The 72,089-nt window shown below is 28.9% G+C and overlaps 4 protein-coding genes and 1 pseudogene across 7 annotated transcripts; 1 reads left to right on the top strand and 4 right to left on the bottom strand.

Moving 5' to 3' along the window:
* Window positions 1-15,705: 15,705 nt before the first annotated feature.
* Window positions 15,706-16,984, bottom strand: LOC140177178 (uncharacterized). The gene is made up of 3 exons (XM_072210007.1): window positions 16,523-16,984; window positions 16,250-16,331; window positions 15,706-16,184 (listed from the first exon to the last, which is right to left on the bottom strand). The coding sequence occupies exons 1-3, from the start codon at window positions 16,982-16,984 to the stop codon at window positions 15,706-15,708; spliced, it is 1,023 nt and encodes a 340-aa protein (XP_072066108.1).
* A 2,607-nt stretch (window positions 16,985-19,591) lies between these two features.
* LOC112729062 (glycerol-3-phosphate acyltransferase RAM2-like) lies at window positions 19,592-22,554 on the bottom strand. The gene is made up of 2 exons (XM_025779436.2): window positions 21,925-22,554; window positions 19,592-20,500 (listed from the first exon to the last, which is right to left on the bottom strand). The coding sequence occupies exons 1-2, from the start codon at window positions 22,552-22,554 to the stop codon at window positions 19,592-19,594; spliced, it is 1,539 nt and encodes a 512-aa protein (XP_025635221.1).
* Window positions 22,555-33,494: 10,940 nt separating this feature from the next.
* LOC112729061 (alcohol dehydrogenase 1-like) lies at window positions 33,495-36,070 on the top strand (annotated as a pseudogene).
* A 639-nt stretch (window positions 36,071-36,709) lies between these two features.
* LOC112729060 (stearoyl-[acyl-carrier-protein] 9-desaturase 6, chloroplastic) lies at window positions 36,710-39,828 on the bottom strand. Its single transcript, XM_025779435.3, has 3 exons — window positions 39,529-39,828; window positions 38,625-38,918; window positions 36,710-37,584 (listed from the first exon to the last, which is right to left on the bottom strand). The coding sequence occupies exons 1-3, from the start codon at window positions 39,808-39,810 to the stop codon at window positions 37,015-37,017; spliced, it is 1,146 nt and encodes a 381-aa protein (XP_025635220.2). The 5' UTR covers window positions 39,811-39,828; the 3' UTR covers window positions 36,710-37,014.
* A 10,861-nt stretch (window positions 39,829-50,689) lies between these two features.
* LOC112729100 (pleiotropic drug resistance protein 1-like) lies at window positions 50,690-70,216 on the bottom strand. Of its 4 annotated transcripts, none has more exons than XM_025779461.3 (22): window positions 69,891-70,216; window positions 69,064-69,184; window positions 68,760-68,933; window positions 67,875-68,034; window positions 67,215-67,291; window positions 67,070-67,123; window positions 65,026-65,418; window positions 63,849-64,130; window positions 60,182-60,498; window positions 59,242-59,402; window positions 58,113-58,216; window positions 57,518-57,674; window positions 57,132-57,221; window positions 56,390-56,517; window positions 55,771-56,103; window positions 54,793-55,083; window positions 54,186-54,269; window positions 53,949-54,082; window positions 53,627-53,854; window positions 53,228-53,399; window positions 51,773-52,027; window positions 50,690-51,109 (listed from the first exon to the last, which is right to left on the bottom strand). In XM_025779461.3, exons 1-22 carry the CDS (start codon window positions 70,214-70,216, stop codon window positions 50,849-50,851), a joined length of 4,302 nt encoding a protein of 1,433 aa, XP_025635246.1. In that variant the 3' UTR covers window positions 50,690-50,848. The 4 variants fall into 4 exon arrangements, with proteins under 4 accessions (XP_025635246.1, XP_025635247.1, XP_025635248.1 ...); XM_025779462.3 differs by having other exon boundaries at window positions 56,390-56,502; XM_025779463.3 differs by having other exon boundaries at window positions 57,165-57,221.
* Window positions 70,217-72,089: the final 1,873 nt, after the last annotated feature.

The following is a 72,089-nucleotide window of genomic DNA, read 5'->3' as shown; positions in this document are numbered from 1 at the left end:
CTCTCTAGAATTAGGATTAGGAATTAGGGTTAGATTAGGATCTCATAGTTCTAGGTTTAATTCAAGTCTCCTTCTACTTCTACCTTCAATTGATGATTGCCACACTTTGGTCCTTCTCTCTATCCCTATTCTCTTGTTGTAATTTCTCTTATTTTGTTTCTAGGTTTTGTAATTGAGATACTCTTGTTCTCTCTATTTTCTTTCAATAATGCAATTTGAGGTAATTCATGATAATTGTGATTTCCTTGATTGTTGTTGTTAATTCTTTACATTCAATTGTAGTTAGAATTCATTCTTGTTGTGATTGACTATATTTTTCTTTTGTGCCTTCCAAGTGTTTGATTAAATGCTTGGAAGAATGTTAGACTAGAATTTTATGTTCTTGGCTTGAGAAGGTAACTTAGGATTTCTTGAGTCACTAGTGTCCAATTGATTGATAGTTGATAGCCATTAACTCTAGCCTTCATTAATCCAATTAGTGGAAAGCTAGGACTTATGGACTAGGATTGATATAACTCACTTGACTTTCCTTTGTTAATCGATTTAAGGATGACTAAGTGGGATTAATCCTTGCAACTACCATACTTGTGGCTAGTGATAATGATGAAGATCCTTGACAACCAAACCTTGCCAAGACCATTTTGTGAATAAAGTTTTCCTACCATTTACTATTCACATTCCTCATCCAAAACCCCAAAATAAACAAGTCCATAACCAATAACAAGAACACTACCCTGCAAGTCCTTTGAGAGACGACCCGAGGTTTAAATACTTCGGTTTATAAATTTTAGGGGTTTGTTTTAGTGACAAACAACTTTTTGTATGAAAGGATTAGTGATTGGTTTAGAAACTATACTTTACAACGAGAATTCATTTGTGAAATTCTAAACCATCAAAAATCCGTTCGTCACCCTCAACAACTGCAATTGCAATGGGCAGAATATTTGCATTGCCGTCTTGCGCTATGGCCATCAACTAGTTGCACCAAGGTACCTAAATAGACATACATTAGTGGACTTCTTGTACACGGCTGAATTATTTAATAGCGAATAACTAAACCTGAAATAAATCTTACCTGGCAAGTACATCTGCATAGCAAATAACCAACGAGGAAGCTCATTGTATGAGTCCTCCCAATCGCCATTTATTCTAGCGATGACTCTCTGTTTTGCAAGCCAAACCTTTCTGTAGGACACCTTGTAACCAAAGTGATTCTCCACACATCCATGTAGAACCCTGATGCTAATTGTTGCATCGGCCTTGACCATTGTGAAAATGTGTTGCGCAATCACCTTCGAATCCAACCTACGATGATCTTGCCCCATCGAAGTTTGCATGCAAGTATGAGGACCAGTGTATCTCCTATCCTCCCACCTTTCTTGCTTTCGGCGATATGATATGAGTATGCTCCAATTACAACTGGGTCCGAACTGGATATGTAACACCCTCACTATCAAAATGTCACGCTTCCAGCTGCGCTACTCTGATAGCAAAAAGTATTATGACGACTTCATATACTTAATAATAAAATAGGAGCCTTTGACTCGAAATCGTATCACTGTTCTTTTTGAAAATCGGAAAAAAAGAATACTAAAAATCAATGGTAGCGTTCACAAGGAATGGATAAACTCAAAAAAGAATGAATTCACTTTTTCGAAAGAAATACTAAAGGTATTGCATCAAAACAACTCAACTTAAAATAATATATGCAAGGTTTATAAAATAGAACTTAATTAAGCTATGAGCAAAAATATTTCCTCCAGAGTCTTGAAACACACTCAGGTGCGAAATCACATAAGAATACGTATAAAAATTGTGATAAAGTTGAAAGAAAATCGAGTTGTAGTCAAAGAAGGAAATCTAAGGTAGAAAATGTTTTCACATATCTATAAAAGAATAGGTGAAACATTACAGGTAAACAGATCTAAGTATATAAAGAAATTTTTCTGTTTATCTGTAATGTTTCACCTATTCTTTTGTAGATATGTGAAAACAATTTCTACCTTAGATTTCCTTCTTTGACTACAACTCGATTTACTTTCAAATTTATCACAATTTTTATACGTATTATGTGATTTCGCACCTGAGTATGTTTCAAGACTCTAGAGGAAATATTTTTGCTCATAGCTTAATTAAGTTCTATTTTATAAACCTTGCATATCTTATTTTAAGTTAAGTTGTTTTGATGCAATACCTTTAGTATTTCTTTCTCAAAAGTGAATTCATTCCCTTTTGAGTTTATCCATTCCTTGTGAACGCTACCATTGATTTTTAGTATTCTTTTTTTCTAGTTTTCAAAAAGAACAGTGATACGATTTTGAGTCAAAAACTCCTATTTTATTATTAAGTATATGAAGTCGTCGTAATACTTCTTACTATCAGAGTAGTGCAGCCGGAAGCGTGACATTCTGATAGTGAGAGTGTTACAAGATACATCGTGAATTATACCTCAAATGGTCACTCTCTAATTTTGTACTCCGTAGCCCTCCTGATGCTGTACTGCTTAACTGCCAACATGACTTCTTCCTTGTTCCCAAATTATTGTCCAACCTCAAACTCGTTGCTTGGGTCTTCTTCAGGACCTCTCTGGGTAAACGACCAATCCAAAGTCATTGCATTGAGATTCAACCTCGTGAAATGATCTGGCCGGTCATATGGTCGAGAAATGGCAGGCTGTGTCAGAGAAGTCTGTGTGTCACCGTAGTAGTTCATCTCCTCTTCCTCGTCACCATCATAAGGGATTTCGGGTGGTTCTTCGTCAGCATTATCTCCATCATCGGGGTTGACTTCATACTGCTCCATCATCGGATCTCTGATAGCAGAGCCGTCATGACTTTCAAGACCGTCATCCATTAAGTCAACGTTACGAACTTCAACATTAGACCCCTCCTGACTACTCTCAGGTGGCATATTTAGATCCACCATCGTCCTTCTGATAGTTCGTCTAACAACTCCACTCGTCGGACTATCATCGACAGTATCTGCAGATGATCCTCGGCGACCAAAGTCAACAAGAAACACATATAATTCCAACAGATGAATATTGGTCCATCGGTTGTGCCACGACCTTATAAGCCATACGTCCTCGTCGTCACGCAACCGGTACCTAATTCAAAACAATAGAAATATCGCTCACAACCATGGTCTGATAAATATAATAGTAACAGAGACAAAGACAATACAACTGTAATATACCTTTTATAAAACAAATTGCCATCTATTTTGGTCGGATAACTGTAGTAAATTTTTTCACCCTTTTTAGATTCTTATGCTGTCCGACAGAATAAAATATCACATTCTTCAAAGCTGTTAAACTGTTGACTTTCAGTGTCATATAGGTAATTATCGGTTGACCCAATCTAAAAATAATTGAACTTTCTTCATCATACACTATTTCACCATCGTAATGAATGGATAACAATGGATTTCCTGACATCGTAGCGACAATGTTAATAGTGAGAAAGAAAGTAAATAGAGAAATTGTGGCTCCTTAATCTTCTCTCCAATAGACCTGCTTTTATTTCCGAACTTATCATAGAGTTTGTCGAGGGTAAGGCGAACTCTATATAAATTATAGAGTTTGCTGGTGGGTGCGGCAAACTTGCTGTTATTAAAAAAAAAATCGTATCCTTAAAAATAAAGTTGAGAAATCTTTTCCGGAGAAATAATTAATTATTTAATTTTATTTACGAAAAAAATCCATATATATGGTTATTGGATGGTGTAGAACTTGAGAAAATTGTATGTGGATCATATATACGTAGGAGTGGCAATATGTATTCTATTCGTAGATATCAAATTCGATCCAATCTGATCGGATAGAATTGTCAACTCGATTCGCAAGGGGTAGGATAGGGTGCAAGTAGGATTTTCGTGCGAGTCGAGTAGGGTGCGGATTGAGTCTCAATCCTATCCGACCAACCTGCTTCTTATAGATATAGTATTATATACTTATATAGAAGAGTAAAGTATCGTTTTTGTCTCAAATATTTAGGGTAAGTCTCAAAATTGTTCCTAACGTTTAAATCTTCCTATTTAAGTCGCTTATGTTTCAAAATTGGCTCAATGTTATCCTATCGTTTGGAATCTGTTAACAGAATTAATGGCGGGACAAAATTCAGACGATCATTAATTAATAATTTAATATGTTTTTTTTTTACATAAAAGTCAGTTCTATTTTAAATTATCATGAAATTATATAATAATATTACATCTTTTTTATAACTCATGGATAGAGTCAGATACGTGCGGATTAAAAATGCGTAGAGTTAGGATTAGAATATTCTCAATCCACAGAATATAATTGAATTTATATAAAAATCTCAATTCGCAGATCGAACCTCGTGGCCGTCTTCTTCTACATCGTCTTCGTCTTCGTCGTCATGGACTTGCAGATCGAAGCGCGGTGGTTGGATTCCGCCATTGCTAGTCAGTTTGCTCGATCCCGTCTCTGTCTCGCCGTTCCTCCCTTACCTCCTCGCCGCTTGTTTCGTTCCTCCATCAACATCATTTTGGGTCTTCTGTCGTTAGTAACTCTGCTTCAGTTTTTTTTTCTTTTGTTAATTTCAATGATTTTGATTTTCTATTTTTTAATGAGTCAAATATTTGAGTTAATTTTTTTGTCGGTTTTTTTCAAGTAGCTTTTCATGTCAATTGGACCGACTAAATAAAGACCAGTTCCGTCAACTCATAACAATAAATATTTGAGTTAATTTAATGTCAATACAAAATTATTTAGCAAACTATTATTTTAGGTAACTTTATAGAACTAACTCAATTAATATCAAATTAGTTTATATTTTTTATAGTTAAAATTATCGATACTCAAATATATGAGTTTCGAAATAATAATTTACTTTTCACAAATAATTATCTTTTAAGGGTTCTTTTATTAAATCAGACAACTCTAAATAAGTTATATTATTTTGACAGAAAAATTCCTTTAGCAAATTTTGAAATAATTAATATAAGATAATTAATTAAATAATATCATTAAAATAAAAATAAAGTATATAAAAAATAATTAAAAATTACTATAGAGAACTAACTTTTAATTAACTAATATTAATAATTAAAATAACTATCACCATTATTGCCATTATTATCATATTTCATGACACTGCAATCCAATAAATACTGACAACAACACATCCATAATCGTATCAAGCGAAAAAGTAGTTTTCAATGAGAATAAAAAAACAACAAAAAGTTTCCAATGACAAAAAAATAAAGACGAAAAAGAAGCGATTATGTCGTCAGAAGAAGTAGAAAATAACTATTTCGTGGTGATTCGATTAATCCCAAAACAAACGGCACAAACGACCGAAATAGAATTGAAGTACATTGTTTTTAAAATTGTCGCATCATCGAATTTGTGGGAACAAAGAAAAGAATACATCAAAATATGGTGGAGATCAAAAGAAACTAGAGATGTTTAGTTGGATCAGAAAATAACAACAATAAAAAAAATGAAGAATTACCAGAGATTAGAATATTTTTTAGATTAGTATCAAGATGAACAACGTCAACGAAGAGGAGAGGAGTGGAAACAAAAAATAAAGATGAATATTTAGGGATTAGGGTTTTATAAATAAGAATTGAATCAATTTATGTGTTTTAATTAAATTCGAGATACCAATTTGAGTTGAACTTATTGTGTGTCTATATCAGCGTGCAGTTAAGTACCAACTTAGTACTTAACTATACACCTGAACGTCGTTAAAACGTCTAATAACTTTTGGACTAACAAAAATTATTTATTATTCTAAGAGTGAAAGATTTATTTAATCATTTTAAAAAGTAAAAGACTAATCTAAAATAAATTAAAAATTTTAAGGACTATTTTAAATATTACCTCATTTAGAATACATGAAGGTATGATTGATTTGATTATGATATTGTAAATCTCGCGTGCCATATATTCATTTCTAAAATATAAAGAGTATATTATATCTCATATATTAATTAAAAGTATTGTTCTTATGATGTTCATAAATATGACATAATTCTTATTTTTTAAGTTAATTTTTAAAATTAAATTTGAACTATATAATTTTAATAGAATTAAATTCTTTAAGCCGATTCATCTCAATATTTTTTAAAAAGTATTGAATATATTATGTTAACTTTATTTTCTAAAAGGATATTATAATCTTTGCTTCACAGAGAATGCATTATTAACATTTGTCCTTTAGTCGTCATACCCAAATTATACCTACAGGAATGTTATTGTATTTATCGAATTATCTTTATTCTATCTAAAATTTTGGATATTCTTGTTTTAAATGTTAGTTAATACCAAATTCTTTCAGGCCCGAATTTGACGCGTATACAAAAATTTGTTTGGTTAAAATTTAGGGTAAAAAACCCTAATAAGCCAAGCCAAAAATAGTGTAACGTAAATACGCCAAACTAAAAATCGTTTCAGCAATAAGCCAAAAGCTATTTTTATGTAATTCGAACCAGCTTGGTTCGAACTCCATTTCTACATCATTCGAACTAGCTTGGTTCGAATTATATACAAACACATGCACACACATAATTCGAACCAGCTTGGTTCGAATTACACACAAACACACACACTAATTCGAACCAATTTGGTTCGAATTACACACAGTAATTCATGGTATAATTCGAATTATGTTGTTAAAAAATTAATAATTTATTAAAAAAAATTTATTAAAAAATTTATTAAAAAAATTAATAATTTAAAAATTAAAAAAATATATATTTTTATTTCATACGTTAAAAAAAAGCTAACAAAATATTTAATTATGAAACTTCCTTAAAATATTAATGAGCTATCAATTCGAATTCCATACAATACTTTTCTGTCCATTTTTAATAGTTCATGAATATTTTTTAATAAATTTTTTTAATAAATTTTTTTAAATTATACTACAAAAAATATTTTATCCTATGCAAAACAATTTTAAAAAAATGGCTTAAAAAATGTTAGGAGTACTATAAAAATTTGTAATGTTATAATAACTTAGGTAAATACATGCATGTACTCAAATTTTAAATAAAATATTATACATAGTCAATAATAATTTAGAAATGAAAGAAAATATTTTATTCCATACAAAATAATTAAAAAATATATTTTATTCTATACAAAATAATTTTAAAAAATGGCTTAAAATATGTTATGAGTACTATAAAAGTTTGTAATATTCTAGTGATTTAGGTAAATACATGATAAAAATATTTTTTCTTTAATTTCTAAATTATTAGTGACTATGTGGAGTATTTTTTTAATGTCTTAAGTCATTAGGACATTACAAATTTTTATAGTATAGTACTTCTAACATTTTTTAAGGCATTTTTTAAATTATTTTGCATAGAATAAAATATTTTTTTATGGTATAATTTAAATAAATTTATTAAAAAATATTCATGAGCTATCAAGAATGGGCAGAAGAGTATTGTATAGAATTCGAATTGCTCAACATATAATTTGAATCAGAGTAATTCGAACTTCCCTATGCGTAATTCGAATCATGTAATATCTCACCATATAATACAAAATAATTTTATTAAAAAATTATCATGAATATTTTTTAATAAAATTATTTAAATTATACCATAAAAAAATATTTTATTCTATGCAAAATAATTTAAAAAATGCCTTAAAAGATGTTAGAAGTACTATACTATAAAAATTTGTAATGTCCTAATGACTTAAGACATTAAAGAAATACTCCACATAGTCACTAATAATTTAGAAATTAAAGAAAAAATATTTTTATCATGTATTTACCTAAATCACTAGAATATTACAAACTTTTATAGTACTCATAACATCTTTTAAGCCATTTTTTAAAATTATTTTGTATAGAATAAAATATATTTTTTAATTATTTTGTATGGAATAAAATATTTTCTTTCATTTCTAAATTATTATTGACTATGTAGAATATTTTATTTAAAATTTGAGTACATGCATGTATTTACCTAAGTTATTATAACATTACAAATTTTTATAGTACTCATAACATTTTTTAAGCCATTTTTTTTAAATTGTTTTGCATAGGATAAAATATTTTTTGTAGTATAATTTAAAAAAATTTATTAAAAAAATTTATTAAAAAATATTCATGAACTATTAAAAATGGGCAGAAAAATATTGTATGAAATTCGAATTGATAGCTCATTAATATTTTAAAAAAGTCTCGTAATTAAATATTTTGTTAGCTTTTTTTTAACGTATGAAATAAAAATATATTTTTTTTAATTTTTAAATTATTAATTTTTTAACAGCATAATTCGAATTATACCATGAATTACTGTGTGTAATTCGAACCAAGCTGGTTCGAATTATGTGTGTGCGTGTGTTTGTGTGTAATTCGAACCAAGGTGGTTCGAATTATGTGTGTGCATGTGTTTGTATATAATTCGAACCAAGCTGATTCGAATTATGTAGAAATAGAGTTCGAACCAAACTGGTTCGAATTACATAAAAATAACTTCTGGCTTATTGCTGAAACGATTTTCAGTTTGGCATATTCACGTTACACTATTTTTGGCTTGGCTTATTAGGTGGCTATTCTTTGAAATACACAAATGACGTGTGGCAGACTTATTTAGTGTTGGCAGCATTTAATGCAAGTGCGGAAGAAGATTAATAAGAAGCTAAGTGAGTAACTTTGGTCTTTGATTGCCTTGGGATTAGAATTTGGACCTCTAAATTTTAAATTTATATTTTAGAAAATAAAATATAATTTTTTATTTTTAAATAATTTTTTTTATATATATTTTTTATTTCACTTATAAAATAAATAATAAAAGATCACACTTTAATCTCTAAAATGAGATTCAAATTTTAAAAAATCCAAATCCTTAATATTATGGTCATTTTTTGAGTAAAATTGATTTTTTCATGTAGACGAATGGGTTTATCAATATAGGTTAAAATTTCTAGGCATAGATAATTTTAGAGGGAAATAAGATAATATTGGATTATTTTAATATTTTATACGATTATGATAGTAGTATAAAATATTATTGATGTTTTATAATTTTTTAATTATAAAAAAATAAAATGTTATTAATATTTTGTAAAAAAAATATTATTTTAATTATATAAAAAAATATTACTGATATTTTGTAAACATCTATAATAATATATAACATAATTTAAATTATTATTAAAAATTTTATCACTTATAATCTAATAAACAAAAATAAAAGTTCCATCAGTAGTGCATGGGTTTTTGAGAAGCGAAAAAAGGAAGAAAAAAAAAATACGAGAAGCTTCACTATTAAGATTTATGTGCCATATTTGACTTATGCTGTGCTTTTCAATATAAAATTATTTAAGTTTCAGTTTTTATATATTATAAATAAGTAGATAAATAAAAATAAGTAAAAAAAATTTAAAAATAAATAAATAAGATAAAGAGAAATCATTTTTAATTAGAAAGGTCTATCTAACACTTATGATGAGTTTCTTTCATTTGTTTCTCTTTGCTTTTTCTTATTCAAAATAATTGCGTCAAATACAAATATGAATAACTGAGGTTTTTTTAACTGAGGTTTAAAAAACCTTTTAAAAGCGACTTATATATGCTATATTTAAAAATTATCATGTAAGAAAGAAATCATCACATAAAATGCAGGTATAGTTGTCTATGTAGTTAATCATCATCATTATATTATTCTACGATAAATTGTATTTTAGTGTCAAAAATATTAACGTAATACGTACGTTCTAGTGTTAGTATGCATAAATTTTTTTTAATTTATTTTAAAAAATTATTTTTTATAATTATATAAAAATTAATATTTAATATATAATTAATTAATTATCAATTATTAATATTTTTAATTATTTTACTTATATTACTTATTAATTATTCTAATGATTAATTATTATAATATAATTTTTAATTAAATATAATTAGCTAGCCTATGACATTAACATTAATAGTTTTGTTAACATTTTTTATTATGCATGTGTATATCATATTAGTATTAAATTGATATTGATATCAATAATTAATTTTTATAATTAATTTTGTGTTACTAAAAAGTATATATAGTGTTTATTTTGTGATTTATGGATCTAGATTTAAGAGCCAAAGTATATTTTGTTTAATTTTTTAATTTGTTATTTATTTTTAACTATTTCATAGAATAATAATGTATTTTTTATTTTTCATTGAAGTTGATCATTTTAAGGTACAAGTTACAATTTGTTATGATATTTTTTTTATGTTGTCATTCTATTATTTTTTAAATAATTTGATAATTGTTTTTATTCAAACTTATTCTTTTTGTTTAACATTACAACGCAATTGTTTTTTACCGTAATCGTTTACAATGCACCACATCTATCAAATACCACCTCGAGTTGATTCATTATTGATTCTATTTTACTGAATAATAGTTGGATCTACTCATATGTTATGATCAACTTAATGTAGAGCTGACAATATATATCCTACTCGCGAGTACCTAACTGGGACCAACTTATTCAGGGAGAGTGGTTTATCCAACCCGCTGTGGGTAAAGTAAGGTGCGGTGCGAGTTTGCTTGTGGGTAGGGTAGGGTACGGGTTTAGGGTATACTCTACCCTACCCTATCCGCACCTCTAATATATTATATAATATATGTGTAAAAATTATGTATGTAGTGAAGAAAGTGAGTGTTATTAAACCTACAATCTCCTTCTTATAAAACTTGAAATAACTACTAAATTAATTGATGATCATATTATTTGTAATTTTATGTTGGATTTTTTTAAGATTTTATTGTTTTTAATATTAATTTGAACTTATTTTTTATTTTATTAATATATATGATATTTGAAATGATTGAATTTTATATTTGCTTAAATTTTTTATTTTTCTGTGGATAAGGTCGGGTAGGATAGGGTTTAGAACTTTAAGGTGTGGTTAGAGTTATGGTCGAGAGATTTTCAACCCGCGGGTAGGGTAGAGTAAAGTTTTAAGAAAGTTCTCAACCTGCAGATAAAATTAGGGTAGAGTCCAAACCTTACCATACCCTACCCATTGTCAACTCAAACCTAATGAAAAGTAGGTAAAGTTATTTTTTTAGGAGGAGCTCGATTTTTTATTGAATAATGACTTTCAGTTATCCCTTCCATACTTTTTATGTCTACCAAAAAATCTTTAAAGTAGTGGAGCTTATAATGAGATTGAATTTTTTCAATTTAAGTTCAGTTTTCAAAGAATTGCATTAGACTTGAAGAGACAATTTTAAAGATTGGTACTGTATTTAAAATTTTCTACCTTTTAAACTTTTTGTAATAAAAAATCAATATTATTTTATAAAAGGTAACATTTTGGTGCTAAGAATGCTGACTTGGTGCATTCTAATACCAGTATGTATCATTATTATATTATTTTACAACAAGTAGTATCTGACACAAAAAATTTTAATGTGGTGCGTTCTGATTTCAGTATATATGCATATCTCTTCCTTCTCAACTTTTAGAAAATTATCTTTATAATTATATAAAAATTAATATTTAATACATAATTAGACTAATTATTAATTATTAATATTTTTAAAATTTTTAATTATAATAAAAAAATTCTAATCGTCAATTATTATGATATAATTTTTAATCAAACATAATTAATCATAATTGTATATTAACATTAATAGCTTTATTAATATTCTTTATTACATGTGTGTATCCTATTAGTATTAAATTGATATCCCCGCCGGTAACAAGAGTAAAAAGTGGTTCTCACCTCCCCCGATGATCTAGCTTGTTGGTCTGTGTTCTTTGGCGCCCTATCTCTAATCTAAAGGGGTGTAAGCACTTACTGTCCTAAGAAGCAGGTTTCATTCCGTCCAAAAACTTTTTATAGCTTTTCAGCTGGTTAAACAGGTTTAACCTTAAGATATCATTAATTAATTTTTATAATTAATTTTGTGCTACTAAAAGGTATATATAGTGCTTCTTTTGTAGTTTATGAGTTTATATTTAAGAGTCAAAATAATTTGTTTATTTTTTTTAATTTGTTATTCATTTTTGACTATTTCATATAATAAAAATTTATTTTTCATTAAAGTTGATCCTTTTAAGGTACAAGTTACAATTTTTTATGATTTTTTTATGTTACCATTTTATTATTTTTTTGATAATTTGATGACTGTTCTTACTTAAATTTATTCTTTTCGTTTAACGTTATAGTGCGATTGTTCTTTGCCACAATCATTCACAATACACCACATCTATCAAATACATCTCAAGTTGTATTCATTGATTCAGGTTCTATTTACATAGATGTAAGAGTTTAACGAAGAGGCAGTGAACTCTATTTTACTGAAGAATAGTTGGATCTACTCTTATATTATGACTAATCTAATAGAAAGTAGGTAAAGTTAGTTTTCTTAAGAGGAGCTCGATTTTTAATTGAACAATGGCTTTCAATTATATCCTCCATACTTTCTACTTCTACCAAAAAATCTTTAAAGTAGAGCATATAATGAGATTGAGTTTCCTCAATTTAGATTCAGTTTTCGAAGAATTGTGTTAGGCTTGGAGGTGCAATTTCAAAGAATAACTGTATTTAAAATTTTTACTTTTTAAACTTTTCGTGATAAAAAATCATTACATTAAACTACAAGAGACACGGAGGATAGCGGCAAAAAATTGTTAGTTGTTGATTTAACCGCCGCAAAATTCAGAGATGACAGCAATTGACATTCGTGTGCCGCAGCATCTTATTGATTAGCGGCTACTGAATACAAAACCACCGCTAATCAAGACCTTCATCATCAATTCATTTATTCAACCTATTTTTTATCTTACAACCAATAATTTCCCCTACAGCTGTAGAAACCCACTAATTGAGATTGATAGCGCACAAAACCCTGACGTCGCTGCTCCATTGTGCCCCTGTGTCGTCTTAGAGTCAATCCTGTGGTTGTCCATAGATCGTCCTCACACCGTCGTTGAAGGTTCCCCTCTCCTCAACCATGCGTGAAACCCTTACACTCTCCTCCGAATGTGTGCGAATCTCAGCTATCGTGGCCTCTCTCCTGTCACTAGTTCGTTCTTCCCCATTGCTCTTTCTTTCTTAGTTTTCATTCTTGATCACTTACAAAATTTGAATCCTATTTTGCTCAAAATTTGTCTATATCTTGATTCAAATTATGCTTTCAGGTTATTTTGATTTAGATTTTGTCTATATCTTCTATTAATTCAGGTTAATTGTGGCTGTTTAGAGTTAAGAATTTGAAAGTACTACTAATTTGATTTATTGTATGCGTTGTAGTAAAATTTTTAGTTAGAGTAAATAAATGCAAATAGTTAATGATTGTTTGCTCTCTAATGCCATTGGTCATGCACTTGGATCAATTGTGAAAGTTTGCTCTCTAATAACAAATTTAAAGTGTTACATCTTTTTTGAAACTCGACAGTAATTTCATTAGTTTCGTTATCCTGTCATCAAAAGAAATGCCCAAATATCTAATATTTTGTATTCTCTTAAAATTTTAGAAATTGGATCAATGGAGACCAAAGTATAGGGGTAAATTTGGATTTGGTCATTCGGGTTTATAACAAGAGGTTGGCATTGGCGTTCTTTTCCTTGGGTACGTGCTGGATTGTTACCTCTTCAAAATCCTCACATAGCTTCTTTACTTTCTCTATATATTTCTGAAGTAGAAAATCTCTGGCTTGGTAATTTCCGTTGACTTGGGAGATCACGACTTGGGAATCACTGTTGACTTCAACCTTCGACGCGCCGACCTCCTTTGCTAGGACCAGCCCCCTATCAGGGCTTCGTACTCCGCCTGGTAATTAGAAACCGGGAAGTCGAACTTGATTGATTTCTCAAAGATCACTCCCGCCGAGCATTCAAGAATTATCCCTGCTCCCCCAAACATTTGGTTGGAGGCTCCGTCGACGTGCAGCTTCCACCGTGTATCCGTATTCCCAGATGATTCTTCCGTCACTTCCACGAGAAAATCTGTCATCGCTTGGGCCTTAATCGCATGTCTAGGTTCATATCGCAGGTCGTACTGGGATAGTTTAACCGCCCATGTCATCATGCGGCCCGCCAAGTCAAGTTTTTGTAGAAATTGGCGGATAGCTTGATCGGTTCTCAGTGTGACTGGGTGGCTTTGAAAGTACTGGCTCAACCTTTGAGATGAGATCAATTGGGCGTAGGCCAGCTTTTCTAACTTGGTATATCTTAGCTCCGCCTCTTGGAGCACCTTACTGATGAAATACACTGGTTGCTGGATCTTATCTTCTTCTCGAATGAGGATGGCTGCCATGGCTTGTTTCGTCACTGCCAAATACAAGAATATGGGTTCTCCTTCTTTTGGCTTGCCGAGATCTAGGGGTGCCGAAAGTATCCTTTTGAAGTGGTTGAATGCCTCCTAACAAGTCGGGGTCCATTCGAAGGCAATTCCCTTTTTCATCAGATTGAGGAAAGGACCCCAAGGAATCGAGATAAGGCCGTGAGCTTCCCAGCCAGCCTATGCACATCTTTGACACACCCCGGGCTCGTCATCCCAAGGACGGCCTCACATTTGTCCGGGTTAGCTTCTACCCCTCTTTGGGTTATTAGGAAACCCAGGAACTTCCCAACTTCCATAGCAAACACGCATTTAAGGGGGTTGAGTCTCATGTTGTGTTTCCGGAGTGCCTTGAAGACAGCCTCGAGGTCGTCAATTAAGTTGTCGGGTTCAGCTATTTTCACCAAGACATCATCAACGTATACCTCAACCGTCTTGCCGATGAGGTCGTTAAAAACTTTGCTCATCAACCTCTAGTAAGTGGCTCTTGTATTTTTTAGTCCGAACGGCATTACTCTATAACAGTAAGTTCCTGCTGGCGTTATGAACGCCATTTTCTCTTCGTCGAGATGGTGCATCGGGATTTGATTGTACCTAGAGTACGCGTCCATGAAGTTCAGGAACCGGTATCCTACCGCCGCATCTACCAAAGCGTCAATGTTTGGGAGGGGGAAAGAGTCCTTTGGGCATACTTTATTGAGCGAGATCCGAGTAGTCGACACACATTCTCTACTTTCCATTGGCTTTTTTAACGAGAACCATATTTGACAGCCACGTCAAGTACTCCAGCTCCCTATGAACCTTGCCTCTAGCAGGCTGGCCGTCTGTTTTGCCACCTCATTATCCCTTTCATGGGACATCTTCCTTCGTCGTTGCGCCACCGGCTTAGCATCTGGCTTAACGACAAGACGATGAGAGGAATTCGGGGTCGACCCCTAGCATGTCGGCCGGAGTCCAGGCGAATAGGTTGCCATTTGCTTTGACGGCCTCCATGAGGGGTCCTTTAAGCTCATGGGGGAGGTTTCTATTCATGAAAGTGAATTTTCCCTTCGTATCGCCGACTTGAAACTTCTCTAAATCACCTTCGCGCTATGGCCTTGGCTTGTCGTCTACTCTTGCATCTAAGTCAGCCAGGAGCACTCCAGACGCCTCCTTCGACTTCTTTCTCAGGGAGAGACTGGAGTTGTCACAAGCGACTGTCGTTTCTCTCCACTGATGGAACCAATGGTTCCGTTGTCATCCACAAACTTCATTGTTAGAAACTTGGTGTATATGACTGCTGAGAATTCATTGATTGTTTTCTCCCAAGAATGATGTTATAGGCTGTGGAGTCTCTCAAAATAACAAACTCCGCCATTACCGATCTCTTACTTTCACCGGCTCCAATGCAGATCGGGAGACTGATTATCCTGTCAAGCCTTATGTAGTTGTCACCCAGCCAATGACGCCATGTTGGTGGGTCTTGAGATCGGCTTCCTTGAGCCCCAAGGCGTCGAACACGTTTCTGAACATAATGTTGGAGATTGCTCCTGTGTCAACGAGGATCTGTTTGACTAAGCCCGTTCCGATCATCGCCGTGATCACCATGGGTTGATTTTCGGGGTGATCATGGCACCATCGGTCCCCTGTGCCGAAAGATATCTTGGGAGGTTTCTTGGACGGGGACTTGGGGTTTCCTGTTGACATGGTTAGGACCTTGGCGTCTTTCCTCGCTGCCAATTTTAACCTGGGGGGTGCGTCTCGTCCTTCTATGACGTTAACGACGACCATCAGGCCGTTATCAGGGTTTTCATTGGATATTTGCCTTAGCTTTACGATGCGGCTTCGGTCTTCCTTGGATCGCTCACATTCTCTTTTTCTTGGCTCCCTTTTGAACTGGAAGAACTCAGCCAGCTTGCCTTCATGAATAGCCACTCCAAGACGTCTTTTAGATAAAAACAATCATGTCTCTTGTGGCCGAAACCTTTATGGTAACCGCAATACAAGCTCTTGTTCCTGCCTGTCCTATCCTTCAGCTGCCGGGGTAGGATGCCCTTATCCACAATCTGTTGATAAACTTCCACTATGGGTCCGTGAGTGGGGTGTAGTTCATGAACTTCTCCACCCGATGAAACGGCTTGGCCTGCTTCCCCGACGCCCCCTCCTTTGGTATCTCTCTTAGTTTGTCGGCATACATGGGTTGGCGAGGAGGTGGGTTGGTTGGTTGTTGCTTATTGGCCGCCACCACCTAGCTGACCTCCTCATCATTGATGTATTCTCTTGCCACGTTCTGGATCTTTTGTATGGTCCAGACGAGCTTGGTGGTAAGGTGCTTCCTAAAGTCTTTATTCAGTAAGCCATTCGTCAAGTACTGGCTGGCTATTGAATCGGTTAAACAGTCAATTTTCAAGCACTCGTCGTTGAACTTATCCAGAAATTTTCTGGTCGACTCCCTGACTTTCTGGATAATACCCAACAGATTGATTGGATGTTTGGCCTTGGCAATGCGTGTGGTGAATTGTGCAAAGAAACTGCGGGATATGTCCACAAAAGCCGTAATGGACTCCTGCGGAAGCGCATTGAACCACTGTATCGTTGGGCCCGCCAGTGTCACGTTGAAAGCTCGGCATCGGACCGCATCGCCAACACCTTCAAGGTTCATTCTGGCCTCAAAGGCCGTCAGGTGTTCCTGAGGGTCCTTCGTCCCGTCGTATCTCATGTTCGTTGGCTTGTCAAAGTTCTTTGGTAGCCGAACCTTAAGGATCAAGGGATGGAAAGGGGTCACACCCATGATGATGGCGTCTCATCGTCTTCTCGCTTTCTCTCTGCGAGCCTCTCCATGCTCCTCCGATTTATCTTAGGTGGTTTGCAACCGAACGTCCGTTTGAACTCTTCCATTGTTCCTCCGGGGGCTCCTTCCCCGTGTTTCCGACCTCCTTGGGGGAGATCGGGTGCGAGATAGACTAGGATGAGAGTCTCTACTATGCTCGGGATGATAGCGATCCCTTGCTGCCAACTCTCTTTTGAGGTTCTGCACGCGGTGGCGGAGTTCTTGCATGATCTTTGCACTGTCATCACCTGTTCCGCCAAAGGGACATCTCTCGTGTAAGCAAGAGGGTGGTTCATCTCTATGGGATCGCGCTCCTGTGCGCTCACGGGAAGAGGCGACGGAAGCTAACCTGCTCATCAAACAGGTTCCCTCTTGCTCGCATGCCTCCTCTCCTTCCTCTCCGAGAAGAAAATCCATTCGCGTCAAGTCCCCACAGACGGCGCCAATGTTCGCCTGCTTGGGTTCTTGGTTGATCGAGACAAACTGAAGTTGAGTAGACTCGAAAGGGTTAGGACCTAGGCGTGAGCTAAGTCTGGAGGAGGTTGCGCGCTAGGACTCGCGCGGTGACGATGTGGTGGTACCACCTGCAAGGACTCTGATGCTAAAGTCAGTATCCGTACAAGAGGTGGCGGTTTAGTGTTAGAGTATGTGACATACCTTTGGGAGTGGGTCCCTCCCTTCTTATAGTTCGTACTCGAGTGGATCCCTTGTGGCCAGGTCCACCTTCCTGGAAGCTTCTGCTAGCTGTTTAGGCTCCACGTGGATGAGGAGGGGAAGGCAGGTCCCCTCCTGGTTCGGGTCACGTGTCCCATTGGGTTGGCCGCTCGGGCCCGAACCCGAGTCGCTAATGGGTTGGATCGGAACAACTGTTCCTCTGGTGTCTTTTATTTGTCTCTTTACACTCCGGCTCTCCTGATATGTGTAAAGATTTGTCTCCTAATTTTGTTATGTGCTAATATTTATGTTTGATTATTTTGTAATTAATTAAATATGAATCTAATTCAAGAGTCTCTCTCCATATTTGTGTCTGAATTCTCCTTCTATTCTCAGATCCAAATTTTGGAGTTTGGGTGTTGCTAGTAGTTACTGGTGATATCCAATGGATGACTGGTGTTTCTCAGCCTCTTTTTTGTCCAATCAACCCATCTTTTCCGCCTCTTCCACTCACTTCTTTTTCGTTGTATCTCTTTACTATTCCACTGCCATCTTTTATTCTTTTCTCTACTCTGCCTCTTTTGGTATGTGTGGAGATTTGTCTCCTAATTTTATTATGTGCTGAGATTTATGTTTGATTATTTTGTTTTCTTGATCTTTGTTTAAAAAACTTTTTTTTGCTGCATTAAGATCTATTATTAATTGGTAATCTCATTTTGCTGGTATTAAGCTTTTGTTTAGTGTGCAGAAAAAAAAGGTATGTAATATTTTTTTATTCTGATTTGTCTATAATTGTGTTACATGGCTATGGGTTATTCTTTAAAATAATAGCGGCTATAGCCTCTATAATCGCTGTAAAATCAACAATTATGATTAGTGATGGTTATATTAGTAGTTGCTAAAAATCGTCCTAAAAATCAATCACCGCGCCTTAAACTATGTCGGTTTGCAAACGACCAGTATGTTGTTTTACGGCAGTTTAAAATCATCCTAAAAAAATCGTCGTTATCCGGCGTATCCCTTTTACTGTGTTTATGAGTACATGTAATATATAATAATTGTGAGTTTACAAATTAATTTGTAATTACGTCTTGCAATGTTGAAATCAAAAATAAAATTGGGACGAGGTTTGTTTGAGACTGATATTTGTATTTATGAATAGAAAAACAAAATGGAGGGAATGAAGATTGAGAGAATTTGTGTTTTCAAAATTTGACATTTTAAAGATAAGACTTGAAAGTGAAATAAAACAGTCAACAACAGAACATTATGCAGAAATTGTAGAAGCTTGATGTTTTGCATGTAGTGGTGTAGTTGTCTTCTCTAGACTAATTAGTAATTTAGTTGGATTTAGTTAGAAAAAATTTTGAAACATATATACCATCGCTGTTGCAAACTTGCAATATGGCACATCAATATGTCTTTTGTTTGAATATATATGTTTTAGGATAAGAACTTTTAAATTTTAATATTGGCTTGCAGTGTGTGTAACACGCCGCAATGGCAAAGAACAATGTTTTATTAAAGATAAAAGTTGGTCAAAATCGATCAAAACCAGTTTGAACCGTCCAAATCCGGTCAACTTGTGTGTTGATGACATCAGCATGACGAACACAGAATTAAAAGGAAGATAAAGAGCCTTACAAGTTACAACCACTAAGTTGAGAAGTTTTTGACTATATATTGCGCTTCTTTTTTAATATATTACATACTTAATACCATTACCAATTTTTTTCTATTGCTTGCTTCCTTGCTTACTTTTATTCCTCAACTTTTCTCTGACATAACAATGTATCTTTTGGCTTAGAGATATTAATTAGATAACTTTAACATTGAAATTGATTAGCAACCCATGATTTTGTTGGCCTTAAGAATAGGGTTTTTGTCAATAGGGACAGTTCCATCATTACCAGCAAGAGCCTTATACTTGTCTTTCCTAGTGAAGCTTGTGCATTTATATGACAATGTTTCAGCAATGAGGCTCTGAATATAATTGGCTACATCAATGCTCATTTTCCGACCTGACCCGCAAGTCAACTCCTTAGGCAACTTGTTCAAGAACGTTATCTCATAAGCTGGGTTAGGGTTCATGAGTAAGAAGAGTGGATCCATCCCTTTCCACCCTCTAGCAGTTGTTCCATGGAACATGCTCATCCTATTCACCATTGCCACTGGCACCAATTCGTCGGTCAACTCGGCGAACAAGGCCGAAAACCTTAGAAGGAAAGGTTCCCTACAAGTTGTCCCTTCGGGGCAAATTACAAGGTCACCCTCTTGTAGAAGCTTCTTAATCATTGAAGCATCTGCGGATCGGTCGCGTCTTAACCTAACTGTCTTGATCGGTGCGATTATCTCTGAGAAGCGGGAGATTGAGTAGGTTACCACCGGTATAGGGCGACCAAGAGCTATGGAGAGGAAAACAGGGTCAGTCATGGTTCTATGGTTGCATACGAAGAGGACACCACCTTGGCAGTTGGATTTATTTGCTGGCGGAGGTGGCGTTCCTTTGACGGTGACATAAACGCCGAGGAGCCATAAAGCATAGTAGGCAAGTGACATAGGGAGGAGAGTTGCGGCAGCCAAGCGGAGGCAGGCTAAGGGAAACCCTAAAGGGATCCAAAGGAGTGTTAGCAATGCATTCAGAGGTGTTGGCTTTTGGACAAGCCTTCCATCATGAAATATTATGGGTTTTGGAAGCTTCCCACTTGGCACTGCCTTCAATTTTGGTTTTGGAAGGACAATATATGCTTCCTGCATGCGTGGAACCAACAATATACACACTATTAGAATTTCATTTTACTCAACCTAGCTACTAGCTAGCTAGTAGAACAAAGTTTACTTTGGATTTCATACATATTCTTTGTATTCTTTCCTGCTATAAAAATATTCTTTTTAATGTTTTTCTCACTTTTATCAATTATTACTTTAATTGAAAAAGTATACAAAATAACGCTACACTAAAAAATAGTGCATGTGACATTTCTTTCTTTCTCTTGTACAGAATGCATGTTAAGTATTTAGATGCCATAATTTGCTTTATTTATCATTAATTAATTGTCGTAATAATTAATGAATGCTAAATAAGATAATTTATGGCTGTTTTTGGCTGATTTTCTTTGGTTCCAAATATTTCAGTTAGAGGCCTATAGATAGCCTATATATAGATAGTAGACGTGTGCCATTAAATTTTTTCAAGGGTTAGTTGTTAGTTTTTATTGTTTATTTATTTTGACAGAAGGGTTGGGGTTAGTTTGAAAAGCTTCATTGATGTCACATATTTATTACGTAAAAAATTATTAGGCCCATTGTTCTCATAATCGGACTGAAACGTTCGACTAGGTTAATTAAGAATATATTATCAAATTAGTTCGGTTTAAGATATAAATCGGTTTATAATTTAAGAAATTGATTAAACAATCCATTAATCGATCAAATTAATACAAATTTTTTAGTGGTTAACTAATTTAAAATAATAAAGTATAAAAATGATATTTTTTAAAAATTATATACTTTATGCATAAATATATTCGACTTAATTTTAATTAAATTTCGATTGAACTTTTAAATTTATAAATTTCTAAATTTACTTATTCGATCATTATCGATTTAAGTTTTAGAACCTTATTATATTTGGATCCATTGAAACTATGGACTATGCTATGTGCGTGTGCACTAAAATCAAACATTAAAATTAATTACTAGTATAAAATTTATGTTAAAATATAAATATATATTAAAAATAAATTAAATAACACATATATTTATACATAAATACATTAATAGCTAATTTTAATAGTTGATTTTGTTGTACAAATAACATTTTTTAATTATTCATATACTTTTTATTGTCTAAAGTTTTATAAGTTGGTAGTGCAAAATTATTTTACACATAAGTTACTGATCTCAAACAGATAATTTATAATACAAATATATTATTTATATATCAAAATTAGTCATTAAAATTAATTATTAATGTATTTATGTATAAATACATTAATAATTTAATTTATTTTTAATGTATATTTACATTCTATCATATATTTTATACTGATGACTGATTTTGGTATACACTTAACATAATAATTATTAGTTGAGTGATAATAATATAATAGCTAAGATATGCGAGTCCTTTGAATGTATTTTTTCAAAACAAAGTAAAAAATAGTTATTATTACCTTGCACAGAGCCATGAAAGGAGCATCACTGAGTTTATCTCCAAGTCCAATATCTGGTCTCTCATCACCAAAGGTTTGTTTTAGTACATCCTCTTTATTTTTTCCAACAAGAACTCCAGGCTTGCGAACAAGTCCGGTTGCTCTTCCCTTATAACTTCCTAACTCTGTCCCCAAAACCATGTCCGCACTCAACATCTCCTTCAAAAATGGCTCTACCATCACCCGTGGATTTGCCGTGAGGACGTACTTTCGTCCGCACGACGAAAACACGCGCCATGTCTCCGGATGGAGGTCCTCAGAGTAAAATTTGGGGAGCACAGCACGGGCTACGGACTCTATACTGGAAAACCTCATTCCCGCCATAGAGGTGAAGATGAGGACTTGAATTCCCGCAGACTCGGAGACAAAGTGGTATAGAATGGCAGCCAAGGGGGATGCCAAGAGAAAGAAGAGGAGCCTTAGGTACCCACCGACCTCAAAGGCGATTAGGGCAAAGTATGGGAAGGAACTTCGCCCTATGAGCAAAGTTCCATCCATGTCTGCCACAATAGTGTGGTTTTCTCTCCCTATAGAGTTACATTTTTCCACTGGTGGAAAAGTAGCAATAGTTTTGGCTGAACTATTTGCCATGTATCTATATATGATAAAGCTGAAACTTAACTTCTTTAGAGTGAGAAAATATTGAAGAATGCTGGTTGAGTATGCCAATTCCTTGTGTGTGTGTATATAGAAAGTAATTGGTGCAGTGTAGAGAGATATATAGGGTGTTTCACTTATTGGATGTTTGATAGACAATAAAAAAAATTAGTTTAAATAATCAATAATTAATTAAAATAATTATATAATTTTATATGTAATAAATATATAATTATAAATTTTATATGCATAAAATTATATATGTTAAATTAAATATGATTTTAGTGATTATTTCTCAAATTTGCTGTTGTATTGAATTTTATAATAGAATTGAAATTAATGCATTCAAAAATATTGAGAATTTTGAATTGGAAAAGTATAGGTAACCAACAAAATTTTTGAACAATGTATAAACAATGTGAATTAATAGGGTTAAAAGAGTAAATTTAATTAATAGCATTAAATTAGAATGTAGTGTATTTTCATTTGATTGGTGGTTGTTCATGTTGTTCAAAATTTTTATTGTTTTCCTAGCACTCTTCGAATTGAATTTATAGAAAAAAAATGAGAAAAAACTGGTGAAGGGACTAGTTTGGTGTACGACATTCAATTTCAGGCACTAAAATGAGTCACTTAATGCAAAGTGAGGGACTAATTTGGTGCATATACAACAATGACATAATGGATGACACATGGACGAATACTGTTGTGACACGTGACCAAATAATATTGTGACACATGGTACAACCATCCACGTCAGCATGCCATGTGTCACTGGTCACCACATCGTCATACCATTACACGTAGCCAAATCATGAAGTGACACGTGTCACTTACAATCCACGTCATCATGTCATATCATCACGTCGTTAATGGAAAATAGGTCAGGGACTAATATGGTGCACTTTTTTCAATTTCAGGGACGTAATTGGTTCAATTAGAATCTCAGAGACGATTTTAGTGTATGACGTCAATCTCAGGGACCATTTTAAGGTTTAACTCGTTGGAATTGCTAGGATTAGTGTTTATCTTTTTCTGTGCTTTTTGGGTTCTTAAAAACAATTTTTTTAAATAGCTAGACCAAAAACACCTTTTAATTAATTTAGAAAAAAAAAACACAAAAATAACTTTAAGTTAATTAAACGTATTATACTGTCAAATAATAACAATTAAGATTTTCTTTGCTTAAATACATTTAGAATGAGTAAAATTCTAAATAAAAGACCCGTGACTTGATGTCATGTAGAATAATTAATTACTAGAAATTAAATATCCCATTAATACAGAGTCTATCATTTAGCTAATTTTAAAACAATAACAAACCCATCTTAGGATTAAGGTTGTCTAGTGTTATTAGAAATTAGATAGTATCCCTAATGCAAACCTGAACTGAAACTATTAAACATTTATTTTATTAAAGGATAATTATTTTTATTGATTAAAACGTATCGCTTTTATTGGGATTTACTTTAATACAATAATTTTTTAGTTAAAAAAATTATAATAAATATCATATATATTAATTAATAAATAATATAAAAATATATTTTTGAAGTGTATCACTTTTATTATATAAAAATAATTTTGAATACTTTTAAAAATTTCTTTATATATAAATATATAATCTACTAACAAATATGTGATTATAGTAAGTAAATTGTATAAAAATATTCTTATTAGTAAATTATATAGAAATATTTTTAATTTTATCTTTAATATTTGATTTTAATTTTAGAGTTTAATTTTAATGCACTAATAATATAAAGTATTTTATATAATCATGTAATTACAACTGTTTGTTCTTTTGGATAACTATTCATGCGATTAATAAAAAAATAATTATTTTATAATGACAACGCATCAAAATTAAATTCTTAGTTTTATCTCTAATGTTTTAATAGGTCTCAATTGTACTCTTAAGTGAGACAACATATGATAATCTTACATTGATGTGCCATTGACACGTTAGCATACAAAATTATAACAATTAAATATTATGAATATTTTTAAAATTTTGTAAATTTTAAAAATAAAAAATATATTTTATTCTAATAATAATAATAAATATGAATATATAATAAATTAAATTTATAGTAAATATAAACTAAAATAGAAATAATAGTAAACTAGCTCATTTAAAGATTAAGACAACCCAACAAAATAAAAGTATAATTTTTTTTAATGAAATTTTAGGACAAAATACCTCAGTAAATCAAATACAGTAAAAAATTATTTGAATCACCAAAATTTAAATTGATGTAAATTGAATTAGACTAATTTGAATTACAATTTTTAGCAGTAAATCGAATTAGACAGAATAAATTTAGTAGGTAACATTGTATTTGGAGTAAATTAAAATAGGCTATTTTGATTTATACAAGTATGGAATAAATCGAATTAGATGGGTCAAATTTATGAAAAGTTGAATTTTTTATGGTAAATCGAAATAACCTAATTTGATTTATATGTATAAAGACCTACAATTATAAATCGAAATATGTTGATCAAATTTACTAAATATTTGGCAACATATGTAAATGGAGCCTAACTATTGGCGATTTAGTAGCCATTTTATTTTAATTATTTTTGGACAAAATAAATAAAAAATTGATCATACATAATACATAATAATAATAATAATAATAATAATAATAATAATAATAATAATTATTATTATTATTATTATTATTATTATTATTATTATGGAGAATACTTAAAAGAAATATTAAAATATGTTATTTTATATATTTTTTAATTTAATAAATAAATATTAATTTTGAAGAAGTCTTATAATTAAATATATTGTTAGCTTATCTTTTTTTAATGTACGAAATACTATAAAAATTTGTAATGTACTAAAATTTATAAGCAACGGACATAAATCGAATCCACTAGGTTTGATTTATCATGTATTTACCTCAGCCATTACATTATTACAAACTTTTATAGTATTTCTAACCTCTTTTAAGTTATTTTTTTAATTATTTTGTATGAAATAAAATATTTTTTATGGTATAATTTAAATAAATTTATGTCAATGAGTTATAGCTCAAATGGTATAGTCTCTCCATACTCAATTAAGAGGTAGCGGATTCGAGTCTCCATCCTATCTTTGGTAAAAAAAAATTAAATAAATTTATTAAAAAATTATTAAAAATATATTTACTCAAGTTTCAAATATAATATTCTTTTACATAATTAATAATTTTAAAATTAAAAAAATATTTTATTTCACGCGAAGCAATTAATAAAATGATTAAATTTAAATATAAATATTCAAGCATGAACTCAAATTTTAAATAAAATACTCTATATAATCAATAATAATTTAAAAATAAAAAAATTTATTTTATTTCATGTATTAAAAAAATAAATTAACAAAATATTTAATTATAAGACTTTTTAAAATTAATATTTATTTATTAAATTAAAAATAATATACAAAATAATATATTTTAATACTTTTTTTTAAATATTATTATTATTATTATTATTATTATTATTATTATTATTATTATTATTATTATTATTATTATTATTATTATTATTATTATTATGTCTGATCAATTTTTTATTTATTTTGTCCAAAAATGATCAAAATAAAATGGCTACTAAATCGAATTAGCCAGAATTCATTTACATATGTTGCTAAAAATTTAGTAAATCGATCAACCTAGTTCGATTTATGATTATAGGTCTCCATACATGTAAATCGAATTAGGCTATTTCGATTTATCATGAAATTAAAAACCCAAAATTTCATAAATTTAACCTACCTAATTCGATTTACCCGTACTTGTATAAATTAAAATAGCCTATTTCGATTTACTCCAAATATAATTTTACCTATTAAATTTACTCTACTTAATTCAATTTGCTGTTAAAAGTTGTAATTTAAATTAGTCTAATTTGATCTACATAAATTTAGACTTTGAATAATACACGTATCAAATTTTATTTTGGATGATCCAAATAATTTTTTTCTTGCATTTGGTTTACTGACGTATTTTGCCCAAAATTTTATTCTTTCATATTTTTCTATATGCTCTTTGTAACAAAAGATTTAAACTTTAATTTTTACTTCTTGTGATAATAGTAATAATTGAATGAATTTTTTTATTTTAAAAATTATTAAAAAAATTAAAATAAGATAAAAGATAAATTTTTAATAGATTATATAATTTTATATATTAAAAAATATTTTTTTAAACTCATTTCAAATATAATAACTAATAATTTTAATTCTATGAAATACTTTTGAATAATCTAAAAATATTAAAATCTTAAAATATATTGTTAAATGTGAACCTGTCAAATATCAATTTACTCAACTCCCCTCCCCCCTCCTTTCACTTTGCCATGTGTGTATCTGAAAATATATGGTATATACTAAACATATGTACCCAAAAAAAAAAAAAATTTGAATCCATAACTTTTTAAATAAGTATAAAAAAATTATGTTATTTAAGTTATAATTTATTATCACTAAACATGTGTACGTTAAGAGTTAGGATGACGGGATGACACCAAAATAGGTTCATTAATTACCTTTCATTAAGGTGCGACAATATTACGTATTTTTTCCTCGGATTTAAATTTTTTTTAAATAAAATGTCACTATTTTAAAAATTATTTATTAAATTATACATTTCAAAGTATATTATTCAATTATTATCTTTTTAATCATAAAAATATTATTTTTATTTATTTATTATAAATATTTACTGGCAGATTTTATCATTTTACTGTCCACTAATAACTTGCGGCAAATTTAGAGGTAGATTTTGATGGTTCAAAAGACAAAAATCTTATGAATTTTACCATCGAAAAAAAATTTGACTATAAAGTTGGTGCTATAAGTTGAGTCTTCGCTCACTGTACCATGAGAATAATCCGATGAAAAATATGTTTTTTTTAATAACTTGGATGATCACTACGTTGGTAAATTCATCGGTAGTACCAATTTTTTTTATTTTTTCTCCAAGCTATAATGGATCCCGATAGTTAATAAATGATTATCAACTTTTAATTAATGAATAATTAGTATTTTATCTGAAAACAATGATTTATATAATATGTAAAAGATTAAATATACAAGATCTAAAAATGAAATGAAAGTTTGATCAAAAATATATAGGATAGAACTATATTGACATTAATCTTATTCAGATTCATCATCTTCTTCTTCTGGTTCATCATCCTCCTCTTCCGAAATAATTTATTGATCATCGAACCCATCTTCTTCTTCTTTGTATGCATCAACCTCATCTTCTATTCTTGAAGATCGTCGTCGTCTGGTGGTTGTGTCATCATCTACCCTAAGATTAATGATGTCATCATTCATAATAGCAGCCGGCCTAAGAATAATCAGATTACCAGTATCAACTACTTTTTTTGAAAGAGTTGAGTCATTAATTTGAAAAAGTTTCTGACCCTCTGTTCCATCAGACTCGATGTGACTTCTTGACTTAGTCTTAATCACAACCACCTAACTAGACTTATATGACTTCGAATAAGATAAATAATATACCTGTTATACATTTTGAAGTAGAATATAAAAAGATTATAGTGCCTATATTTTTCAGTCATATTTACTTTAAAGATATTGTAGTTCTTGTAATGAACTAACAATATTTAAAAATGTGTTAACTAAAAATAAAATATTAGACTGTTAGACTAAAAAAATTAAATTATTATCTAAAAGGATTGATAAATACAAACAAAAATTGATGCCCTTCAAACTTTTCTCTTAACATTTTATACAAAAATATAATTATTTACTATTTTACATATTATTTCTTATTTTTCACATCCAATGTAAGCGAATTTGAAAATATATATTTCCTACCCTAAATTTACAGTCACTATAAGCAAAAATGAAAAAAAAAAATTTCAATGCATATTTTTGCTAACACTACCAGCGAAGTTGGGACAAAATAAACATGTCAGTTACTACACAAATTCAATTGTTTTCAACAACTTTAAATACCAATAAGGTAAAATCTCAATTTCGATCGAAAGAAAATATAAAAAATAAAAAATAATAATAAAAAATTTTAAATTGTGTTTTAGTTTAAATTTTAAAAAATTTATGATTTTATAAATTTATGAATTAAAAATAGAATAATTAACAATTTTTTAAAATTCATTAAAAATATCTTTTAATTTATTAATATCTAAAAAAATATCATAAAATTTTTTATATTTAAAAAAAATCATATAAAGTATAGCCTTTAAAATAGTATAAAAATTTAAACTTAAAATTTTCAAAATTTGACGTAATAATTATTACCGCCAGCAAAATATTTGTTGTACACTTAATTTTACTATTTATATGATAATTTTGTTAATATAATATTTTAATTATTTTCTAAATTACATATTATATAGATTTAGATTGAACTTTTTATTTTATTTTATTACGAATAATAACTGTTATTTTTAATTTGAAAAAATTTATGTTATAATTCATATGTTACCTTAAAAAGTTATACATAATTTTTTTAAAAGTAAAAGATTTTCGGTTATTTAAGTGCTAATGAATTAAATAATAATTTTTAATAAATTTTAAAAATTTGTTAATTATTTTGTTTTAAATTTATAAATTTATAAAAATACATATTTTCTAAAATATAAATTAAAACATGAAATTTAAATTTTTTATTATTTTATTTTTTAATATTTTATTTGAATCTAAATAAAAATATTTTTATTGATATTTTTTTAATTTAAAATTAAAAAATGTTAATATCTTGTTGAAAATAATAGAAGTAGTTGTGTAGAGTAGCATCTGTCCCAAATTTGTTGACAGTGCTAATGAAATTTTTTTGCTTACACCAACTGCGAAAATAAGAAATAATACCTAAAATGATAAATAGTTGTATTTTTGTATAAAATACTAAAATGCATCTGTCCCAAATGTATTTTTATATAAAAAAAAATTTGTCAAATAAAATAAACAAGAGATGAAAGATAGAGAAAGACTTAGAAAGATTATCTATAAAGTGGTCAAACAAAATTTAATATAAATGATCTCTATATAAATATAATACATGATAAAATTTAATAATATTATTTATTTGATCTATGTAATCGATCTCACCTAATAGAACAAAATTTTTGTGTTGTTGTTTAAAAAACTCGTTGAAATTATGGTTTATTAAGTTTTAATTCTTCTACATGGTTCCACCACTTACTATAATGTTGGACCAGTGGTGATTTTTTTATTTTGATTTTATGTTATGCTTTTAATGTACTTTTAACTCACTCCCTCTACTCCAATGGTTGTGCATCGTCAGCAAGTTCACAACATCCCTAACTTTATCAAAATAGGTTTATTAATTACTTTTCATTAAGATGCGTCAATATTATAGGTTTTTTTTCCCTTGATTTTAAAGTTGGGCCACCTCGTCTAATTTATTTAATCAAAGACGCTACATTAATTTCCCTTTAACATTATAACTAGGGGTGTACATGTTCGGGTCACATCGAATTTGACTTAATCTAGATTCAGTCCGAAATATAGATTGAGTCTAATTTTTGGACCCTAATCCGATCCTAGATCTGATGAAATCTACGCACTTTCGGGTCGGGTAAAAATCAGATAAAAATCGGGTCTTTAATATGTAAAAATCACCTAATCTCCAATCTTTATTTCACAATTTATATAGTAAAATTCACTTAAAAAAATATAACAAGAACCAACCCTTCTCTAAAATTATAGCGTAACCATAATCAATACTAATATTATCTAACACCAAATATTTAAATCAATACAAATAACACAATATTATGCATTTGTCTAAAGTCTTATGCATTTTAAACATAAAACATTAACTTATAATCTTATAAATGACTAATAACACAAAATATTAAGGTTTACAATATTTAAATTCCACATAAGAATATCCTCATCCATTACTAATAACACAAAATATTAATTGTGTATGATGACCGGGTCGAATTCGGGTGACCCGAGCTATAGCCCGGACCCGACCCGAAATAATGACTGGGTATATCTTTGAGACCCTTACCCGATTTTAGACCCGATGAAATCACATTAAATTAGTCCATAAAATATTCGGGACCAGACCAGATCTTCGAGTCGAGTCGGGTCATGTACATCCCTATCCACAACATCCCTTCACTTTGTCATGTTATTTGAGAACCAATGGGATATTCTGCACGTGTAGGTTAAGATGACACCAAAATAGGTTTATTAATTACTTTTCATTAAGGTGCGTCAATATTAGGTTTTTTCCCCTTGATTTTAAAGTTGGGCCACCTCGTCTAATTTATTTAATCAAAGACGCTACATTAATTTCCCTTTTAACATTATCAGACTATGAGCTTGTCAATGACATCTGATTTTCACTTCATATTTAAGAACCTTTTAATTTTTGACTTTTTTTTCCAATAAATAAAAGAAAAATTTTGTTATTATGTCCTAAGAACATAGATTAAATATACCATAAAAAAATTTTAATATTATTTATACATTAAAAACGTAAAAATATTTTTTTTATAGTATATTTAACCTATACCCTTAAAATATACGATAGCAAAATTCATAAAAAATTATATTAATATTTTATATAAAAATACAACTATTTACTATTTTACATATTATTTCTTATTTTTGCAGCCAATGTAAGCAAAATTAAAATTGTATATTTTCTGCCCTACTTTTACAATCAACTGATAACAATTAAAAAAGAAAATTTTCAATATAATTTTGCTGGCACTGATAACGAATTTAGAACACAACGGCTAATTTACACAGTTTTTACTATTTTCAAAGCTCATTTAACGTTAATAGAGAATAAATATCTAAAAAAATTAATTTTAAAATAAAAAATATAGGTAGACAATAAAAATATTAAACAATATAAATAATAGATATATTTGATGTTCATTTCACTAGGTGTACGGATGATTATTTTAATATTAAAATTTAGATAGTTAATTTAGAGGTGTAATATATTTTTATTTGATTGGTAGTTGTTCATATTATTCAAGATAATCATTGTTTATCTAGCACTCACCTTTTAAAATATAAATATAAATAAAAATATTTTATTTAGATATAAATAAAATATAAAAAATAAAAATAAAAATTTTGTTTTAGTTTAAATTTTGAAAAATGTGCTATTTCACAAATTTATAAATTTAAAATGACACTATTAACGATTTTTGAAAATTTATTAAAAATTATTCTTTAATTTATTAGTATCTAAAAAATTATCGAAACTTTTAATATTAAAAAAATTTATTATATAAAATATATATAATCATCTAAGGATGGCCGAAGAACTCAAATTTGGATTTTTAGAATTTGAGATAATAAATACCACCATCAAAATATTTGTTTATGCATTTTATTTTACAAATTAAATAATAATTTGATTGATATATTATTTTAATTATTTTTTGAATTACATAATTGCATAAATTTAGCTGTTGCCTTTATATGTTATTTCTAATTTTAAAAAAAATTATATTTTAACTCGTGCTATTTTAGAGGATTATATTTTTTAATATTAATAATCTTGGTAATAATTTTTTATGCGCTAATAAATTAAAAGATAATTTTTTTAAATTTTAAAAAATTATTAATTATTCTATTTTAAATTTATAAATTTGTTGAAATACAAATTTTTTAGAATTTAAACTAAAATACAAAATTTGAATTTTTATTCTTATATTAGAAGTATTCAATTTGTAATTAGCCAATTATGTTTTTAATCATAGTAATTAAGAGTAACATGAATATGATGTAATGTATTCAGTTTCGGTAGTTGATAAAGTAGTGGCTTATTTTTTATTTGACCACACATCAAGAAATTTGCCAAAAAATTTGCCAAGAAAGCAACAAATATCACTTGTGTTTCTTCTATCAATTCGATCTCCAGCAAAATGTGCATCGCAATAATAATCCACTAATTTAAAGGAATAAGTTTTCGGATACCATAAACCATAATTAGTAGTACCAAGTACATATCTAATGATTCTTTTTACTGTTGAAAGATGAGATTTTTTGGACTTTGATTGGAATCTTAAGCATACTCTAACACTTTGAATTATATCCGGTCTTGAAGATATGTAAGATACATTAAGTAATCAATCATTCATTTATATCTAGTCTCATCTACATCTCTTGCATGCCCATCTTTGTCTCGCTTGATGCTTGGATACATAGGAGTTTCCATAGGTTTAGCATATTCCAACTCAAACTTTTTGACAAGTTTCTTGGCATACTTCTATTGATGAACAAAGATGCCATCAACAATTTGCTTAATTTATAAGCCTAGAAAAAAGTGAGCTCTCCTATTATGCTCATATAAAATTTACTAGTCATAAACTTAGTGTAAAATCTGCACATAAATCTTTATTAGCAGAACCAAAAATGATATCATCAACATAAACTTGCACAAAAATAAAATGATCATTGAAATTTTTAATAAATAAAGTAGTGTCAAAGGCTCCTCTCTAAAAATTATTTTTCAATAAAAATAAGTTAAGCTTCTCATACCAAACTTTAGGAGCTTGTCTCAAATCGTATAAGGCTTTATCAAGTTTAAAAACATAATTTTAAAAAATTTTATTTTCAAAACTAAGAAGTTGAACCATGTAGATCTCTTTATCTATTATTGCATTTAAAAAAACACATTTTACATTCATTTAGAATAATTTGAAGTTACAATGAATTGCATAGGCTACGAGCAATCTGATAACTTTTATACAAACTACAAGAATAAAAGATGCATCAAAATCAGTTTGCTCTTCTGGATCATATTCTTAATTATATAACTTCTTTGTATTAAGTCCTGTGATTCTCTACTATATATGTACATTGATTCATTCATTATTCAACATTATATTATATCAAAGAAGATGAAGTTAAAGAACAATGTTATTGGTAATGGTGCAAGATTATGGAGAGAGTAAAAGAGGGAATAACTCATCAGTGACCAGGCCCTCCCTGTGTTCATCAGAGAGTGTGGGGAATGTTCTCACTGCAAGTCAGAGGAGAGCAACATATGTGACATTTTCAGGATCAACACTGATAGGAGTGTCATGATCCATGATCAAGAATCAAGATTCTCCATCAAGAGAAAATCAATTTATCATTTTGTTGGGACTTTCACATTCAGGGAAACTGTGGTTCATGCTGGATGTGTTGCAAAGATCAACCCTAAAGCACCACTTGATAAAGTTTGTGTTCTCAGCAATGGAATCTGCACATGTTTGCAACATCATCCTAGATTAATATATTTTTTCACGTTTTGTTTGTTGGTGATTCTGTTATCTGACAATTTAGTTTTTATTTTTATGTTTGTAGGTCTTGGTGCCACTGTCAATGTTGCAAAACCAAAATCTGGTTCTTCTGTTGTTGTTTTTGACTCAGGAATTGTTGGTCTTGTTCTATGTTATCCTCTACTTTTCTTTGTATTGCAGTTTTTATAGCTATGGATCAAGGACATTAGTGAGTAGTGACTTTTGTTCTTTTTTTAATCCAAATTTTTGGTTGCTGAAGGGGCAAGGATTTCTGGTGCATCAAGAATTATTGGGGTTGATTTAGTTTCCAGCCAATTTTAATTGGGGTTTATACGAGTTTCAAATGTTTGTGATATAAAAAGTTCAAATTTTATTTAAAAGATATTAGTTTATATTTTTAGAATAATTTAATTTAATTTGATATATTTTGATTTTGTTTATTTAATTACTAAATTGGGCTTTATGTTTGTGGGCTTAGGATTTTCTATATTTTAACCTAATAAGAGGTTATAAATACCTTATAAACTAGTGTAGTTGTATATAATGATTTAGAGGTTTAAAAATTTTTTTTTAGTTTTGTGATAAAACTATGACATTGACAAAATAGGTTGAGAAGTAGTGATTCGCTTTGTACTCAATTTTAATCTATCATTTTTGTTTTTATTTTAATTTAAATGTATCTTTTTTTATTCGGTTTGAATTCTTATCATCTTATTTATCTTTTTTCTTTATCATTTGGGATCAAAGTTCCGGTATTAGATTAATTCTTATTAATCTATATTGGTTCTTTTATATATAAAAAAGAGAATCTAGTGTCTGTCGCCTCTTTTTTTATGTTTTTGTGTTCATATTTTCGTTTGCGGTTCATTATTGTTTAGTCATTATTGTTAATTTTATTGTTTAAAAAAATAAAAAAACATACATACGGTGCAAAAAAAAGATAAAAAAAGAAAAATATAAGATTCGAGGATGAATCTTCTTTGTAATTATTGTCCTTTTCATATACTATTTTTTTACCTATAAGATTCGAGGACGAATCTTGTTTGTAGAAGAGGAGAATATGATATGTGTTTTAAATGTTCATGATATGAAGAGTTCAAGTGTTATTTAGAAAATATTAATTTATATTTTTAGAATATTTTAAATTAATTTGATGTATTTTGATTTTGTTTATTTAATGACTAGATTGGGCGTTATATTTGTGGGTTTAAGGTTTTCTATATTTTAACACAATAAGAGGTTATAAATACTTCATAAACTAGTGTAGTCGTAATATTGAATGATTCAGAAATTTGAAAATTCCTTTTTAGTTTCTTGATGAAACCATACATAGTGTGGACAATTGAGGTTCAGAAGTCTCTCTTTTGTTGCATCGGGAAAATTGAATAGAAAGTTGAGGAGTTTATTCGATTCAATTCGCAAACTATAGCGTTGACAAGTTAGGTTGAAGAGTTCCTTTCTTATTTAGTCAAAAATTAAATAAAAAATAGAGTAATTATCTTTATACTCAATTTTAATATATCTTTTTTTATTTTAATTTTAATGTATATTTTTTTATTCATCTTGTTTATCTTTTTTCTTTATCACATTCTCTCTAAATCAAATGTAGTAGATGATTAAGCATAGAGTATATTGAACAAGTTTTTCAAATCTACAAATTGTATTTACTTACTAATGTTATTTTCTCATTTTACTAATTGTTGAAGGCTAAAAAGTTTGGGGTTAATAAAATTGTGAACCGAAAATATCATAATAAATATGTACAAAAGGTTAGTTCATTCTAAGTTTTTTTTCAGTAATTATTTATACTTTCATAGAAGAAAGACTAAAATGTTAACGTTGTTCAATAGGTAATTGCTAAAATGACCAATAGAAACATAGATCGTTCTGTTAAATGTACTAGCAGCATCCAAAGTATGATCTCAACATTTGAATGTATCTATGGTGCAATTGAATCAAAATTTGTTCTTTTTTTAATTTGTTACTATAATGTTGTTATGATAAGTTATTTACTTATACTAAAACTTAAATATTCTCTTCCCTTTTTAGGCTTGGGGTGTTGCTGTTCTTCTTGGTGTACTAAGCAAAGATGATGCTTTTGAAACTCATCCTATATATGAACTTCTTGAATGAGAGGACTCTCAAGGATACCTTCTATGGTAACTACAAACCCCGAATCAATCTTCCTAATGTTGTGGAAAAGTACATGAAAGGGGTTAGCTTTGTATACTAAACTCTTCATTGCGATGGATATCCTTCTTCAGCGATGATCGAGTAGTTAATTAAACAAAAATATTTGATAACTAAAATAAATTATTGAAAAATAGACAAAATTTATTTTATTTAGTATTTATTAATTATAAATAAATATTAAATAAAATAAATTTTAGTTATTGTTTTTATCTTTAGTTCTTACTTCTTAGCATTACCTAATTAGGCAACATGTTGGTGAGGACTTTTAATGACTTTTCTTCCAATTTTAATTAGTGTTTAGTTTTTGTGTTTGATTGGGCCCCGGACTTAAACCTGTCTAGCCAAACATTCTGACAAAATAAATCTAATTGCCTAGTTGCTAATTTACATTGTTTTACCCAATCCAGTCGCATATTAGTTCAATATTTTGTTTAAATAAATATTAATGGTTCATATCTCGCAGTAGCAGCAAATTTTTAAAAATAGAATTCTAATTTATGATAAATTAATCTTTAGCTTATTAAACTAAAATATATTTTAAAAAAACGTAAAAATAACACAATATGACAAACTAATTCTATAATAATTTAGTATCAACTTTTATATAATATAAATAGGTTTATATATCATCTAATTAGTTTCAAAATAGCATAGCGCTTTTTGAAATATCAGACAATTATTGTTATATAAAACAATACTATGAAAGTTTCATTTCTGATCTTTAGCTTCCTGTGCACCAAGTGGGTCCAAATCTCATTTGATCAAGTGTTTTGTGACTTTTGTCCACTTATAGAAATAAGTGATCAATTTATTTCTTGAGAAATACTATTTGTATACTAAAATTAGCACTAAAATCAATCACCAATATATTTGTGTATAAATATATGTGTGGTTTAATTTATTTTTAAAGTGTATTTATATTCTAACATATATTTTATACTAGTGACTGATTTTAGTGTACACATATCTTAACTCTTATTTCTTTTATATTAATGACACTTCCTTGTTGAAAATCCAACTAAATTTGACACTATGTGTCTCTGTTTCATGTGCTCTCTCAGCAGCTCGTACTTGAAACCTTCTAATCTTGGGTGCTAGACCACACACAAAATCCTGTGCACGTCTTCCTTCAGAAGTTAAATCCTGTATCTTCTCTAATTTCCACCTGTCGATCAAAAACTCCAAAATGTCAGCATAATCATTGGCTGTGTAGACACCAAGTCGTTGTGCCACTGCAGCGAAGTGATGAAAGAGGTGTGGATCCTTCCCATCCTGCATCAAGTGTGCTGGCATTGTGATTCCTTTGCGCATCATGTTTGATATTGCAACCACTGCCTCTGTAGGATCCACTTCTAGAAGCTTCTCAACGATCTTTGTGTATGCATTCTCGTGACGCTTTTCATCTGCAGCAATGGTGCCACATATTCGCGCAAGCACTGGATCACCGTTTTCCTTAGCAAGCCGAGCCGTGTTGCCGTGTGAAATAAAAGTAGCCCGTTCTTGAAATGATGTGTACACAAATCCCATATATGGATTCTTGTCTATATCGCATTCCTACACCAAAATAATAAATATCAGATTAATTTTGAAGTAATGTAAAAATTTTAGAGAAATGTTAGATGAACAAATTAATTTTGTAACTAAGTTTAACTAAAATTTTTTTCTTATGTTTTTCTTCCTTTTTTTTTAACTTAAATTTTCTTATGTTTTTCTTCCTTTTTTTTTTTACTTAAATTTTTAGTTATCAATCTTTAAACTAATAGATCGATTTAATTGAATTTGATTATTAAAATAATTTAGTCACGTAGCATTATCTTAAATTTTAAGATGATGATGTAATGATACGTCTGCACTAGCTAATAATATTATTTAAGAGCTAAATCTTTCTCTTAATTTGTTTAAATTTATGTCTTGGCAAATAAAAGTTGAGATTCACATGTACATCATAGAATGAATCATTTAATTTTGGGAGCCATTTATATAAAGATGTCAAAAACGTCTTTTTTTTAAAATTAAAATTTAACACATATAATCAATTAAATTGTATTATTTTTATTAAAATTAGATCGGATAAATCAGTTTAGCAAAAAAATTAATAAATTAAATTTTGAACCAATATAAATTAATATTTTTTATAAAATATTATTACAATATCCCTATTATAAAAACATAACTAAAATATCCCTATTATATATATATATATATATTGAAAATTTTAAATTCTAACCCAGGATATAGAAGTAAAGAGCTAGAATTTAAAATTCTCAAAATTAATATATATAATAAGAGTATTTTAGTCATTTTATATAATAGAAGTATTGTAATCATTTTTTATAAAAAATAATATTAATTTAGACGAATTCAAAATTTGATTCACAGTTAAATTAATTTGTCTGACTTAATTTTGACAAAAATAACATAATTTAAGTGATTATATGTGTTAAATTTTAATTATTAAAAAGTATCTTTAGAAAAAGACATTTTCTGTGTCTTGATGTGGGAGCATCCTTTAATTTTTACACTCCATATTGTGAATAGATATTTGTTGATTTAGTAAACAAGACAATTAGTAGCAGCAAGAAAATGCATCTTACCATGCCAGCTGCAATCAAGTAATGGATGGTCCTCTCAATCATACGCATATCAACTCGTCCTGAAAGGTACAAATAAGTTCGGAGCAAGTCTCCATGCCTATTCTCTTCTGCGGTCCAAGCCCGAGACCACACTGCCCATGGGCTTGTGCATGAGCCCGTCTTATCCGCCACGCCATCGAGCTGGTTGAGCCTTGTTTGATAAGTCGGCAAAGCTTCCTCCGTGATCATATCACCCACCAAAACCACAAAATAATCGTCTGGAAGTTCAGCTGTCCGATCTCTTAGAGCCCTCAACTAAGTATTTTGAATCAATATATATCATGAGTTAGTATTAAATAATATCATTATATCAACAAACGGTGTCAATTTAAGTAAAGTTATACCATTTATAATTTTTTGTTTTTTGTAAACTTGATGTATATATGAAATTCAATAACAAATAATAAAGATTATTTATATTAAATTCACCGATATCAAAACATAATGAACAACTAATTATTGAAGAATCCTTTTGTTTATGTATTTTTTGAACAAATATATTAATAAGTTGGTTTTTAAGTATATAAAAAGTATTATAACAAACGATTTTAGATTGGCATGAAATTTTCTAGAAATAATTAAACATATAAGCTTCTAATCTGTCTCTTGATTTTCCTAAAACATTATATTATTCTTAAGATGGAAAAGTACAATCAATCTATATTATATTATTCTTTCTCTTTAAAATTTTCCTTTTTTTTTTATACAATAATAACTCAGACCCTTTACTTTTATTTGTTCACTAATTATTGTTAGATTATTGGTTTAAAAAGAAAATTAATTCCCTAACAAAACCGCATTAAATAATAGTTTAGCGACAAAACATAGATAATATCCAAGCCTGAATACAAAATTGCGATCTCACCTTATTGTTGAAGTCCTCGTCCGGCAGGGAGAAGTCCGGTAAAAAATCAAGAGGCTGCCAGCTTTGCTCAACGGGCTTGACAAGTGGCAAGATGCACTTTGAAACCCAACCCTCAAGTGACTTGAAAACTTCAATCTTCTCTGGTGGGATTGCGTATGATTCAGGGGTTCTTATTAGTGTTGAAGAAGGTGCATTTGGAAGTGTAGGTTTACGTGCATGTGGCTTGGAGACTTTGGATTGTCTGTGATGGAAACCATTATGGTCCCATCCAAGTGATACCATCTTGGCTGTGAACGTCGACATTGCTTGCAAGTTGCAATAGCATTGTCCTCATACATGATTATATATAGTAGAGCGTATTAAATTTAGGATTAATTTACTCTTTTAACCTTATTAATTCACATTGTTCACACATTGTTTAAAAATATTGTTGGTTAACTATACTTTTTTTATATATTATTGTTTCTCTTTCGTCATTTTCGAATAAATTTAAAAAAATTTTAAAATTTAATTTATTTTAAGAATTCAATTTGAATGGAGTGTTAATATAAAATAATTTTACGTATATATTCAGTCATGTATCACATCAATAAAAAAATTACTGTACAATTTGAATTGATTTAAAAAAAATTAATCCGATAAAAGTTATATAGTTTGTTGTAATTTGGATTATATATATCGATTTGATTTTATTTTATTTTTAATCCGATCTAATACCATCCGAACTATTGGGTTTGGATTGGTTGAGGTTTATTAGGTTTTTAAGAAAATTTTAAGATTTTATTATTAAAAAATAGAAACAATTTTAAGTTAGTAAAATAAATAAATAAATTTTATTTTATATTCATAAAAAGTTTTTTAAATAATAATAATAATAATAATAATAATAATAATAATAATAATAATAATAATGACTAAAATAATAGTATATAACAAATTAAACATATTATATATAAAATTTAAATTTAATAATATGGTATTTTTTATAATAATATTATTTTGGTATTTTTTTAAAAATCTTTTGAATAAGCAAAATAATTTGATGTTATGTCTATCTCATGTAAAAATATACTTTTTATCTATTAATTATATTTAAGTACAACAATATAAAAGTTTATTTATTTATTATATTAAAACATTTTTTTAATTTATTAAAAAATATGATAATTTTATCTTTTATAAAAAGATACTTTTTATTATTTTTTAGTATTTTTACTCTAACTTAAAAAAAATAGTCAAACACATTAAAATTAAAAAAATATTTTAAAAATAAATTTCTTTTTTTTTCCTCACTTAATAACATCCAAACAAGCATTATTAATTTAATTGCAAAGTCTACTTATTACTGTATTCATGGCATACAAAACTTTTTCAACTAAACCAGTTGCTACAAGTTAAACCATTCAATAAATATTACATATGTTTAAAATAAAAGAATATACTTTTTTTTTTCTATCTCAACCACCTTTGAAAAAAAAACTAATAATTTCATTATATTTTGAGAACTAAGTTTTAAGGTTTCATTTTGAGAACTAACTAGTTGGCTAGTGTTATGAAGTTCATTATCAATTTATCACTACTAAAGTGCTTGTTGGTCTGTTTTTTAATTTTTTTAATCATAAAAAGAATAATTATAATTTAGTATTTAAAGAATAATTATAATTTAGTATTCAAAAGCATACGTAAGAAGTTTAACTTGAAAGAATCAAGTTTGACTTCTCATAATAATCATTTTGAAATTATTTCTACAAAACTGTGAGGCAAAAATGAGAGTCAAAAAGAAAAAATGTGAGGGAGAACAAAATTCAAATCAAACTATTTTCAATATATATAGGTATAAAATTTTTTTTGGTGGGTTAATTCATTTATTTGTTTATAGTTTTTATATTAGATCAAATTTAATAAGTAAATTATTGTTGTTTGTTAAGTTTAATAAAATAAGTTTTTACTTAATATATAACTCAGTAAAGCAATTTATATTTAATTTTTCCTAAAGTTTGACTTGCCCTCTCACCCATGACCCATGCATGTGGGTCATTCTTCCCTGCATGCTTTTCTTTTTATGTATCAATTGTTAACAAAAGTTAGGCATCAATCCTTCTGTCAGCGATTTAAAAGTTAGAGGATTTTTTGGTGGTTTATCTTATTTAAAAGTTACACCTGCTTAGTTGCTTATGAAAACTATATCAATGCCCCGATGCAAGTTAAAAAAAAAATGAAAGTATATCAATGAATGACATTGCAACCCAATTAATCGTGCCTAACTTTTGGAAGAAATGTGTTAAAAGTAATAAATTGCCATTAATTAAACCTACTGCTGGCATATATTTCATTAACGACATTTTTTCTAGGAATTAATCTATCTATTTAATTTTAATTTTAATTTTAATTTTAATTTTAATCCTATACAATCCAGTCGTTCTTTCCTTAAGTGTCAACCTCTTATTTTCTAATTTCTACCTTTGTTTTTCTTTCCTTCTCTATTATGTCTTTTCCAATTTCCAACCTATCTCAACTATTGATTACACGTTTTTGTTTATCTCTTCTTTTGGTCCAAAAGAACAGCTGCATTTAATGTTTCCACTTCCTGATTTCATTATTTACGACTATTATTCAAACTAGTGCGTTGTCCTCGCGGGTCTTGTACCACAAGACTATTTGAATGTGCATTGAGTATTGTTGTCGGCTGCTTACACAACTTATTAGGCTGCACATGGATCGGATTGGATCGGATATAGCCTAAAATTTTATTCGATCTGCACTGCACTCATTGGATCGAATTGGATACGATATTCGCATTTTTTGAAGCCGGATCTGATCCGATCCGATCCGCACGGATGTCGGATATATCCGCATAACACAAAAAAAATATTTTAAGATTCTGTTTGGTTATTTTTACAAAAAAATATCCAAAAAATTTATTTTTTATTTGTTTAAGCCTATTTACTCCTAAAATATTATAAATAATAGTTCTCTTGAATAACAAAAACAAAATAATAACATAAGAATAAGTTTAATTATTCTAAGTTAAAGTACAACATCAAAAATTAAAAACAAAATATCATAAAATTCATAAAATAACACACTAAAATTCATATCACATTAAAGTTTACTTTCTTAAACTATGCTAATTATATGTGATGTGCGGATATGTAGATTTGCAGATCGGATCCGCGGATATCACTGCCGAATCCGCAATCCGATCCTACCATAGTGCGGATCGAATAATATCCGCAAAATTCAGATCGGATGCGGATAATTACTATGGATATGCGGATATTATCCGATCCATGTGCAGCCCTACAACCTATTGATGGCCAAAAACGAAGCAGGAAGTAGCATGGGAATATATTAATATAGTCGTTCAAGTTAGAATAGGAATAGAAAAAATATATAAAAAAAATTGTGTAAAGTATTCTTTATTTGGATATATTTGAGTTGTGAGTTCGAAATAAATATTTCGTATATAAAATATAAAATTAATTTTTATCACATATGCTACTAATATACTCTATTTTGCATGGACATTGACACAGATATGAGACATGACACGACATGGTAATGAGCGAAAACCAGAGTTTATGGATACCGACAAGTGCACCGGATCATTCAAGTAATACCACGGTAAGTGAATATCGTTTCCACAAAGATTAAAAACTAAGTATGCAATATCGAATTAAATTACTAATTAACTCAATAGAACCTGAACTGAGAATTGTTGTGATTTACTGAAAACTTAAAAGGCTTGAAACTTGAAGTTGAATGTTTCGGGCAGTGTTGTTGAATTGGAGAAAATCAATAGTAGTGAATGTTTAGAACTTTGGAGATGTTTATGTCCTTAGAAAAATTAACTTTGTTAACTTAGTTTTACAGTTTACAAATTTCTGTTTACGACGAATCTAAAGTAATCGATTTTCGATATCTTGGCTCCTCGGTCTCTCTTTAATTAACCAACCACCAATGTTTTGATCAATTGATTAATCAAAGAGGTTAAGTTCAAAAATTCGATTCAATTTTTCAAAGAGAAAACATAATTTTCAAGAATTGTCCTAATTCGGATTATATGTCACATATGCAAAACTAGGGTAATAAAAAATCATGTATTGTTGCACACTTACAAAATCTCTTACGTCTAGTTGATTTAAAAAGCTATGTGAAAGAGTTTTCAAGCACGATTTGAAAAACTATTCTGTCGAATCAGTTAATAGACCTAAAACAGGATTAGCACATCTGTCGATGCTACTAATTCTTTATTGATGAAGAATGAAATACTCAATCATAAACAGATTAATGCAAAACTTTAAAATAAAAAAAATATAGATTAATAAACCATCAAAATATGAACAGAGCTCCTAATCCTTTGACAAAGGCTTAGTGACTCATGGAAAATTGAAAAACAAAACAAAAGAAAAAAAGAATAAGAGAGACATGTGAGGCATCCGAAGATCCTTCCCTCACTGCTTGTTTCTTTCTGTGAGTTATCTCACTTATTTAAACTTTAGATTTTCTAATAATTCAAATTCAAATTCAAAACTAAATCTTATCTTAATTAGAAGTAATTAAGAGAATTTTCTAATTCAACTAGAAACAGAATAAAAAATAGAATAAAATAAAATTCAAATTTAATCAAATACAAATATTCTTCAATCTTCAGAATGGAATAAAATCATATTTTTATTGGCGTATAATGAACTTCTCTAGAATGGCATTTTGCTGAGGAAATCGAGCTTTGGCGTGTAAGGCTGAGCAGTGGTGTTACACGCAACCTTTACTGTTGATCAAGGCATGGCACGCCTTCCCACGACGTGGCATGTCCTTTGCTGAAGTTCTTTATTGGGCATGGCACGCACTGCATAGCGTGGCACGCTTCTTTGCTGAAAACAGGTTCGTGCATACGCATGAGTGATGCGTACGCATGACGTGAATTTCTTTTTTACTGTGTGGCACGCATTCCCAGTTTGTGGCATGCCTTGCACAACGTGGCACGCTTCAATTTGATGCGGTTAACTTGTGCATATGCATGGAAAATGCGTACGTATGATCAGAGACTTTTTGATACCCGTGCGTACGCAAAACACTTTGCTCATTTGAGAAGCTTTGTTATGTTACTCTTTTGATCCTCCTTCTTTGCTACTTGATTTTCTCATCTTTAAATCTTGTATTATCCTTAAAAATACTCTAAAAATATTTAGTAGGAACTAATAATCTAAATTAATGAGATTAAGAGAAGATTAGGCTCTTAAATCTAAGAAAACAAAAGAAAAACATATAAAAAACAAAATAAAAACTACTAAAGATGCGGACGCATCATACGGGATACGCAAGCACCCTAATTTAAAATATAAATTAATTTTTTAATTATTTTTAATGTCTTTTTTTATGATATAACGTATTTAAAATATTTTTTGTTTTAATACATAATAATATATACTATTTCTAAACTCATTTCAAGAATATATATTAAGAATAAGGCTAAACACGCTTATACGTGATGATATTTAAATGTATTTAAGCGTGTCCGAAGAAGAATTTCTTGTTTTTATTAAAATACAAAAAGACATGCATGTCGAAGAGTGTCGAAAAATATCATATTTAAAATGTATTCAACTCACCGATACGATAAATCAAGAAAATATACGTGCTTCATAGCTAATACTTTTTGCCGTTAAAGATGGCAAGCATTTATTAATTAAATTTATAAATATCTATATACTTACATATATCAATATAGTTTTTGTTTCTTTTAAAGTGTTTTATAAATATAGGTATTATTAATATATGGATTTTTATACTTATTGTTGAGTGTATATGGTATAATTACTTAATTTATTATTTTAAAATTTTTAAAGTAATTCAAATTGTACATATACATAACTGAATTATATATTTAATAATATTTCTATAACTAATACAGGATTATAACTATTAACATAGATTTATGTGATATTGTATTTAAAATAACTTTTAAAGCCACCTACCTAATAAGTTATCCATATTAAATATTGAGGTGGCAACATTTACTAATAACACACCCACCTATCTTTCTCATTCTTGTGTTCATTGTTGAGGTAAGATAATTAAGCCACCTACTGCTTCCATCAATTAAGTCTTTTGTAAAGAGGTATTTATATTTTTTGAAAGTATAAATTTTTTATTTTATGTGTGATAAATTAAAAAATTTATGTATTTATATTTGTAGTTTTTAAAAGATAAATATATTTTTAAAAATATTTAAAATAAAATTTTTAGAGATAACTTATATTTATCAAAATTAAAAAATTTAATATAACTTCATATATTAATTAATATTTAAATTTAATTTTTATATTTTTTTTGATAGACAACGGGACATAAAGCCCAAAAATAAAAAACTAAACAGAAACTATCTTAAAAAATACAATTCTAATGAAGTCTGCATGGAAGTTTAAAGAAATACATGAGAGAATAGAAAAGAAAAGGTGACATTCCGGCTGAAGTTCATATTCTTGCCAAGCCAATTTATCTGTACAAGCATTTGCTTTTCGAAACTCATGATGGATGTTCCAATTACTTAGCCTACTGCAGCGATCTTTATTAATAGTCAAAACTAATGCTCTTGTAAAGTGTAACTCGATGATTTCTTGAAGGTAAAGACTAATTACTAATTTAGAATCCACTTCCATACAAATATTCATGTAACCAAAGTTTAGGGCCAAGTAAACCCAACAAAATACCCCAAAATTTTGCTAGAGTCACTGCATAGCTCCCTAGATTTGCACTACAGCAAGCCAAGAACTTTCTTTCATGGTCTCTTATATATACCACTACAAGCTGTCTGACCGTCTTTTGTAACAGAGTCATCGGAATTAAGCTTAATTAATGAAAGGAGGGTTTGGGGGGATCCAACAAATTTACTTTTCAGCAAAGCATCCAACTCTTTTTCTTACCTGAGTTATCTCATCATGCGTTGAGTTATACTCTTTAGCTAAGTGCACCGCCAAATCATGGATCTTACTTTCATCTACTGCATTGTCTCCCTCAAAAACATGTTTGTTACGACAATACAAAGAGAGCATAGGGTGCAAGCAAACAACAAGGGCCAAGTAATGCCTTGGTACTGGGATTGAGTAACAACCAGGAAAAGAGGAATTGGTTAAAGAACGTATCAGATCTCAATGAAGTATCCATACTCTTCCACGTATTATTTGCGACTCTACAGTTATGAAGGAAGTAGAGCAAAGACTTTGTAGAAGAACACAAACTGGGCAAGTATTGTCTTGGGTCATGTGCCTACGGACTCGAACCTCATTTGTTTAAAGGGTTTCATTAGCAACTAGCTAAAGAAAGGTGCACAACCTTTGGGGGCTTCAACTTTCCAAATTCTGAAAAATAAATCAGCCTTAGAGTCCTTAGGGGATTTAAGTAAAGGAAGCATGCTGACTTTATGCTAAATCTATCATTAGAATTAAGAAGCCACGCTACCTGATCATCCCCTAAGTTTACTTCAAGAGCCTTCAAGGATGAGAAAACAGTGACCCAATCGTCTCTTAAAACCTCTGCAATTACCTAAATCCCAATTGCAACTTGTTGCATATTCATTGACCATGTCATTCAGCATATCCTTCGATATATCTGATTGAGCAAAGTCTTTAAGTTTATTCATGTCGGATCCAATGATCTTTCCAAAACCGAGAGCTATTACCATCACTGATCCGTCATACCAAATTCTTTTCAAATTTGGGCCATACTTGCTAATGTGAAATTTGGCAAAATCACAACTCGGCAAGTGCACCGAATCGTATTAAGTAATACCATGGGAGTGGGTTATCGTTCCCATGAGAATTAACGGACTGAGCACGCAAGAGTTAATCGATTGTTCTAACTAGACAATTACAATTTAGGGTTTCAGTAACATCAAATAGAAAAAATAGAAGATTCAATGAAAGCAATTTATAAACTGTTGAGAGAAGAATATGAATGGAATGCTAAGGTTTCAGAGATGTTTAAAACTTCAAGAAAAATATTTTTTATTATCTATCTTGACCATACAAAGATTTATCTTACGGCGAACCCTAATTAACCGAACTCCAATCCCTTGGTAGTCCGAGTTTCCTTAACTTAACAAATGTCAATCCTTTGATCAATTAATTACGCAAAGAGGTTAAGCACACGTACTGATTCACAAGCCACACAATTCTTAAGATTTAAACTTAATTGCTTCAATATCACTTATCAAGCTAAGTTCAAAACTTTTAGAAATCGAGAGAAAAGGTTTTCAAGCTTAATTCTATCAAACAGTCTTTTTCAAGAAGCTTATAAAATTCAATTAGGATTTAAACTATTTCCCAATCAACTCAAACTCTTGAGATGAAGAACGAAAACCAAATTCTTAAGAAAACATTAATGCATAGTTCAAGAATAGACAAGTAAGAACATTAATCCATGGTAATAAATAGAGCTCCTAACCTTAACAAAAGGAGATTAGTTGCTCATGATCAAAAGAAAATCTAGAATTATGAATTGTCAAAACTGCCGAAGAAGAAGCTCGCATATGTGACTCCTTTTCTTTTTATACTAACCCTAAGACAAATTCAAAATTCAAAACTAATTCAAAATAGAAAACTCAATCAAATCCAATCTCATTAATTAGGTTTTTTCCTAGAATTTTTCCTTCAAGATAAGTTTCTTTGATCTCCTCTACAATTGACAATTAATGCTTGACTTCATGGGCTTATGTTAAGTCTTGAATTAATCACTTAAGCGTTTGAAGAATTAGAGGATTTGGTGAGTGAATTAAGGCATCTGGGAGTGGCCCATTTGGTGCGTGAAACGCACCCTTTCATGCGTGCAATGCATGGCCTACACTTGGGAATGTTGGCCTCTGTTTCATACTTCACGTTACATGCATGGATACCCACGTCGCACGCATAGCCTGTTTTTGTGCAATTGCTCTCTGTTTGACGTTTCACGTTGCACGCATCCTTATGCCCTTCATCCCAACCATCTCAGAACCTCTTTCTTTCTGAATTTTCCAATGCTTTAGCATGAGCCACTCCAAGTCCTTTGGTGTATCTTGGTTTGTTCGGATCCTAATTCGTCATAGCCCTCTTATTCTTGCATTCCTTGACTCCATGTCCCAATCTTTCACCGTTTAAATAATAATGATCTTGTAATTTCTCATATTAGAAATGAATCTAAGTATTAAGTAGATCATCTCTTTTAAGATAAAAACCTGTTAAGAGGAGTTTAGCATCATCTAGAGCTACCTTAACTCTTAAAAAAGTTCTCATCAGTTTAGTATCTCTCCATGAATTCTCTACCTCTAAAACTAATTTCATCATGTCTCCTATAATTTTTTATATATCTCTCTATTAACTCTAAAGTAGGCACCCCACGAATCTGTACCAAAAAATTCATAAAATTATGCAAATATTGATTGGCTCTTCATATATTCTTGTAGGTTTAGCAAATATCCTGTAATGCTTTAAAGCCCACCGTTTTAGCACATGCTTGCCTTTTTTCTTATTCTTGAAACATATCAAAAGTATATTTTTTTCAATTTCTGAGATAGCTAATTCCGCAGGATAACCCTATATCCTCAAAACAACATTCCTGCATGCTTTCAAATTTAATTCTTTCTTAGTTATGAGTTTGTCAATGAGATTCAAGAAGTCTTTTTTAAAGTCATGTTGTACATGCTTTTTTATTCTAATTGTTTTACCTTCTATTGACTCCGTATTCTCAATTCCTCTCACTTTCATATATGACATTGCTCTTGATTTGCACAGAGTAATATTGTTGCTGATAGTGTGTGGTTACAAGTTGATGTGTGTTAGTGAATCTCTATAATGGAGAAACTCCTTAATATGGAGAAGAACTAGACGTTTCTACTGTTGACTCTTTTGTTATGAGAGAGAGAGGGAGAGGGAGAGAGGGAGTGAGAGAGAGAGTACTGACGGATGATGGTGTTAAGTATAAGAGTTGGAATCTCAATTTAACTTTTAAAATCTTTTGATATTACGATTTTAAATAAGTAAATTGACTTTACGAAATTTATATTAGATCTGACGATTTTATGATTTAAATTTTATTAAAATTTTATATTTTACATACTTAATACTTTTTTAATTTCACGTAAAATCTCAATTTTTTCTATCATATTAAGTGAATAAAAACTTATCATATTAAAATTTCTAATTTTGTTTTGAAACTAAATCCTGTAATTTAAGATTTTTGTTTTTAATTTTTGTCTTTGTCAATTAAGGCCCACACAAAAAAATGGATCTTTGGCCTTACAATTACTCATTTGCCATTGCACCTACATTCTAGAAGTTACTATTCATTACGGTTATGTTTGGTTGATGTATAGAATGAGACATAAATACAAAAATATAGACATTAAAAATATAGATATAAAATATTTATGTTTATGTATTGTATTTGGTAAAAATAATGAATAAGACATACAAATATTTAGAAAAGACTAAACTACTTTTCTTTCAAAAAAAATTTGAAAAGATAGGAGGACAAATTTTAAAAATTTAAAAATTAAATAAGAATAAAAGAATAAAAAATTAGTATCTTACAAATTATGTCTTAGTTATCACTAAATTAAAAGTACACAAATTTAGTATCGCTGTGTCTATTCATATCCTCTCGTCTTCTTAAAAAATTTGTGTCTCACCAAACCAAATAACGAACATATATCACCATATTCATATCTCATCATCAACTAAACACTGCCTACCTTAACACACACAATCCAGTGAGACAGGTCATCAATTTTCTTTCAAGAATAATTAAAAGGACCATTATATGGTGGCTCCTATATTAGCATGGCTATAAGTTGATCATAAAACACAGTTACAAACACGTGGTACATATGTCAACAATTAAAAGCTAAATAGAATACAGAGTGAAGTCAACAAATAAAAAAAAAAAGATGCACTATGATGTTTTATACTCTTTTAGTATGTCTGTATTTTTTCTCTCTGAAAGTGAGTAAGGACCTAGTAAAAAATGTAAAAGGCTAAATTTCAGATTTTATTTATCAAATTAACAATAGAAAAAGTGTTACGAATATCTGTGACTTATTGCCTTCAATTCTTTATTTTTTTTTTAATTATTAATAGATGTACAATAATAGGTATTACATTCATTGATATATTAACGGTACAAAAAAAACACTTAATTCATGAATGAAACTTTAAATTTTAATAAGAGGAGCTAAGTCTAGTAGTACATGAACATAACAAATACAAATATACCTTTTAAAAAAAATAAAAAATACAAGCATGAAAACATGTGCTTCAAGATCTATTGAAATGGCCCATGTATCTATCTATCGTTTTTGAAAGTTAAAGAGCTTGATTGCAACAGCAAAAATGAGCGCAAATAACACCGCAAATCCAGAAACCATAATTGCACAAACTCCTATGAAATCATGCTTGAAACCATAATAAAGTCTTATGAAGTCTTGCACTGAAATTGGTTCTGATTCCATTACATGAGTTATGTCTCCAAATTGTGATGCAACCAATCCATATAAGGTCCATGACACAGGACATACCCAACAATACCACTTCCACCACACTGGCATCCTCTGAAATAAAAATAATAATAAAAACAAAAACAAGTATCATTATACACATGAATACATGATTGAATTCATTTATATATAGATAGATAAGATACTCTGTTTTAGGAGTTATTTGTCATGGTACAAACATTTTAGAGTTTGTGATATCTGTTTGCTTTTAATATTAAGTTAGTAGTGATAAAATAAGACTTGTAACTCGATTATGATAACAAAAATAACCATTAATTATCATAGACTTAGGATTCAGAGTTTAGATTTTTTTTTATTAATTTTTTTATTTTGTCTTAAATCTTAGACAATACGTTAAATATTCTATAAAATTAGATTTTTAATTCTTTATTTCTATTTTTTTTAGTATGAAGAATAGATTCTATTTTCTTTTTAATTTTTTTTTTTCATTTTAGAAGAATTAAAGTAACAAGAGTGGAATTCAAAACTTTTTTAGTGATATAAGTTTTGATATTATATTATAAAATTATTTATTTCAAAAGTTTAAGTAAATAAATAGAAGTTACAATAATGATTATATATCTAATGAATAGAAACAATTTAGTATATTACCAATATTACTTTCACATTTTTTCTTAAAAAGATATTTAATAATTTTATAAAGATTTAAAAAAAGGAATTAATTAATTAATCCATTGGGATATTAGAAATACTTACTGTACGAGGAATGACAAATCCTGAAAAGACGTTCCATATTCCATAAAAAGCAGCAGCCAGAATGGAAGCAATATGGTGGTTTGGTGTTGCTGCCACAGCCATCATTCCATAGAAGGTGAAGTAGCAAAATGTGAAATACATAAAAAATATATACCAAAAGAGTTTCTTCACATTCCACTCGAATCCAATCATGGCATATACTATCACACCGTATGTTACAGCTTGGGCAAAAATATAAGGTAGTTCTATCATCACCTGTGACAAAATTGAATATAATCACATACACATTATTATTATTATTATTATTATTATTATTATTATTAGATAAATGTTAACAGAGACGCACAATAATTCATTTAAAGTTTTGGTACATACTAGTTCACTCTTCATTTTAAAGTTGTAGATAAAAAATAAGTGTCTTTTCTTGGTATTTTTATAAAATTTTAGGATATGAGTAAGGTTGGTAATGGATAGAGTAAGATAGGGTTTGGACTTTATCTTAATTCTGCAGATTGAAAATTTTTTAAATTCAATCCTACTCTACTTGTAGATTGAGAATCTCTCAATCCTAACTTATCTACAGGGATGGAACTAGATGAAATATTAGAGAAGGAGTAAAAAATATGTACTCAATAAGATAAGACTAAAATAAAATTTTAAAGAGGACTAAACTAAAATTTATATATAATTTATATGTAAACAAATTAAAATAAAATTCTCAATTCTACCCATATTCCATCCTATCCGATCGGATTGAGTAGAGTTAGGTATCCATAGGTAGAATACATATTACCAATCCTTGGTATGAGTGTCCATTAGTTATTTCTAACTAAAAGTCAATCACGTCTCACTAATTTTAAATTATTCTTAAAATACATAATATTAAAAGATAATTATTGATATGAAGTTATTTTTCACGTAAAAATAATAATTAAAAATTATTAAATTATTAGATTGTAATTCAGTTAAATTTATCAAGTTAATTAACAATTTTTATTTATCATATTTAGATAAAAATAATATTATATAAATAATCACCTTATCACATTATAACAATTAAATACACAAAATATATCATTAACTAAATAAAAATCAGTCATATTAAATGTATATAAAATAAAAAAATTACAAAAAAATCGTTAAAATTAAGAGTTTTTTACAAATTTAATATTAATGTACTAATCATATAAAAAAATATATATTATCATCTAATTAAATTTATATGTTTAAATAATTTTTTAAATTACAAATTTAAAAACTAATTATTTTTGTTAATACGACAATACAACATTAAATCTTCATGTAAATCTTTTACGTTATGTATGAAAATTAAGTTATATATATATATATACATAGGGTAATGCTAGGGAGACAAAAAAACAGCCAAAACTTATTTTATTTAGCATTTGTTAATTATCGCAATAATATTCTTTTAAAAAATGTGGATAACATTACCTGTGCAATTGCATAAGGTAAAGCAGAATACATTCCGGCAGCTCTTTCTCTATAAAAGACAACTCTTTCAATTGCTACCACTGGTTGTACAGAGGCTGAATTCTGAATTCCTATGAACAAAACAGCAACATACATTGAACCCATGGCATTGAAAATATCTTGGCTGCTTGAACTACAAGTCACCAAATAAATGAAATTAGTGTCTAATCAATAATATTTTCTTTAGAAAAAAGTAATAATAAGATTAACAAAAATACTATTTTAAATCAAAATCAGTCTAATATATATTTTATATTTCAATATAAATTCTACATTAGTAACTAATTTTAGTATACATTTAATATAGTTATAAAATTAAAGTACTAAGTAAGGTTTAATATTTCTTTGCATTTGACTTACTATTTGTCTCCAAGTTTCCAAAATATTGTCCCAAAGATGAAGGATATGAGCACGGTGGCAAAAAATCGAACCGCCGTATACGGTGGATTGCGCCAATATGACCAATGTTGTTTCCATAAGCAAGCTAGGCATTGAACCAGAAACGGTTGCGAATATTGAGTTTGAAAATATAGATCCTTTGAAGCAGGGGCAGGGTTTCCCAATTCTGCTATGAGGTTCTTATTCCTCCTGAATCATCAACAATGTATAATAATAATGCTAAGCATTTTTCATAATCTTGATTCCCCTTTATTTATTATGAAAAAAAAAAGCTCATGCTTACCTGTACAAATCAGAATTTTTGTACATCTCATGAAAACCAACACCTAGATTTAGTTCTTGTGCTGGAGTTGTAACTTCTAACATCCAAGTTGCTGGGTTATAACCATCTTTGATTTTACTAACACCATCAATGCTCTAGACAATAGAAATATATTAGAAAAAGAGATGTTTTTAGAATCAAGAATTGTGCACATAATTAATTCTAAAATATTAGTGAATTTAAGTTTCATCATCACACCTCAAAATAATTGATCAATTGGCTCGAACGATGACCCAACGGTCCAACATAGATTTCTTGTCCTCCACGCTTCAATAAGAATAACTAACATGACAGGTAAAATAATTATGAAAAAATATAGGTAACAAAAAAAAATTTTGAACAATGTGTAAACAATGGGAATTAATAAGGTTAAAAGAGTAAATTTAATTAGTAGCATTAAATTAGGGTGTAGTGTATTTTCATTTGATTGGTGGTTGTTCATGTTGTTCAAAATTTTTATTGTTCCCCTAGCACTCTCCAATAATTATATCAAACTTTAAGTACACTTATCAAAGATATTGTCATATAAAAATGGTGAAAACTCAGGTGCAGTCGACTTCACGTGAAGTTGATACTTGAGAGCCGTTAGATAAAAATTTAATCAAATTAGTTAAATCATCTAACAGCTCTCAGATATTAACTTCACGTGAAGTCGATTATACCTCTATGAAAATAATAATGGAGAGTTTAATATAATATATTTAACTAAAATACTTAATATAACATGTATTTGCATCTTATCTATCATTTTTTGCATAAAAATATCTTTATGCGAGCAATCTCTGTATAAATATATTATATACACCTCATCGAAAGCTTCAAATATGTCGATGCTTGGTTGATGGATGGTGCAAACAACTGTTCTTCCGGTGTCAACTGTATTCCTAACCGTCCTCATAACAATGGCGGCGGCTCTAGCATCTAAACCGGAAGTAGGCTCATCCATGAAAATTATGGATGGATTAGCCACTAATTCAACCGCTATAGTTAATCTCTTGCGTTGTTCAGTTGAGAGTCCACTTACACCAGCCAATCCAACTAGCGAGTTCCTCAACAAGTTCAATTCCACAAGCTCCATGACTTCCTCAATAAACATCTAGATAAAAAAGTACAACCCATCAATCTCTAATTTCACAACGTCCATTTATCATAATTTGTAAAGTTACTTAAACTTTGATTTTATTTTTAACAAAAAGATATTAATTAAGTAAAAAAAAAAGATAGCATTAATAGTTAAAATAATTCCTAAAGTATTAAGCATACATCAATTTGGTCATCTAAAGTTCAAATGTCTTAAACTGATTCTTAGAAAATATATCTATGAAATAGATAATGACACATGTCATCATTATTTTGCTACACATTATCTAATGAATTTCGCTAGAGAGTCAATTGAATATTTGTACAATGTGTATAATGGGCTATTTATTTGGCCTAATATGAGTTAAAAAATGAATATCCAAATAAAATACTACTAATTTCTCAAACACAATATACCCATACTATTCAGAATAACCATCCGGTTACCAGGGATAATAAATATCTGATATCCTACTGAATCGAACATCCCTAAACCCATATTATACACATTATACAAATATTCTATTGGCTCCCTATACTTCCTCTTATCTAATTAGTAGAAAAACTAATTTGATTTACTGTTGTACTTTTTAAGAATTAATTTGAAGCATTTGATTTTTTGGAAAATTAAATTGACGAAAAAATATATATATATATATCTTTTAAAGACTATTATTAACTCGAAAATCATATAAGTGCATACCTTTCTTGTATTGGAATCAACTTCAATGGGTAAACGAAGCCATGCTGAATAAAGTAAGGATTCATAGACAGTAACATGAGGAGAATGGATATCAGTTTGCTCACAATAACCTGAAATTCTAGCAAATGTTTCTTGCTTCTTAGGATATCCTGAAATTTTTATGCTTCCGTCGATATATCCACTGGTTTTCCGTCCGGCAAGAACATCCATCAAAGTAGTTTTTCCGGCTCCACTTACACCCATCAAAGCTGTGAGAACACCAGGCCTAAATGCACCACTAACACCTTTTAGAAGCACTAACCTATCTTCTACCACACCTTGATTCTTCATTTCCTGCCAATTAAAATTTGAAGACTTTGGGCTTATTTTTTGAACTAGAGTACTGAAAACAACTTGCAATCAAAAGCTTATTCAAGATTATTGTGATTGAAAAAAAAAAAGGGACATTATATTTTTTTCGGAGCAAATTGTCAACATTGTGATTTTATTTTTAGAGGACTAATTAATTTAATTGGTGGGGTAGTATAAAACAAAACAAAAAAAAAAATTAACCAAACTTGCCTTAACAACATTGTTTAGAATCCAATTTTTAAATACAAATTTGAAAGTCGCTTATTACCTGAGGCATATCAACGGAGTATACAATTTGGTCAAAGGTAATAGAATGTGGCTCAAAAGGAAGAACCATGCCTTTTTTCTTCCCATTATTGCTGCTATTGCTTGAAATACTAACTCTTGTTGAACTTTCTACAAGGCGATTCAAAAGTTTGTCAACATTTAAAGGCTAAAATTTTTACATATGAATAATTTTAATATAAAATACAAAAATATTTAATTATTTTGGTGTTTTATATTATTATGATGGTAGTATAAAATGTCGATAATGTTTTATAACAAAATATTTTTTAATTATCAAAAGATAAAACGTCATTAATGTTTTATAAAAAAAATATTATTTTAATTATAAAAAATAAAATGTCACTGATATTTTATAAAAATAATATTATTTTAATTATAAAAAGATAAAAATGTCATCGATGTTTTGTAAAAGCTAATAATAACAATGTATAGCACATAGTTTAGGTCATCTTTAAAAAATTTATCGCTCGTAATTCAACATATAACTACATCCGTATCATTTCAGAACTTTAATAATAATGTAGTAATAATAAGTAATTCTTTTCATGATTATCCTAGCTAATTATTTTCAAATCTAAAAAAAGGCCTTCTATCAAGACAATAGAGTTCTTTTAAAATGATATAATTTAATTAATTTCAATTATTTACTAATTAATATGCATGTTAAACCATAAAAAATACCTTTTTCTTGACAAAGGGATTAATTTAAATAATGTAGATACCTATGCGTGGTAATTGAACTTCTTGAGCTATGCCATTACTTGTTTTGCCCTCAGACTCATCAATTATTGTTGCTTGTTGCTTCTCAAATGCTGCTCCAAAAAAAAAAAAAAAAAACATATACATGACTACATGTTAATAAAAGTATCACTCTAATTAAGAATCTTAAATAAAAAAACGATAATATTAGAGAAATAATAATATAATGTTATTTATAATTTTATATATGTATAATATTTATAATTATATATTTATTATATATAATATTATATAATTTTTTTAGTATTAATTAAAAAATATAAAATAAAATAAATTTATTTTATTTTAAACTAATTTTCTATTATCTCTCAAAATTTTTTAAAAAGAAATTAAGGATTTAGATACTCACAATTGAGGTACGTAAGAGCCAGGATGTATACAATGTTAAAAATGAATGTAAATCCAATTAATGCTCCAACTCCAATCCAATACCAATAAGCTTTTGTGAAGAATCCACGAGCCTCTAGTGATCGAACTCCAAGTGTCTTGTTTGAGTTTGGGATGAACTATATATAATTGAAGAGCAAATGATGATGAATTAGGCATCAAATTAAATTCATTTCTAAACTAATAGTATTGTTAGTTGATAGTTTACGGTTTAATTATTTTGGTGGTTGTCATCATTTTATTAAATTTTTAATTAGATTTTTATATATATTTTTTAATTAAATTTTCATATAATATCAAAAGTATTGGAATCAGCTGATTACTCAGTTAAATAAAATAAAATTTTTATTTAAGTGATAGATATATTTATTTTATTTAACATAATATTTTATTAATTTTAATATTTTGGTCATAACAGAAATTTAATTATAAAATTTGATATGATATAGAGATTTATTTAAAAATATATATATAAAAACTTAATTAAAAATTTAGTAAAATTATAAAGATTCATAAAATAATTAAACCATAATAGTTCAAGAAGAAATTACCATCACCTTGTTCCAACTATTCCCAAGGAATTCATTAACCATTATAGCATTTTGAGCATACATCATTGGTGAAATCCAAAAACCCCAAATCCACCCGTCATTGATGTCCTCTATTACATTACTCAAACAAATGAAAGAATCATCAGTATCAAATTGAACTTACGATACGATTCAATACAGAATGAATATTGGAACACACTTATTTTAAAATTTTGTTAAAAACGAACTGGTGCATGACATATATTTCGACATGAATATAAGTAGGGGCGAAATTAGATGAAATATTAGAGAAAAATTAAAAATATTTACATAATAAAATAAGACTAAAATAAAATTTAAAAAAAAACTAAATTAAAATTTACATATAATTTATATATAAAAAATTAAAATTAGGGGTCATCGTCCCTTTTGCCACTATATGTGGCTCGCCGGTGAATATAAGCTAAGTAAAATATTATAAATTATAGTGGTTTAAAATAATTATAATAGTACTTATCTTTTTGGTGACTATAATAGTACTTATCTTGATATGTCAAATAATTTCGCATGTTAAAAATAAATATTAATGATAAATATTACTTTTAAGCCTGTTCCAAAAATTATATATAAGTAAAAAGTTTATGCTCAAATGAAATAAATTAGTACAATGTTCTTTTAATTAGGTATATTTAAATATTTTACTCAATTAAGTTATTATGATTTTAAGATTCAATTTTTTATTTATACTTTTACAATATAATAATATCCCCAGCCATACTTGTACCCTACTTTTTTTTCCAAAGGAATTCATGTGCCTAATTAATATAAATAGTATAAGTATATGAAACAAATTTTTAATCCATTAATATTAGTAAGTTGTCTTTTTAATTCTCATTACTGTGGTAATTTAGGGTTTAAAATTTAAGATTTACAATTTAAGGTAAAAATATAAGAATTTAATTTTAATACACTGATACAGTTATCTAATTATATATATATATTTTATAATTATTCAAGTAGTTATTATAAAAAAAAAATTACTAATATAATGTTATGTAATTAAATACACGTGTAAAATTATTTTAGAATAATAATATCAAAATTAAATTCAAAAAATAATGTTAAAATGTTAGTAAATATGTAAAACTAAACTTACTTCTTGAAAGAACAAAGCCTCCCAATACAAAAAAAGCAAGAAGTGCCAATGATCCAAATGTGTTTGCGACGATCAGATTCCTGCCTATTGCGGCGATTGCTCGGAATAAACTAGAAGCCATTTGGCTTGTCAGAAATAGCACCAGGTATTGCTTCAAGAATCTGCATAAACAACATAATGAAGCCTCATCACACCATAAGTTACACTACACTATAGCTACAAAGCAAATAAGAACAAAAAAGAGTGTTTGTTACCAGAGACAAAAAAAGAGAGAAAAAAGTAGATAAAATATGTGCAAATAAAAAAATATTTATCTTTTTGTTTCGCTAAATTACTATCAGACTACTATTTTATCCAATATTGATCCACACGTGACAGAGTTAGGTTAAATTTCAGAAAGAATAAAAAATAATGTCATAATAAAACAAATTAAAATTAAAATTCTAAAAAGATTATACTAAAATTTATATATAATTATATATATATAAAAAAGAAGTTTGGGAGGTCATTGCCTCCTTCTTCTCTATGAGCCGGATCTTTCCTAGAAAGCTCCACTTTTGGATTCACAATGTTCCAATAAAAATAGGGTAATGCTAGACAGACAAAAAAAACAGCCAGAACTTATCTTATTTAGTATTCACTAATTGTTGCAACAATTAATAAATGCTAAATAAGACAATTTATGACTGTTTTTGGCTAATTTTTTTTTTATTAAATATTTTTGAAAAAATAATAGGAGAATTTTTTTATGAAGAGTAAAATTGAGTGAAGAATGAATAATTTTTTTAAATTTAAAAAAAAATGTTATTATATATGATAAATATTTTTTGGTAAATTTTTTTATTAAAAAATATCATTTTTATTTTTTATTAAAATTTTATTTTTTACCATAGTATTATCTAAGTAATTAATAATGCCTACTTTGTTGATAGCTTTTTACCTACAAACATTTGGATCATATCCAATGACATAATATGTGAGAATTATCCAATCAGCAACTTCCAAAAGTGAAAGTGGGATCCTAAGGATCCAATTAGGTATAGCACATGCCCATGGAGGGTAGAATAGATTATCCCGTTGCTTGTAGTACACAGGAAGCTTTGCAATGGTCATTGAAATCTCAGCCATTCCATTGAACATAATCATTACTACTGAGAAAAATAGAGCACCGGAATAAACAATTCCATCATAAACTGATTCTCGATGCATCTTAGTTCGTAGGAACAGTGTCATTTCAATTATGGCAATGAGAGTAAGCTGCCCAAAAAAAAAAAAAAAAAAAAAGAAGAAGAAGGAGAAAGAGTTAACATGAATGCCAAATAATCATATATACAATCAAAACTTAAATAAGTTTTAGTTATATAAAATTAGTGAATTTTATTTTGGTCCTAATAAAATTTTTATTATTTTAATCCTTGTAATAAGTTAAAATACTTATACGATAGATCAAATGCTAGTGTGCAACATATTCATTGCTATTATAAGATGAGACATATTACAATCTTTTGTTAAATTATATTTATCGTAACAAATTTATATAATGTTATCAAAAGAATTTTTTATTTTTTATTTTTTATTTTTTTTTTCTAAAAGACAAATTTTATTGGTGTAATAAAATAAAAGGTCTATTTTGGGCTTACAGCAACAGAGAAATGGGAATTCCCCAACTAAGTAAAAGTATTAGATGTTATCTCCTCATTAAGACATAGAACTTGAAAAGGGTAAAGTGAAAAAGGAAGAGTTTTTGGAGAAGGAGTGTCGTTCTTGGAGCTTCATCAATGGAGGTGAGTCACTGCTTCCAAAGTTTCGGATCTTGCAATAGCTACTACTTCTTGAGGAGAAATGACTTTGGCTTCAAAAATTCTCAAGTTCCTCATCTTCCAAATCTGCCAGGTTAGTATTGCTGCCAAATGAGTTTCTTTTTGCATCTGCCTACACTCTTTGAGTTGTTCTTGGAGCCATAACCACCATCTCCATGTTTCTGTTTCTTGGTTTGTCCAGGGAAGGTTTGCTATTTTCCAAGCATTCTCTGATTCCGGACACTGGGTGAGACAATGGAGAATTGATTCTACTGTAGCATCACAACGATTACAGATTGGGTTCACCATTTGGATTCTAGAGTGCAATCTTTCTTTAACTGGTAAGCCTTCATGCATTACTTTCCATAGAAACATTTTAATTTTGGGCTGGCATTTTAACTTCCAAATTGAACTCCAGACTTCTCTTCTTCTACGTTGTTCTGGCAAAAATTCAACTGGTGCATGGTAGAACTGAAAGGCCAACGTATATCCAGAGGCAACCGAGTAGCATTCATTCTTCTCTTTACTCCAGGTAACGATATCTTCTGTTGTTCTGATGCCTGTGTTCATGATTGCCTGCGCTACTTTTTGTGTGAATGTTGAGGTGATTAGCTCTTGATTCCAATTTTGATCTGGTAGGAGTAGTTCAGAAACCCAAATCGGGTGATTGTGTGAATGGTTGATAATTTGAATTTCATTTGGTTGAATTTGCTTTATCCAGTTGTCCTCTAAGATTTTAACTGAATGTCCCCGTCCAATCTTCCAAAAAATGCCTTTCTCCAAAACTTTTCTACCTTCCAGAACACTTTTCCAGCCCCAAGATGGATTATTACCTGTTTCTGCGCGTAGAAAGGTTGAAAATTTAAAATATCTGCTTTGATAGACCTTGTAAATTAGAGAGTGAGGTCGAGAGATCAGCCTCCATCCCTGTTTTCCTAACATTGCCAAGTTAAAAGCCCTGAGATCCTTAAAATTCAGACCACCTTGGTTCTTTGGTCTACAAGCAATCCGCCAATTAATCCACTGCATCTTCCTCTCTGCGTTCTTTTGGCCCCAGAAAAATTGCATTATTGACTTTTGGATGTCCTCTAATAGTGTCTCGGGGAGTTTAAAGCAGCTCAGTGTGTATAGAGGCACTGCAGTTGCCACTGCTTTTATTAAAACCTCTCTGCCACTAGCTGACAGCAAAGCTCGCTTCCAATGCTGTAGTTTTTGCAAAACCTTGTCTTTGACGAAGTTAAATGTCTCTTTTTTTGATCTATTGACCACTGCTGGAAGGCCTAAATACTTGTTCTGGCAGCCAACATGTGGTATAGACAACAGGACAGCTAGCTGATCACGGACTGATAGGGGAGTGTTCTTGCTAAAAAAAACAGAAGACTTATCTAAATTTATCACCTGACCACTCACTTCTTCATAGTCTCTAAACAACTTTAGTAAACTTTCGCAATCTTTCATTGTCGCCTTACTGAACAAAATAGAATCATCTGCAAAGAATAAATGACTGACCTTAGGGCATCTGGGGTTCAGTCTCAAACCAGAAAATTCTAGCCTCCGTTCTCCTCTGTGGAGTAGACGGGAAAAACCCTCTGCACAGAACAAAAATAGATAGGGGGAGAGAGGATCACCCTGACGTAATCCTCTACATGGTTTAAAAAAACCATGAGGTTGACCTTCCACAGTAACAGAGTAAGAAACCGTTGTCACACACTCTTTGATCCAATCCATCCACTTTTTGCAAAATCCCATCTTGCTCATAATCTCCCACACAAAAGTCCACTCAACCCTGTCATAAGCCTTGCTCATATCAAGTTTTAGAGCCAATTCATAGTCTCCATAACTCTTATTCTTCAGAAAATGCATAAACTCATGCGCAATTAAAATATTATCGCTAATCAATCTTCCTCTAATAAAAGCGCTCTGAGTATCACTTATCACCTGATTCATTACATGTTGTAGATGACAGTGGTAATGTGGCCTCTGATCAACAAGGTATTGCGGCTGTAGCTCAGGAATATTTTGTTAATCTATTTACTTCTGACAACCCAAGGGAACCTACGGAAATTTTAGAAGAAATTCCTACGAAGGTAGATGCTCGCACAAACCGAATGCTCACTAGAACAGTAACAGATAGTGAAATTAAAGCAGCAGTGTTTTCTATTAATCCATTTTCAGCTCCGGGAGATGATGGGTTTACAGGAAAGTTTTTTCAATTTTATTGGGAGCTAATTCAGAAGGATGTAATTAGTGCAGTCAAGAGTTTCTTTTCAGGAGGTAAATTGTTGAAAGCTTTCAATCATACAAATATCTGCCTTATTCCGAAAATTAGAAATGCTAACACTATGAAGCACATTAGACCAATCAGCCTTAGTAGTATTTTCTATAAAATCATTTCTAAGATTTTGGTACACAGACTACAACATGTAATGAAAAGAATTTTTTATTAGATGCACTGTTAGTAAAAAATAAAATTGCACATGCATTTAATTACGTAATGTTATATCGGTAAAAATAATTTTTTTATTAATCATGTGAATGATTATTTAAAAAACGAATAATTGCACAACTATATAAAATATTTTATAAACCGCTAAAACAGCCATAAAACTAACACTACACTAGATTAGCCGCTAAAACAGCCACAAAACTAACATACTAACATAGTGCAGCGATTTCACAAACCGCTGCTAAGCTATTTGCCACCTCTCTCATAGCGTATAGTAAAACCAAACATTTTAACATTTAAAAAAAATAAAAGTGAAATCCAAACTATTGATTCATTCATATAAAGTAAATTGAAGTGATCACCTGGAATAACTTGAAGATGTAAACAAAAGAGTTCCTTTTCATAAGCAAATACTCTCTTGAAAAATTAGCCTTTAACAACTCCTTCTTGCTGATGCCATACTTGTTAGTTGTCAATGCAGCTGGGTGATTCAAAGACTTGTCAAATGGAGTTGCAAGCTCATCCCCCATTCTTCTGCCGACGTGGAACGACTGAAACGCTTCCACGAATTCAGTAATGGTTATGAATCTGTAAGGTTGATCTTTGCGTGCCCAATATTGTTCTTGATCTTTTTTAGAAGTTACCTATAACAAATGATATATAACTTAGATATATAAAGACTTTTTGGTAATTATTTCATAATTTAGAAATAATAGATAAGATTTCAAGACCTAATTTACTTAAAATAGACTAAATCTCTAGAATAGTTATTGAGATTCACGCCATATACTGATTTATTAGTCTTTGAGATACCAATTGTATTATTAATATTGTCTCTAAAATTGATTTTCGGTTATTATACGAGTCCTTCGACCCCTTTTCGATAATGACTCAGCAAACTGAGCCACGCTTGAGATACTGGTAAAGCAAGGTAGTTTGCTTTTGGCCTCTAACGAAAGTAAAAGCGACACTATTTTATAAAGGGAACTACTTAAATGAAGATGGCAAAAATATCTTCTCATGAAAATGTTTTGTTTAAAAGTGTGGTTTATTTATTTAGCCATACTTTAAACAAAAACAACACTTTTATAAATATCAAAATCTAACCATACAATCCATCGTTCAAAAGTAAAAAAAAAAATATATTCACACGAAGACAATTATAAAATCTTCATTGTAGTATCACCTTTTATAAATGCAAAAACTGTTCTAAATGCCAACATATATCATTGGACATTGGACGTCAAAAACAAACAAGAAACAACATTATTTCACTAGTGTCCAGCGTAGTATTGGTGTACCAATTTATCACTCGGTTCGTTGAGGAGTTGACGAACCACTATAGTGTCCATAAATCAATCTCAAGGACAATAATAGTACAATGGAAACTTTAGAAATTAAATCGACGCATGACGTAAATTTTAGAGATTTAATCACTTTAAAGAACTAGCATTTTTTTTATTATGAAAGATATGAATGCCAAATATTGGGCTAATTATTAGATAAAAGTAACCAAAATAGATAATTCATTTGACTTACCTCTTGAAGGAAATCAGCAACAGCTTTTCTCTCAGGGCACTTAAACCCCACGTACTCAAAAAAATCAAGAACATGTTCACGGGGTCCTTGGTAGACAATTTCACCATCAGAGATTAAAACAATGTCATCGAAAAGTTCGTAAGTCTCCGGTGCCGGTTGTAGCAAAGAGATCAACGCAGTTCCGTTAAGAATGTGAACATATTGCTTTAAAGAGTTCACAATCTGAAAAGTTGTGGAACTATCCAAACCAGTTGAGATTTCATCCATGAACAGAGCATTTGTTGGTCCAACTAGCATTTCTCCCGTTGTAACTCGTTTTCGTTGTCCTCCCGATATACCGCGCAACATCCCGTTCCCTACAATTGTATCGGCACAGATATCCAAACCCAAAATCTGCATTCATAACCTTGTAGTTTATACTTTATAGTATTGAATCATAAAAAGGAAAAATATAGGTAGACAATGAAAATACTAAACAATGTGAACAATAGATATATCGAATATTCATTTTGCTAGATATACGGATGATTATTTTAATATTAATATTTAGGTGGATAATTTAAAGGTGTAGTATATTTTTATTTGATTGGTGGTTGTTTATGTTGTTCAAAATAGTCATTATTTATCTATCACTTTCCTTATAAAAATGATTGGTAACTAAAAATAACTAGAGTGCGCGATGCGCGGAGAGATTATTAAATTATATTATATAGTGTGTTTTAAAAGTGTTATATTATTTAGAGATTGATTAGATAATATATAAATTAATATTAAATTTAAATTATTTATATTAAAACTATTTTACAGAATATTTTTTTGATAATTTGTATATAATTCTATATAATTATTCAACTAAAAATAATATAAATTAAAATATAGTTTATTAGTTTAAAAAATTGAATTTATTTATTTTTAAAAAAGATACAAACCTTTTATATTAGAGTTGTATAAAATTATATTTTTATTTGTTATTTTTATTTAATATAAATTAAAATATAGTTTATTAGTTTAAAAATTTAAATTTATTTATTTTTAAAAAAGGCACAGGCCTTTTATATTAGAGTTGTATAAAATTATATCTTCATTTGTTACTTCTATTTACTTTAGTTTGTCATCCTTTGTCTTCTTATATATATGGTGTTGTTTGCCTTGCAAATAATTAAAGAAAAAAAAATAAGAATGAAAAATACAAAAAATATAATATATTAATTTTATAAGCATAATATATTTAAATATACATAGTAAAGAGATGTGTCAAATTTGAATATATTTTTGTTTAGAAAAATAAGTGAGAATAAAAAATATCAAAAATATAATATAAAATTTTGAATTAATTTTATAATCATGATATATTCGAAGGTATTTAGTAAGAAAATATGTCAAATTTAAACTTATTTGAAAGAGTAAGATAGATATATTATTAACATGTATAAATTGTAGAATTTCAATATTTGAAACTGAAATTTTTATAATTATTATTATGACATTTTTATTGTATATTTATTGTATTTAATTAGTACCTTATGTTTTAATGAATAATAATAAATAAGAGTTTTTCTTTTAATTTTTTTAAAAATATTTTGCTAAAAGATGATTGGTTGATTTTTAAGTTTTGTCAAATCATCAAAATTGCTGATGTGGCATCATTAGAAGAGAAATATGACTTAAACTTATTCTATAAGAAGCTGATATCAACTTTTATATAATAAAAATAGATAAATTAGCCAAAAATAATCGCATTAATTATTATTATAATTAATAAATACTAAATAAGACCGGTTCTGATTTTTTTTTAAATCTCTAATATTACTAAATTGTTAAAAAACACTAGTGTCAAAAATACATTATTTGTTATACACAACGGGATTGAAAATTTTATTTATATTTTTATTTTCAATTTTTTACATTTTATTAAGATAAAAAAAGGTAAAAAAAAAATATTATTTACCTTTATTTTAGAATAGTAAAACAAAAACAATTTCACAAACAAACCAATCATCAAATTTTTTTAACTTTTCCTATTTCTAGTGTTATTACTTATTACCTTTAGTACATAATCTGTTACTAAGCTTGCCTCGTGTCCTCCGGTTGCAGTTGCCTAGTTTATTAGAAGAACCAAATGCCAAGTATATGTTATATCCATTAATTTCATATAAAAATTTCTTTTTATGTAATAGATTCTTTCTTACCTTCATGTAAACATCAATATCAACATCAGGTTTAATCTTTGCTTCTTTCTCTCTTCTAGACAACTCAGATAGCAAGTCTATCAAATGTGGATCACAAAAAGTTACAACCAGTTATATTATATATATATATATATATATATATATATATATATATACACTAATTGTCTTGCGACAAATACAAAGATATTGAAAAATAAAAAATATATTTCGAGAATGACATAAAAAAAAGAAAAAAATAAAATGTTTTTATTTTGAAATTAAATTTGTCCTTTTTTTTTACCCTAAAAATTGGAGATAATAAAATAGAAATAAAGACATATTTTTTAATCTTATTTTCGTTTTTATTTCTGTATTTTCTATTATTGCAAAACACTTAGTAAACACAAGTAGTTAAAAAATTGGTAGATACTTCAATGAAGATTTTATAATTATCTTCATGTGAAAATTCTTCTTTTTAATTTTTGGATGATGAATTGTAGGGTTAAATTTTATATATTGTGAAAGTGTTGTTTTTATTTAAAATGTGACTAAATAAATAAATTACACTTTTATATAAAACATCTTTATAAAAAGATATTTTTGGTATTTTTTTTAGTAGCTCCCTACAAAATTAATGTGATGAAGAAACAAACAACGGGTTACAAATTAAAATTAACTAACCATAACGGGATCCAACTCCTTGGCACCTTGCTGAGAAAGTCAACGTTTCTCTAACAGTCATTTCTCCAATATGAACATCATATTGACTAATATATGCAGCAGTTCTTTGAGGTACAAACTCATTCATTTCATGCCCATTATAACTCACTTTTCCAGATACCTTTAGACCAAATTTAATAATAGGCATCCAAAATTAGATGGGAAAAAATTAATCAAAATATTACTTTTCTTATAACATGTTTAACTAAACCCTTTACAAAGGATTTTGGTTTAATTTTGGAGCATTAGTGCTTAATAAAGAACTTAGTCCATACAATTACTAGAAAATTAAACCATAAATTAATTTCGACTATGTTATGTATACATTAAAATTAGTCATTAAAAACATTACTAATATAAAATATATATTAGAATATAAATACACATTAAAGATAAATTAAATCACTTATGTATTTATAAACAAATATATTGATAATTAATTTTAATGACTAATTTTACTACAGTATATAAATAGAATTTTAAATTAATTTAGATAATTCAATTTATTTACTAGAAACAACAACTAGGGCTTGTCCAATTAGTTGGGACTACATGAAACCAACAATATTCATATGAATTTATTAATCTCTTCTAAATAAATTAAATTTCTTAAAACTGAACATATATATATAGTACTTCTCCAACACTTCAATGCATGTATTGAAGAATAAAATGATAAGATACGTCTGGTCCGTATTTTTATGTTTTGTTTTTATTTTAATATTTTCTATTTTTAAAAATTTATAAAAAAAAAGTATAATTTTAATTTTTAAATTTTATTTTTTATAAAATTTTAAATATATATAAAAAATAAAAATACAAACTAAACACAATCTTAATTTTTACCTTGAGACTTGGGTCAAGTTTTCCTGATAAAGCTAGAAGTAGAGTGGTTTTTCCAGAACTTGGAGGACCAAGAAGCAATGTCATCCTACGAGGTTTAATTATTCCACTAACATCTTTGAGGATAGTCACTTGTTTCTTTTTGCTTGGGAGAATGTGGAAAAAAGTCAAAACACTCTACAACACACAAGTGATAATTATTAAAGATTAATGTGTGACTAATTTCTTGACATAAGAAACACTTAAGAAAATAATTAATTAAATAAAAAAAAACACAACATTAATTAATCTTCCTAACAAGTCTTACCTCAACTAGATTAGTAGCAAAGTTTATGAAAGTAGGCATAGCTCTACTCCCCACATAAGCTTCAGCCTCAACATTTAGGTGCTCAAATCGAACTTCAATTGTTGGAATGTCAATTCCAACTCTAAAATAAATAACACATATAACAAGCAAACAAAAAAAATTATGAAAAAAGAAAAGACATGACAAAGGGAGAGAGGAAATAGTCAACCAAAAAAGGGAGAAATAATAAAACATTATGAGATAATTACTTACTACATATGCAAATATCTTTTTATTAATCCATTCCATAATATCTATTCCATGATAATCTATAATTTTTAGCATAAAAATTAGACCATATTCAGTATGAAGGTAAATGATAGAAAAAAACTATAGATAAAGAAATAAAAAAATTAACTAATAATTAAATATTTTTTTATTCTAATTAATATACATCTTTTTTTGTATATTTTTTATTTTTAATAATAAAAATTGTTGATAAAAAGTAAAAGAAGATAATTTTTTAAAATTATAAAAAAAGTATAAAAATATATAAAAAAATTGTGCAAATATTATTTCTAATAAATTTAAGAGTAAAAAATAAGAATCATGATGAAAAAACATGCAAAGAGAAAAAATAAGACTAATTTACACCTCCCATGCAAATTAATTTAGAGGACCAAATTGAATACATACCCAAAAGGAATTTGCACTTAACTCTCTTTAGAATATACCTATTATCCTTTCCAATTAGAGAAAACAGGGGAAATTGGAAAAATTGTATGCAATAGTTTCATGTCCTTAAAAGATTATTAGAACAAAAAAGAGTAGAGATTTTGCAAAATTACCTATCAATTCTTTCTCGGAGCTTCAACAAGAACTTATCATTATCCTCTTCAGTAACCTTGATCAATCTATCTAGAAGCTTCTGCCTATCTTGGAACCCAAGTTCAGTGATGTCAATCTCATTAGCCACACCTCTAGATGTGGTTAATAACCCCTTTCTCAAACGATTATATGTTGGTAACTTCTCAAGTGAGGCCCATTTAAGAGCTTCTTCATCATCTTCTTCTCTTTCATTAGAGAAAACCTCTCTGGCTGTTCTGTTTCTCCAAAGTGTTGAACTTCTTGTTCTTGAAGTATTGCTTGCTCTGTATGTATCACTTCCTTCCATTGATTAATTACTATATTATTCAAAGACAACAAACAATAAAGCTTGAAACTTTAGCTAAAACCTACCAAAACCCAGAAGGCTTTTTTCATTATTCAAGGCCTAAAGGGAATTAAAATCAATTACAAAGTGTGCTTTGCTAAAAGAATGAGAACATTGAATAGGTGTCTAGATTGAAGGTTTGATGAGAAACACTCCAATAATGTTATATTATAAACAAAACTAAAAAAGTGTTAACTAACTGATGATGATCACTCTAACGTGTAATTGCATGGCTTCTTAATTGAATAAATGACCATTTGTACCCATAAAAGATGAAAATACTGATATATGTATCCACACTAAATCGAAGTTAAATTTGTATCCACACAAGATGTCTTCTGTGTGACAAAAGTACACTGTTTTTGGAGGGTTGGAGTGCCACGTAGGGTACCTTTGTCACACAGAGAGCATTTTACATGGGTACAAGTTTAGTTTCGATTTAATGTAGATACATATATCAGTGTTTTTATCTTTTATGGATACAAATGGTCATTTATTCCTTATTAATTTTTATGTTTACATGACGGTTGAGAAGAAAACAATTCAATTGTTGCCTAATTACTGTGTTGTGAGACCAATTTGGGATAATTAGTCGGTAAAAATGAATGTGAGTTAAATAGAAGAATTTATGAAATGGGTCATGTGAATTCTAAAGAATATTAAGAGTGCTTTTTAATTTTGATATTGAGTTATAGTGGTGTTTTTTTTCGGTAATATTAGAGAGACAAAAAAAAAAGTTAAAATTTGTCTTATTTAATATTTATTAATTGTAACAATTAATAAATGTTAAATAAGACAAGTTTTGATTAATTTTGATTAAATTTTTTTTGTTATTAAATATTTTCGATTTTTTTATAAAGAAATCACAAATCTAACCCTCTAATATGTGAAGTTTAATTGTTTTAAAATTTTTAAAATACAAAATCAACCCTCTTATTTGTAAATTTATATAAATCTAATCCTCTTATTTGTGAAGTTTAACTTTTTAAAAATTTTTAAAACATAAAACCGGCCTTCCGATTTATGAACTTATATAAATCTGACTCTTTGATTTGTAAATTTTAATTTTTTAAAATTTTTAAAACACAAAATCGAACATTTGATTTGTGTTTTAATATTAATTTTTTTTAATATACAAATCGAACCCTTTAATTTATAATTACTTCTATGCTAAATTAAAACACACTACTTTTTTATAATAAAAAATAATACAATAATAATTTTCCTATAAAAAAAATCAGCCTATTAAGAGACCTTTGGGCTAAGGTTTGATGAGAGAATTGCAATTGTGAAAGAAACCCAACTATTTGTGTCAGCAGGGGACCTCAATCACAGTCTTTCTTACCTGGCAAGAAATTGAAATTAAGAATTAGCCGATTTTTCACCAGAAGTTCAACATCTTAATTCTATATTTTTAACTGCCAAATAGATCGGTTTGAGACTTTTGAGTAGAATTTAAATTCCATATCTAAATTTGCACTTCTTTATTACTGTTTGTGAGATATTCACTAAATTAATATTTTAACAAATTCTTCTATATGTTAGACTAAAAATATTTAGAATCACTAATTTAATTTCCTGTGAAAATTTCATATCTTATAATTATATGCACGCAGGGACGGATCCAGGAATCTAAGAGTGGAGGGGCTGAAAATTAAAATCTTGTATAATCAAATATAATACTATATATTTAATAATAGATATAATTATAATTAATTTTTTTATTAAAAAATTAATAAATACTTGTCAAATAAAAAAATTATCTCAATTTTTATAATTTTTTTATAATTTTACATCTAATAAAATATAAAATTATATATTTTTAAATATTTTA

The sequence above is a fragment of the Arachis hypogaea genome, chromosome 12 (assembly GCF_003086295.3).
Source record: "Arachis hypogaea cultivar Tifrunner chromosome 12, arahy.Tifrunner.gnm2.J5K5, whole genome shotgun sequence".
Classification (NCBI taxonomy): domain Eukaryota; kingdom Viridiplantae; phylum Streptophyta; class Magnoliopsida; order Fabales; family Fabaceae; genus Arachis; species Arachis hypogaea.
Note: the sequence above shows the minus strand (reverse complement) of the source record. Positions and strands in the feature narration are given on the sequence as shown.

Bases quoted from the DNA above. Each gene is read 5' to 3' on its own strand.
- LOC140177178 (XM_072210007.1), bottom strand. From the start codon at position 16,984: ATGAGATACGACGGGACGAAGGACCCTCAGGAACACCTGACGGCCTTT. The intron at 16,332-16,522 runs GTCAGCTAGGTG...GTTTATCAACAG, and splicing joins AATACATCAATGATGAGGAG to ATTGTGGATAAGGGCATCCT. The intron at 16,185-16,249 runs GTTTCGGCCACA...CTATTCATGAAG, and splicing joins GTATTGCGGTTACCATAAAG to GCAAGCTGGCTGAGTTCTTC.
- LOC112729062 (XM_025779436.2), bottom strand. From the start codon at position 22,554: ATGGCAAATAGTTCAGCCAAAACTATTGCTACTTTTCCACCAGTGGAA. The intron at 20,501-21,924 runs GTAATAATAACT...CCACGCATGCAG, and splicing joins CTTTCATGGCTCTGTGCAAG to GAAGCATATATTGTCCTTCC.
- LOC112729060 (XM_025779435.3), bottom strand. From the start codon at position 39,810: ATGGTATCACTTGGATGGGACCATAATGGTTTCCATCACAGACAATCC. The intron at 38,919-39,528 runs GTGAGATCGCAA...CAAAATACTTAG, and splicing joins ACGAGGACTTCAACAATAAG to TTGAGGGCTCTAAGAGATCG. The intron at 37,585-38,624 runs GTAAGATGCATT...ATTTTGGTGTAG, and splicing joins ACTTGATTGCAGCTGGCATG to GAATGCGATATAGACAAGAA.
- LOC112729100 (XM_025779461.3), bottom strand. From the start codon at position 70,216: ATGGAAGGAAGTGATACATACAGAGCAAGCAATACTTCAAGAACAAGA. The intron at 68,934-69,063 runs GTAAGACTTGTT...TGTGTGTTGTAG, and splicing joins TTGCTACTAATCTAGTTGAG to AGTGTTTTGACTTTTTTCCA. The intron at 55,084-55,770 runs GTATGCACTTAT...TTTTTTATCTAG, and splicing joins TTGATTCCAATACAAGAAAG to ATGTTTATTGAGGAAGTCAT.